This window comes from Eptesicus fuscus, chromosome 5, assembly GCF_027574615.1.
Source record: "Eptesicus fuscus isolate TK198812 chromosome 5, DD_ASM_mEF_20220401, whole genome shotgun sequence".
NCBI classification, from domain to species: Eukaryota; Metazoa; Chordata; class Mammalia; order Chiroptera; family Vespertilionidae; genus Eptesicus; species Eptesicus fuscus.
The window spans coordinates 97,131,274-97,203,362 of record NC_072477.1 but is presented as its reverse complement, the minus strand read 5'-3'; the positions used below and the strand labels follow the sequence as shown (position 1 = coordinate 97,203,362).

General features: G+C 40.3%; 1 protein-coding gene across 3 annotated transcripts; it reads right to left on the bottom strand.

The window, feature by feature from the left end:
* Positions 1-32,699: 32,699 nt before the first annotated feature.
* On the bottom strand, positions 32,700-61,241 carry MTPAP (mitochondrial poly(A) polymerase). 3 transcript variants are annotated; one of them, XM_008150404.3, is made up of 9 exons: positions 61,069-61,241; positions 57,000-57,172; positions 56,235-56,468; positions 54,234-54,458; positions 44,402-44,613; positions 42,374-42,600; positions 35,761-35,853; positions 35,595-35,668; positions 32,700-33,437 (listed from the first exon to the last, which is right to left on the bottom strand). In XM_008150404.3, exons 1-9 carry the CDS (start codon positions 61,220-61,222, stop codon positions 33,078-33,080), a joined length of 1,752 nt encoding a protein of 583 aa, XP_008148626.2. In that variant the 5' UTR covers positions 61,223-61,241; the 3' UTR covers positions 32,700-33,077. The 3 variants fall into 3 exon arrangements, with proteins under 3 accessions (XP_008148626.2, XP_054572572.1, XP_054572573.1); XM_054716598.1 differs by lacking the exon at positions 32,700-33,437 and adding an exon at positions 34,717-34,789; XM_054716597.1 differs by lacking the exon at positions 54,234-54,458.
* Positions 61,242-72,089: the final 10,848 nt, after the last annotated feature.

Genomic DNA, 72,089 nt, shown 5'->3' with positions numbered 1-72,089 from the left:
AAACCGCGGCTCTTTGGCCCCTTGAGTGTGGCTCTTCCACAAAATACCACACGCAGGCGCACACGTACAGTGCGATTGAAACTTCGTGGCCCATGCGCAGAAGTCAGTTTTTGGCTTGGACGAGTCTATTTTGAAGAAGTGGTTCACGCCGAGCCACACTCAAGAGGCCAAAGAGCCACATGTGGCTTGCGAGCCGCGGTTTGCCAACCACTGCAATACACCAATGCTGCTGAAACTGGTTTGGCTCAGTGGATAGAGCGTCGGCCTGCAGACTGAAAGGTCCCAGGTTCGATTCCGGTCAAGGGCATGTACCTTAGTTGCGGGCACATCCCCAGTAGGGGTTGTGCAAGAGGCAGCTGATCGATGTTTCTAACTCTCTATCCCTCTCTCTTCCTCTCTGTGAAAAATCAATAAAATATATTAAAAAAAAATACACCAATGCTGCGAGTTCAATCCCCAGTTAGGGCAAATATAAGAATCAACCAATGAATGTTTAAGTAAGTGGAACAACAAAAATTGATGTTTCTTTCTCTCATTTTTTCTTTCTCTCTCTCTTTTCTCTCCCTTCCTCTCTCTCTCTCTCATCAATCAATAAATAAAATTTTAAGATTTATGTGAAATAATTTTAACTAAAGAAAAAAAGTAGGTTTTCTTACATAGTAAATACTGAAGGAAGGGAATATGCCCTATAAGGTTGAGTTCCCTGTGGTATTTGACTGGACCAAAGAATCAAGGAGCATGGCCATTCCTGTTCCTATATCCCTCTGTCTAATTTTCTTCCTCAGATAAAGAAATGGAAGTCAGACTCGGTCATCCTGCTCACAGTGGTCTGAAGGCCCCATTCATTCAAAGCTGGAAGACAAACCTCAAATCACAAATGTAAAGGAATCAAGGGCTTCTATCTGGATCTCAGTTCTCACTAGAGGACGCTGCTGCTCTATTGTTTCCTATCTCTTCTAGTTTCCTTGCGGTAAAGAAATATCTCCTCTGTGAGAGAAGTGTGAGTGAAGAGTTCTTAAAATTTTTATTTTCTCTCCAGAGACATTAGCGAATGCCAGTGCTCAAGTCTCCACCCTCTTCACTTCCTCCAAGTGCACAGGGAATAGGTTGGCTGAAGTTGTTAACAAAACATTTGTTTCATCAAAAGTTAAACATGTTCTGCCACATCACATGAAATCTCAAGTTGTGACCAAAATTTTGCCATTACATGGACAATAGAAGCACCATGAACTAGACTTTTTAATATCTGAGCATGTGCTGGGAAACTGAGCCACAAGTAGCTCTAGAATAAGCCATTCACCTTCAGGTTATCAGCTGAATTCAGAGAATCAAGGGAGGTTTGCATTTTCAGTCAATCTGGATTTCAATTAAAGAACCTTCTGTGGATGCCAGGCCATTCCTGTCCTGACCCCTCTCCAGCTAAGGATGTGGTCCTGACATGGATTTCACTGTGGAAATGCTCATTATTTTTCAAGTTAAAGTTGCAGAACATAATTATCAAAGAGATAAGAAATAACAAGTGTTGCTGACGATGTGAAGAAAAGGGAATCCTCGTGCACTGTTGGTGGGAATTGGTGCAGCCCCTGTGGAAAGCAGTATGAAGCTGCCTCAAAAAAATTAAAACTAAAACTACCATATAATCCAGCAATTCCACTTTTGATATTTATCTGAAAAAAACAAAAATACTAATTTGAAAAGAAACATGCACCCCCATGTGTATCACAGAATATTTATATGCCCAAGACATGGAAACAACCTAAATATTCATCAACAGATGAATGGATATACACACTGGAATATTATTCAGCCATAAAAAATAATAAAATATAGCCATTCACGACAATAGGAATGTGCCTTGGTGGCATTGTGCTAAGTAAAATAAATCAAATAGAGAAAGACAAGTTCCATGAGACCTCACTTATATGTGGAATCTAAAAACAACAACAAAACATACACACACAAATGAGCTATAGTCACAGAAAACAGATTGGTAGTTGCTAGAGGTGGGAGCTAGGAGTTGGCAAAATGAATGAAGAGGGTCAAAAGGTACAAACTTCCAGTTATAAAATGAATTAGTCCTGGGACGTAATGTGCAGCATGGCAACTATAGTTAATAATACTATACTACATGTTTAAAAGTTGTTAAGAGAGTAGTTCTTAAAAGTTATCATAAAAATTTTTAATAATGTATATTGTTGGTTGTTAACTAGACTTATTGTGGTGGTCATTTTGCAATATACATATATAAATGTCAAATGATTAAAACTGATGTATAAGTTATACCTCAAAAGAAAAAAACAAAAAGGAAATTTCAGCGCCTAAAAGATTTTAGACAGTAGTGCTCTATATAAAGAGGCTAGAAGGAAATACATTAATAGTGGTTGGAGATTATGGGTAACAATTTTTCTTCTTTTTAAATGTACTTTCAATTTTCAAAATTATCTACAATGTACATATATTATTTTTATTTATTTATTTTTTTTATGCGAGGGAACGGGAACAAGGACCTCCCACTGACAGATTACCAAGGATTCCGGGGGAGAAGTCTACAATGTACATATATTATATTTATAATTTTAAAAAATTTAACAGGAGATAGTAGACCATGTGGAAAAGGCAATGGCTCTCTCTAAAGACTCCAAGGATGCTGAGTTCCCAAGAAGTCAGAAGACTTCTTATGGTCTATCCCTAGAAGGGAGATTTTTCAGAGCCTTTCAGAAGCACTGTGGAGTACATTTGATAAAACCGTCTATGCACTGACCCCACCCCCCCACCCCCGCCCCAAGGTGGTAATCCATTACATAGAGAAGCATTGGGGAAAGAAAAAATTACCTTAACTCTCTAAAGATGTATAGCTCATAAGACACTGTGGATGGATACAGAGCTCTAAAATCTCCTACATTAACCAAAGCACAGACACATTGGAGAAAAAAGTCCACCGAGCTCCCTCTGCAGGTCTATGGTAGAATTAACTGACCACCTTTCATTCTTGGCTTCTTTAAAAGAAACCAAGACCCCAGTCAACAAAGTGTAGGTTAGTTTTTTCAATATGAAATGAAATGTGCTGACACTAAAAAAAAACTAAATTTAAAAACTTCCTTTGGTCCATTCTATGGTAGCAATGAAAAACAGTATTTTAAACATAGGAAATAGAAATAGCCCTTGTAATTTCAGTTCTGTAAAAAATAGCCAATTAGAAAGCAGGGGGTGATTAAAATAGCCAATTAGAAAGCAAAAAATCAGGGCTGCAAGCCAATATTTCCAGCTCCAATAGATAAAGACCTCCCTCAAGTTCTCAAGTTGATTCACGGAAAAGGAATTGGTAAAGCAAGATGACAGAATCTCATGGAATCTAGTTTTTCTTATTTTTCCTATAAATTTTAAAGTCATCTCCTTGATTGTCTGCATCATCTTCCTCATCAGTAAAATGAGAGTATGTGAGATCATGTCTTGAGACTCCTTTAGGCTTTAACTGAAAATAAACAAATATGCGGTAGTGATAATATATTTTGTTATCTAAGCATATGTCAAAGAGTGGATGGTTTCTATCTACAAGCTGGGGTACGGGGTATAATCATAAAACCTGGGGCCAAGTTTCATCTCTGCCATGTGCTGATGGGGGTGTCACTTCTCTTAGTGTCCAATTACTTATCGGTAAAAATGGGAATACTAAAAACAGAAACTTAAAGGGGAAAAAGCCCCCATTTTCATAGCAGCAATTAAAAGGGTAAACCACCTAGGAATGTACTTAACAAAAAACAGGCATGGTTTATATGATGAACACTTTGAACACACTACTGAGAGGAGAATCTAAACAAATGGAAGGGTATAACATGTTCTTAGGTAGGCCAACTCAACCTCATACAGTTGCTAACTTCCTAAATCAATCTATTAATTTAATAAAATCATAATTTAAAACACCCAAGCAGGTTTCCATGAATCTTGTCAAGCTGATTCTAAAATTCATATAAGATCCCAGCAGAGAACCAAGATGGCAACTTAGGTTCTCACCATCTCCCACAACCACATCAAAATTACAACTAAAATAGAGAATAACCATCATTCAATACTGACTGAAATCAAGCTGAATGGAAGTCCTACAACTACAGAAGTAAAGAAGGAAGCACATTGAGACTGGTAGGAGGGCCCAAGGCACAGTTACAGGCGGGGCTGACACTTACCTGTGACATGTTTTTAATTGGGAGGGATATCTGGGCTACAGAGGCCTCCCGTGAGAAACAAAGGATCCCAGCACCAGACAGACCCCCAGCCCAGGGTTCCAGAGCTGGGAAGAGAAGTCCCCATAAGTTCAAGCACATTCAAAACATGTAAAAACTAGTGGGGAATGTGCCTGAGTGATATGGAATCTGCTGGATGCCCAAGCAATTCCTTTTAAAAGGGTCGGCACATGGACTTACTTGGACTCAATCCCTCTGGACTCCAGTGCTGGGGCAACAGCTCAGAGGGTATTCAGGAACATACAGGGAGGAACTGAATAGTCTGGCAAGAATTCAGGAGCAGCTTTGCCCCAGACAGGAGTGTTTGCAGGGGTCATTGTTCCTGTGCTGAAACCTCCCCCACCACAGAGCTAACTGGCAGCCATATCTGAATTTACATCAACCTGGCTCACACTGTTTGCTCCACCCTAGTGATTCCCTGAGACCATGCTCCACCAAATTCTCAGCCTCACCCAAGCTGTTTGCAGCAGCTTTCCATATGAATGGCCTGTCCTTGATAAGGCTTCAGACATTCCAAAAGCCTCTCAAACAAGCAGCAGCTGGTGTCAGCATGCCCCATGCTTATCAATAAGAGGCCCTGGCACTAGCAGCAGCCTGCCTTGCTTCACAGTTGGGCCTCACCTGGGCACTTCCAAGCCCAATGTAAGTAGCAGCCATCTGCAGATTGCCCTGTAGCTCCTCCCAGGTGGCCCAGGCAGTGGCTAACTTTGCACCTTCTGGGAGGCCCCAGAGCCAGTGTATCCAGTGGACAGCTTCAGCCCATACCAGATTACCACTCTACACATCCACAAGTGACACATTCAAGGGGCAGACTCAGTGAGCACCAAAGCCCTGCTGAAGCAAGTCCTGCTCCATAGGAGTATCTCTTGCATTGTAGTCACAGCTTCTCCTCACAGCCAATTGGCCTAGAAGTAAATTCCTCCCAGTGACACCAACAGCAAACAGAACTCAACTACAACAAGACTGTGCTCACAGCCCATAGAGGGGAACACCTAGAGAGCCCAGCTCAGGTGACTGGGGAGGCTGAGCCAATGGGCTCTATAGGATACCTACTACACAAGGCCACTCTACCAATTCCAGGAGACATAGCAGCTCTACCTAATGCATAGAAACAAACACAGGGAAGTAGTCAACAGGTGGAGACAAAGAAACATGTCACAAATGAAAGAACAGAAGAAATCTCCATAAAAAGACTTATAGAAATGGAAGCAAGCAGACCTCTAGATACAGAGTTCAAAACAGTGGTTATAATGTTACACAAGGAACTCAATGAGAGCTTCCAGACACTTAGTGAGACTTTCAACTATCTTAGTGAGTATGTCAAAGACATGAAAAAGGAACAGTCAGAAATTAGGCACACACTAACTGAAATAAAGAATAATTTACAAGGATTCAACAGTAGAATAAAGGATGCTGAGAATCAAATCAGCAATTTGAAATATAGGGAAGCAAAAACACCCAATGAGAAGAGCAAAAAGAAAAAAGAACCCAAATATATGAAGACAGTGTGAGGAGCCTCTGGGAAAACTTCAAATGTACCAACATTCACATTATGGGGGTGCCAGAGAGAAGAGAGAGAGCAAGATATTGGAAACCTACTTGCCAACAATGGAATGGGGCAATCTGGCATGTAGAGAAAACTATGCATAAGTTTTTGATCCTCAAGCTGTCATTCTAGATGTTGAAGGAACGCCTGTTTTTGTAACTGTCCAGGCACTGCAGTAACCAACACCACAGCTGACCTTTTATATATAGCTTCCGTATCTATAAGGAAGTCAATTAGCTTGCTCCCCACTGTCAATTTTACCGGATGCTCATGTGGGGAAATAGGAATAGGTCTGGAGGTGTATAGGGGAGCCCCTGGGCCTCCTCATTTGTCATCAGATTCATCATTCCTTTCTAACATTTCTAAGCTAGGGTTTTTATCCTTATTACTTTTTTTTTTTTTTTTTTTTTTTTTTTTTTTTTTTTTTTTTTTAGTTCTGGATAGTCCTGTTTACAATGGCCTTCCTCTTTGCAATAGGTACATTGATTGGTGCCTAATAAGTCTTTCCCTTTTCCTTTTGGGTCCCACCTCTCCTGGTTTCCCCACACAGTTTCTAAGAAAAAGGTGGCTTGCCTTATTTTTTTGTTTCCTGGGCATGGTAAACTTTAAAAGCTATGTCCCCCCAGCTGGGAAGGATTCATTCCCAATGCCCTGTCTAAATGTTGGAGCTTTCTTCTGATTATCTGGGGCACTTTGCCCAATAAAAGTCATGTTTACCATCGGGACATTTTCTGGTGCCTGTGGGTCAGCATCAGTGTGCTTTCAATAGGCCTGCTAGATCCTTTCTTAAAAGTTCAAAAGGATCTTGTTTTGGTTTCTGTTAGACAGCACATATCATGTTTAGGCTCTTTCATTTAGGCACCCCTTTGTAAAGTCCTTCCAATATGCATCTTTTATAATGTTCTAGGAAGGCTAGGTCCCCAATATTCAGGTTTCAAATGGGCTCTGTCAAGGGAATCATCCTGGCCAGATTGGGGATCCTGTTGAGATTCTCTTGCTAGAGACGATGAGGCTCTTCATCAGCCTTATTTATAACTAGCCACCTTTCATCTGCCATTAGTAAGATGTTAGAGAGCCTGTACATCTGCCCAGTTTGGATGGTGAGTGGCAAAAATGGAGGTGATAAGATCTGCCATTTTCTGACAATATGAGGGGTTGGAATTCTTCCAATTCAGTAAACCTGAAGTGGAAAATGGAGTATGGGCCTAGTAGTGGCCAGCAGGCTGACCTTCCTGGTTTATTCCACCTATAGGATACTGTCTCAAAGGGAATTGTTCCACTCTGAATAGGGATGCTCGCTGGCCAAATTGGGTGCCCTCCCAGGTTTTTGAGGGGGAGACCATTCCTTCATCATACAGGGGTGGGGCTGTTGCGCCTGTGGGCCCTATTTCAGGGGTATCTAGCAGCAGGTGTGGTGGCAGGAGAAAAGCAAAGAATAGCAACAAGTTCAAATACAAAAATAATCACAATAAATGTTTATGTACTAACCTCATCAGTTAATAAGCAGAGATAACAAAGTTGGAAAAAATATAATTGCCTACAGGGACACAAGAATACTGAAACTATTTAACACTGAAATTAAAAGAATGGATAATATCCCGGGCCCGGGTGAGGCCTCGCGCCCCTGGGTCCGGGTGAAGCTGGATCCTGGGTCCGGGTGAGGTCATGTGCCCCTGGATCCGGGTGAGGCTGGGTCCCGGGTCCGGGTGAGGCCGCGCGCACCTGGGTCCAGGTGAGGCCATGCACCCCTGGGTCCAGGTGAGGCCTCGTGCCCCTGGGTCCGGGTGAAGCTGGATCCCGGGTCCGGGTCAGGCCATGTGCCCCTGGATCCAGGTGAGGCTGGGTCCTGGGTCCGGGTGAGGCCACGCGCCCCTGGGTCTGGGAGAGGCCACGCGCCCCTGGGTCCTGGTGTGGTCACGTGCCCCTGGGTCCGGGTGAGGCCATGTGCCCTGGATCCAGGTGAGGCTGGGTCCTGGGTCCGGGTGAGGCCACGCGCACCTGGGTCCAGGTGAGGCCACGCGCCCCCTGGGTCCGGGTGAGGCTGCATGCCCCTGAGTCCGGGTGAAGCCGTGCCCCTGGGTCCGGCCGAGACCAAACCAGAGGGAGTCGGACCTGCATTACCACCATTTGTCCACCATCCAGAGCTGAGGGGTCAGTGCCGACATGTACACATAAGGAACTGGTAGACATTGAAATTGGGTCTCAAAAGAACTATTGGTCCAGAAAGAAACTCACTACAGACTGATTCATTTGCCTGTCAGCATAACTATTATTGCTCGTCTCACATTCGGTTCTTATAAGTATATCTCTAGTGACACATGATCTCGCTCATCTAGGGGAAATGATGAACAACATAGACTGATGAACAAGAACAGAACCAGAAACAAGGAGGCATCGATCGGACTATCGGGCCTCAAAGGGAGGATAGGGGAGGTTGGGGGGAGAGGGGAGAGATCAACCAAAGGACTTGTGTGCGTGCATATGAGCCTACCCAACGGTTAAGTTCAACAGGGGGTTGGGGCATCCGTGGGGAGGGGTGTGGGATGGGAATGGGGGGATGAGGACAAATATGTGACACCTTAATCAATAAAGAAATTTAAAAAAAATATAGTTACCTAAATAGTATAGCCTAGTTCTACAAGCATGGATTCTGGAACAAGACTACTTGGGTTTAAATCTTGGCTTTCCCCTTATGTGGAATCCTTTTACTTTATTTTTGTTAATTTCTCTGTGCCTTAGTTTTCTATTTGAAAAATGGGTGTAGTGAGAATTAAATGAATAATATGGTTAGAAAAAAAAAAAAAAAGAATGGATAATAATATACCAGTAAAATACCACTCAAAAAAGTATGAGGCTACATCAGACAAATTACAATAGAATAAGAAGGATTATTAAGGGCAAAAGAGAGTTACCACATTAGAATAAACTTTGTATAATAATTCTAAAATTTAAGCAAATAAAAAAAATAGCATCAAATTATATAAACAGCTTCTGTTTTCTAGTCTGGCATAGAAGGGGCTTACTAGTAGAAGTTATCACTCCATTTTAAGAACAAGTAAAAAACTGAGCAACCTGAAAAATCAACAACTCTGCCTAGATCCATCAAAGAAGTAAGGTCACATACAAACTAATGTCCCCCAAAAAATTACCAAGACAGGCAAATACAAAAAAAATTACAACTTATTGGAGCAGAAACATCCATTAGAACCAGTACTAGGGTAGAAAAATCCTAAACTATAATTGATGAATCACTAAAGTCTCAGTGTGGACAAGTCTGAGTTTAAAACTCTGTGGAGAGGAGGGGAGCACACTTTTGTGATTTTACGTTCCAGAAGCCCTACCTGGTTCTCATAGTGAATTTCAGGGTTAAAAATCCCCTCCTGTTTCTGGCAGGGAGAAAGGAAAAGTCGTCATGACATATACCAGAGCATTATGTTCTTCATAACAAGGCCTGCCCTCAAGAGAAACTGGTTTCCCAGAGCTTCACCTGTTGGGGGGTTTATTTAAGTTTGACCAACCTGAGCGAAGGGAAACACCCAACTCCACCATACTCTAGACATCCGTGTGAGACAAGGGAAGTACCCAAGTCCAGCCCCCTCTAGCTATCCTCTCCCACCTAAGAGGCGCAGGGGAGAGAATCTGAGAACCACTTGTCAAGTTCACAGCCCAGGAGCACAAGTTACTAAAAGACTGAGAGCTCATCACAGAACTACAGAACACTTTCCCTCCTCCTGCCCTCTACCACCACATTAGTAAAAACCTATTTACCAGAGTTCCTTTTACCCAGCACATCATGTCTGGCTGTCAACAGAAAATACTAACAGGCAAAAAAGAGTTTTGACAACTGCACACCTATTCTTGATAAAAATTCTTAACCAACTATGAATACAAGGGAACTTCCATAACCTGGTAAGAGGCATTCAGAAAACACTTAGAGGAGACATAATTTGTCCTGTTAAGATCACAAACAGGATCAGGATGCCCTCTAGCATAATTTCTTGTCAATGGAGTACTGACAGGCATGGCCAGTGCAGAGAGAACAGAAACAGAAATGGGTACTATAAGCACTGGGTAGAGAGATATCAAACTGTCCTTATTTGCAGATGCTATGATTCTTTACATAGGAAAGACAAGTGAATCTACAGATAAAATGAGAGAGAATTTAACAAGGTCACTGACTACAGAATCAATGTGTTAAAGTTAAGATTAGAAAAGTAATTTCATATAACAGAATTTTATAAAAGTACCACAAGTATAACATAGCTATGACTAAATATTACAAAAATATTGGGGGAAGTTATTTTTATTGAAAGATTTTTTAAAATTTAGACACTCACTGTAGTGGGATATCTAAAGATGTCAGATTTTCCTAACTCGTATATAGAGTCAATGTGATTCTGATAAAATTCCTAATAGGTCTTTTTATAGGCCCTAACATACTGATCCTTAAAATTATATGGAAGGGGGAGGGTGGGGTAAGGGGGAGAGATCAACCAAAGGACTTGTATGCATGCACATAAGCATAACCAATGGATGCAGACAACAGGAGGTGAGGGTGAGGACAGGATTGGGGGGCTGGGGGCAATGGGAGGATATGGACACATATGTAATACCTTAATCAATAAAGAAAAAAATTTATATGGAAGAACAAAGGGCCAAAATGTCAAGACCTCTTGAAGAACAAGAAGCTAGGGGAGAGTAACAAGAAGTCTGACTTCATTTTTTGATGTTTTTTTGATTGCTGAGAATGTCTAAGCCTCATCCCTCCCTCTTCACATTGTGCCCACATCTGGACAAGCTAATAAGAAAAGCTGGACGTGCTCTCTCGGCAGGAGATTCAAACTAGTCAAAGTCCTATCCTAGCCACCTCAGCCTCAACTCCTAACCACAATCAAAGCCCATGCCAGTCTCCTTTCCTTGCTCTCTCAAGCGTTTTCAGACCTGCTTGGGAGGCCTGCCCTGCTCCACCCCAAAGACCTCAAGTAAGCAAGTAATAAACCTTGTCATACCCTCTTGGAGGGTGTGGGTGGATCATCAGTCTGGACATCCAAACCAAACATTGGGTGAGGAGGGTCCATCTGTATCTGCAGGTAACCAAACAGAAAGCTTACCTGACAATATTATATCAAGACTTACTGAAAGTAGTACAGATGGAGGTCTGCTCATAAATGATCCTCTTGTACGGGACCGTGACTCCTGGAGTTGTTCAACATGGCCCTAGGTTAAGATGGGTAGTCCTGTTTACATACTGTTTTGTAAGTCAAGGAAAGGAGTTTGAGTTTCATTTTCAGAGTGAAGGCAAGCCATTGGGGAATTTAAAACAGGAAAAAGACCCCACATGATCTGATTTTAACTTTTTAAAGATCAATTTAATGTTATGGACTGAATTATATCCCTGTCAAATTCATATATTGAAGCCCTAACCCTCAAGGTAACTGTATTTGGAAGTTAATTAGTTTAAATGAGGTGATGAGGGTGGAGACCTTGTCTAATAAGACTGTTGTCCTTATAAGAAGTTGAAGAAACACCAGAGATCTCTCCCTCCACAATGTGAGGACACAGTGAGAAAGAAGCCATTTGCAGGCTAGGAAGAGAGCTCTTACCAGAAACCAACCCTGGTGGCATCTTGATCTTGGACTTCAGAACTGTACAAAAATAAATCTGCTCTCTAAGCTGCCCAGTCTATCGTATTTTGTTATGGAAGCCTTAGCAGACCAATATACTAACTACTGTATATACACGGAAAGAGGGAAATTAGTATTGAAAGTGAGGAAAGCAGCAAGGAGATGATGACAACTTGAGCCAGGGCATTATTACTGGGGATGATGGGGAGCAGACCCCTTGGCTAAGCTCTGGAGAACAGCCTACAGGACATGATGATGGATTGGAGCTGGAGCATGAGGGGAATAAAGGAATCAAATTATTGAGGCAACAGCACCTGTAATTTGGAACATAAGCCCTCATCTGTTTCCTCCACAAGTAACCAATGACTTATTTCCTCAGTGGAGGAAAATGCACATTCTGACACAGGCCCATACTGCTCTTATATCATTTGGGCACACATGAGAATAATTAACATTTTAATGAGCTTCCAGAAAGCTCTGTGAAGTCACTACCTGGAGCCTAATGCCGTCATTTTCAGAGAATACAGACCTTTCAAGAATAAGATTCCTAATCAACAGAAGCAGTACAGTATGCTTAAGCAGCAGAGAAAAACAAAAGTAATTAGGTTTTATACACAAATAGTTTTCTAATTACCAAAAGTTAGTATTTGTTCTGGTCATGCTGAATTGCTTTTAAGGTGACACCACACGATTAACCCTCTATATTCTTTCTGTAGCTGACAGGCGCTCTCTGCCCAGAAGAGTATGTGGGTTTTTTTAAGTTTAATTTTCTTTCCTTCTGGCTTACAAGAATAAAACTTAGACAGAAAAATTGTACTAGGACATTCTTACATGAAGCAAACTGCCATTATTTTGTTATATGTCTGATTTGGCTCTAAATTCATTCATGTATCCACTCACCATTCTAAAACCACACAATCAAAATTGAAATAATGGCTTCAATTTACCCATATACTGACATCATGATTCTAACCTATGACCAATATCCAGCCTTGCTGGCTGCCATTAGGTAAGCTTCAAAAAGCATGAAATACCATTGCTTTTCTGTATGGATATGCTGTACTGCAACTCTTGTTAGCAAATATTACTGTTAAATCAATTTCTAAAATTTTTCTATCAAAGACTAATTATGTAACTTATTCTCTTAATCACAACTACTAGTATAAATTCTTTGTAGATAATATTTATGCCAGAAAATATACATCATAATGATTGTTATGTCAAAAATGCATTGCAGTTTATTGATTTATTTCAGGACCAAGTATTATTACTTTATAATATTTGAAGCATTATTTTTTTTCTGGTGTGATATCTAGTGTTACATCTGGTGTTATATATATGTGTATATATATATATGCTAGAGGACGGGTGCAAAAATTTGTGCACGGGGTGGGGGAGGGTCCCCTCAGCTCGGCCTGCACCCTCTCCAATCCAGGACTGCTTGGGGGATGTCCCACTGCCAGTTTAGGATCGGGCCTAAACCAGCAGTCACCCCTAACTGCTCACCTGCCTGCCTGCCTGATTGCCCCTAACTTCCTCCCCCCCGCCAGCCTGATCACCCCTAACCACCTCTACCTGCTGGCCTGATCACCCCTCACTGCCCCTCCCCTCTGGCCTGGTCACCCCTAACTTCCCCCCCACCAGCCTGGTTGTCCCCAACTGCCCCTCCCCTACCAGCCTGGTCACCCCTCACTGCCCCTCTTGCTGGCCTGGTTGCCCCATGTAGCCTGCTGTTCAGGCATTTGGTCGTCCCTCACTAACCCCTTGCCGGCCTGGTCACCCTCATTGCCCCCCTGCTGGCCTGGTCACTTCCAACTGCCACCCTTGCCAGCCTGGTCACCCCTCACTGTCCCCCCTGTCAGCCTGGTCACCCCACGCAGCTTGCTGTTCAGTTGTTTGGTCGTCCCTCACTAATCCCCCTGCTGGCCTGATCACCCCCAACTGCCCCTTGTCAGCCTGGTCGCCCCACACAGTCTGCTGTTCAGTCATTTGGTTGTCCCTCACTAACCCTCCTGCTGGCCTAGTAGCCCCCAACTACCGCCTCCACCCCCGCTGGCCTGCCCCTCACTGCCCCCCCCCCCTGCCGACCTGGTCGCCCCTTTCAGCCTGCTGTTCAATCATTTGGTCGTCCCTCACTAACCCCCCTGCTAGTCTGGTTGCCCCCAACTGCCCCCCAGCCAGCCTGATACCCCCCCAACTGCGCCTCGGCCTGGTCACCACCAACTGCCCCCCTGCCGGCCTGGTCACCCCTCACTCCCCCCCTCTGCCAGCCTGGTCACCCCTAACTGCCCCCCTGCCGGCCTGGTCACCCCCAACTGCCCGCCTGCTGACCTGGTGGCCCCCAACTGCCCCCTGCCAGCCTGGTTGTCCCTAACTGCTCCCTCTGCCGACCTAGTCACCCCCAATTGCCCCCGCTGCTGGCCTGGTCGCCCCTCACTGTCCACCCCCCCCCCCCGCCCCCGCCAGCCTGGTTGCCCCTCACTGCAGTTGGGGGGGTCAAAGCCTTCAGGGGAGGGCAGTTGAGGGGGACCAGGCCTGCAGGAGAGGGCAGTTGGGGGCAACCAGGCTGGCAAGGGAGGGCAGTTAGGGGCAATCTGGCTGGCAGCAGAGCAGTTAGGTGTCTATCAGGCTGGCATGGGAGTGGTTAGGGGGTGATCAGGCTGGCAGGCAGAAGCAGTTAGGGGCAATCAAGCAGGCAGGCAAGTGAGTGGTTGGGAGTCAGCAGTCCTGGATTGTGAGAGGGTGCAGGCTGGTGGGATAAGGCCTAAACAGGCAGTCGGACATCCCTCAAGGGATCCCAGATTGGAGAGGGTGCAGGCTGTGCTGAGGGACACCCCCCCCCCCAGTGCACAAATTTCATGCACCAGGCCTCTAGTAAGAAGAGAATCAGAATAGTATGCTAGAACAAAGAAACAGTAAAGAAGGCAGTATGGAGGAATTGTGGAACCAAAAAAAACAACAACAACAAACAAACAAAAAACATAAACAAATAGCAAAATGGCAGAAGTGATCAGTAACTGTTTTAAATGAAAATAGATTAAGCTCTCCAATTAAAAGGCAGAAATGGCAGAATGATTTAGAAATATGATCCTACTATACTCTACTTGTGTACCTCCCTCCTCCAGTATTCTGCAATGCAAACTACTGAGCCTTGGTTTCCATTTTCTTGATTCAGGAAGTCCTTTTATTTCTTTCCAGAGCTGCAGCTGGAGACTCTCAAGCAGTAAGCTGGGAAAACATAGGGCTCACTTCATTTCTTTCCCATCTCTCAGGGCTCACTTCCTTTTTCTCTTAGGTCCAAATTCATGAAAACTGCATTTTTGTGTTGTTTTTTTTCTATACTCTTTGGTATTTTAGTTATTACATGAGAGAGTAAGTCCAGTTCCCGTTACACCATCTTGGCTGGAACCAGAAGCCATTTTCTTTTTTTTTATAAAAATGTTTTTATCTATAAAAGTTTTATAATGGCTTAGAGATTAATTTTTTAACTCATTCAATTTTATTAAACTTTGGTTTTCACTAATTATTCTATAAACTGAAGTAATATAATAACCTTATAATGGTCCAAGAAAAAAAACTATTTCTTTGGCCTTTAAAAAACCATTTTAATGACAAATATATTAATTAAAAAGGCATTCTAGTGTGTTTTTTTTAGCATACTATAAAGTTTTATAGTATTCTTAATGAATAAAGTAATCTTTTACCTTTTCTCTTCCTATGAGTAAGAGAAAAAAATAATTTTGTATGTGCTGTCAAATATCCATTGCCAGTAAGCTATTTTTCATGTATCAAGAAAATACTACCACATGCACTAGGTCAATTATGGACTTATATTAATTATAGTTGTTATAGTAGTAAAGGAAGAAAGCTTGGGAAGGCATTCTAATTACTGATCTGGAACAGAACAACTGGAAATGTGGTTCTAAGTTTTCTTTAAAAAATAAAACTACTTGATCTAAAAATATTAATTTATATAGCAGAAAACTTATGTTTGTATATATTTTAGGTTTAATGAAAATAATTTTGTGCATCTATGTCTATAGTTGGTCTCTTCCTCTGAAAACAGCTTTAGATTTGAAACAGGAAACAACTTTATATTTGAAATAGGAAAACTGCAGTTGGGAATGTGAAAATACTGTTTTTGATCCCTGACTAGTCTAATCCACAGATGCTAACCTGCAGATATAAAGGGCTGACAGTATTTATTGGGAAAAAATCCACATGTAAGTGGACCTGCACTGCTCAAACAATGTTGTTCAAGGGTCAACTCTATTATCTCACAGTTTCTTTTTAGCTGAAACTGAGGTCTCTGATTTCTTGCTAGTTGTTAGTAGGGATTGCTCTCAGCTCTTAGAAGACACCCTCAGATCCTAGCCACGAGGCCCTCCACAACATGGCAGCTACTTCTTTAGAGCTGGCAGGAATTTTTCTCTCTAGTCTGCTAAGGAGTCCTAGGTCCTAACAATGAAAGGAATGATTCAACCACCACCTTTGCCACTTAAGGAGAGTGACGATTCCATCATATTTGTCACAGGACTGATCACACTAAAGGACAGAGGAGTATACAGGGTGTATACGCAAGGGGGCAGGAATCTCAGGGCCATCTTAGAATTTTGCCTACAACATTATGCATTAATTTTAATCTTATTTTTAGGAAAATAAGATTAAAGAGTTATGTGGAAGCTGAGTTTTTACAGTTTTCTTGGTACTATTTCTATTAATACTTTTAAAATCATTGGCTAAGATAGTGGGGGGAGTTTAAGGGGTAATGGAAAGAGTGATGTTTATTGATTACTAAATACATGCCAGGTTCCTTTACTTCATAGTTTATTCCATATCAGAGGAAATAATTGCATTTGAACTAAGGAGGTACTATAAGAAACATGTAGCCAAATAAAATATTAGAGTGTTATTAAGGTTTTCAAGTACAGTTAAGAAAATTACATGATGATAACAACTGTTATTAAGTTGAAAAGATAAACTAGTATTTCAAAATTCTCTTTAATGTGTGATTTGGTATGCTTTTGATGGTCTTGGAAAACAAATACTCAACACTTCCCAGTGTAATGAACTGTTTTCAAAAAAAGCAAGACAGATTTAATTACACAGAATTTTAAAACAGACTGTAGCTTATGTAACTAAATTTAATGACCTAAAATATTTTCTCCTAAATCATGCTGCACATATATTTCTGAATCTATTAATAAGACTTATTCCAGGATGGTACTGTACATATTTATATGTACATAATCATAGTCAAATCTTTCATCATCTAGAAGATCAAATATAGCTAATATTGCTTGAAAAATAGGTACTACAAAGGGTTTTAGAATTAAGAAACATTTAAACCACATTTAAATTCAAAGATTGCCACAGTCTTTTCGCAGCAAGGGTTCAGGAATCTGGAGAAGGGGCTGTGACATAAATGGACACACTAGACAAGAAATATAAATTTGGAAGGCATTGGGGGAGCCAGACGGATACCTACTCTCTAGTGAAGTGGTTCCCCGAATGTCAGGACCCATGGCTTTTTATTTACACACTAGAGGCCCGGTGCACAAAATTCGTGCACTGGGGGTGGGGGTGGGGGGGGTGTGCCCCTCAGCCCAATCTGCACCCTCTTCAATCTGGGACCCCTCAGGGGATGTCCAACTTCCAGCAGTCGGACATCCCTCTCACAATCCGGAACCGCTGGCTCCTAACCACTCACCTGCCTGCCTGCGTGATTGTCCCTAACCCCACTGCCTGCCTGCCTGCTTGCCCCTACCTTGATCTCCTGCCAGCCTGATTGCCCCTACCTTGCCCTCCCCTATCAGCCTGATCACCCCAAACTGCCTGTGCCTTGGCCCCCAGTCTGGCCTCCCTCTGGAGGCACCACCCCCATAACCCCAATGCTGCTGCCACTGCAGCTGGTTATGGCTGCCTGAGCCTTGGCCTTTGTAGCCACTGCGGCTTTGTCTGGAAAGATGTCCGGAAGACAACCACTCTAATTAGCATATTACCCTTTTATTAGTATAGATTTGGGGACCATTACAACCACGCAGAACTTGAAGAAAACACATGGCCCTGGTCAGTTTGGCTTAATGGAGAGAGCATCGGCCTGTGGACTGAAGAGTCCAGGTTTGATTCTGATCAGGGGCACACATGCCTGGGTTTTGGGCTCAATCCCCAGTAGGGGGCCTGTGGGCGGCAGCTGATCAGTGATTCTTTTTTTTTTTTTTTTTAATATATTTTATTGATTTTTCACAGAGAGGAAGGGAGAGGGATAGAGAGCTAGAAACATCGATGAGAGAGAAACATCGACCAGCTGCTTCCTGCACACCCCCCACCGGGGTATGTGCCCGCAACCAATGTACATGCCCTTAACCGGAATCGAACCTGGGACCTTCCAGTCCGCAGACCGACGCTCTATCCACTGAGCCAAACCGGTTTCGGCTGATCAGTGATTCTTATCATTGATGTTTCTATCTCTCTCTCCCTCTCCCTTTCTGACATTTTAAAAATATATATTTTTTAAAGAAAACACATGAGCTTCACTTTGGGCTTTGTCATCTTACAATATCCTTTGTGCAGTGTTTTAACTTCCCTCAACTTTCCTTTACCTACCTTTAAAGTGCAATCTATTTTGGGGAAGATGATCAGGAAAGTGATTCCAATGGGTAGAAGTTTTTTTTTGGAGGGGATGGGGTCATGAAGATATTTAAAAATTGAGCATGGTGATGGTTGTACCACTCTGAATTTACTTTAAAAAAACAGTTCATTGTACACTTTAGGTGACATGTACAGTATATGGGTATTTCTCAACAAAGCTGTTCTTTTATTTCTTTTTAAATAAAGACCAGTCTTATAATCAATTGCAGATGTTTACAGAGGCCCCTCAAGATTTGCTTACCATGTCCCAAATCACGGCTGTGATTCCCAGTTGCCTCCAGTCCTGGTGGATCTGGATGGTGTGGTTTGCAAAGGAGAAGGTGGCAAGAGGCTTATGGAATTTCGGCAACCCCATTCCCCCGGTCTCCTCATAGGGCACCAGGGCCATTCCCACTGTGCCAGCTCTGCTCCCTTTAACCTGTTGGGCAAAAGAATCCTGCGTGCTCTGGCCAGAAAGTGCATTCTTTCTTAGGTGGCCCGGATGCTTTTTTTAAGGTCGTTTTATGGATTCAAAAGAATAAACAGAGATGTGGAAAGCTTTTGTCAAAATCCTTTTACATGGTTCTTCCAGTGTCATGGGAAATGAGATGTGGCTCTGAATTCATCCCAAAGTGTGTCTTTGGGCAAAAGCACCCAGAACGGCACAACTCCTGCAGAATGCCCCACACACTTTGCTGTCAGGACTCAGGGGGGCTTGAGGGTGAGCGAGGCGGAGGTGCCAGCACAGGACCTGGGAGAAGGTAGCGCTTTCTACACTGCCCAGGCCACGTGGACTACAGCAGTACCCGCCCAGGTGGGCAGGGTGTTTCTGCTGTTTTGTTTTGGTCTGGCCTCCACCCCATCAGCCACAGACCTGTGCCTGCACTGAGACTGAATGGTTTGATGGCCCTACTTTTTGGTGGACAGTGGATGCACTCCCAGAGACTGGCAGTTAGACTCTGGCGGCTTCTGAGTCCCTTGCGGGGAGAGCCCGGCCCTAGGTCAAGAACAGACTCAGGCGTCCTCGGCCAGGAGGCCTCCTTGGGCTAGGGGCCGCCACAGTTTGAAGGCTGGCCATGACCCCAGTCCTGGCAGGGGTCTCCTCTGGGGTGCTGGCAGGCCTGGGCTAGGGCTGCGGGAGGTTTAGAGGCTGGTCACGCCCCCGATCCTGGTGGGGATCTCCTCTGGGGGGGTGGCAGGCCTGGGTTAGGGTCACTGGCGGTTTGGAGGCCGGTCACGCCCCCGATCCTGGTGGGGGTCTTCTCTGGGGTGCTGGCAGGCCTAGGCTAATGGCCACCCTGGTTTAGAGACTGGTCACGCCCCCGATCCTGGTGGGGGTCTCCTCTGGGGTGCTGGCAGGCCTGGGCTCTGACGCCGCAAAGGGAGAGGTTCCTGAATCTGCTTCCCACACACCTAGGCTAGGATACATCTTGTAGGAGGCGGCTTTAATGCCCGGGGTCGGTGACCAGGTCCTCCGGAGCCTCGCTTTCTGGGCTGCAGTCCCACGTCTCCCAGTGCCCCAGCCTCGGATGCGCCCATGCAGTTGCCCCCACCACCAGCCACCTCAGTGCAGGCCACAGCAGCTGAAGCCAGCCTCTTGGAAGCCAGGCCACCACACCCACCACCTCTAGTAGCTCTCTGCTGCTTCCTCTCTGTGCCCTGTCCACTGGGGTGGGGGAGTGCTCCCAGCCCAGAGGCCCTCCCTCCCTCCGCAGCCTGGCTTGGGAAGCTGGCCTCATGCTGGGGCTACTATGCCAGCATGCCCACTCGGCTACTATGGGTGCAACACGGGCCCCACGGAGGCCAACCTGGAGAACGTGGACCCCAGCTCTGCATCCGGCTGCTGCAGATGGCCTCGGTGGTCAACTACCACCTGCTCCTTCCACTGGCCCCATTGATCCCTCTCAGCACCAGCCATTTAGGCGAGGGTGGCGATCGCCCAGGGACCTCACCACGGGAGCGGCTGGCTGGGCCCGGACACGCCCCCCGGGTCGCGATGGGTCCCGGGACCCCGCTGAGGCTGCTGGCTGTGCCTGGCCACACAGCCCCGGGTCGCGATGGGTCCCGGGATCCCCGGGTCGCGATGGGTCCCGGGATCACCGGGAGGCTGCTGGCCGTGCCCGGCCACGCCCTCCCGGGTCGCGATTGAACCTGGGACTCCCGGGAGGCTGCTGGCTGTGCCCGGCCACGCCCCCCCCGGGTCGCGATTGAACCTGGGACCCCCGGGAGGCTGCTGGCTGTGCCCGGCCACACCCCCCCCGGGTCGCGATGGGTCCCGGGACCCCGCGGAGGCTGCTGGCCGTGCCCGGCCACGCCCCCCCGGGTCGCGATTGAACCTGGGACCCCCGGGAGGCTGCTGGCCGTGCCCGGCCAAGCCCCCCCGGGTGGCGATTGAACCTGGGACCCCCGGGAGGCTGCTGGCTGTGCCCCGCCACGCCCTCCGGGTCGCGATGAGTCCCGGGACCCCGCGGAGGCTGCTGGCCGTGCCCGGCCACGCCCCCCGGGTCGCGATTGAACCTGGGACCCCCGGGAGGCTGCTGGCCGTGCCCGGCCACGCCTCCCCGGTTCGGGATGGGTCCCAGGACCCCACCGAGGCTGCTGGCCGTGCCTGGCCAAGCCCCCCCGGGTCGCGATGGGTCCCGGGACCCCCGGGAGGCTGCTGGCCGTGCCCGGCCACGCCCTCCCGGGTCGCGATTGAACCTGGGACCCCCGGGAGGCTGCTGGCTGTGCCCGGCCACACCCCCCCGGGTTGCGATGGGTCCCGGGACCCCGCGGAGGCTGCTGGCCGTGCCCGGCCACGCCCCCCGGGTCGCGATGGGTCCCGGGATCACCGGGAGGCTGCTGGCCGTGCCCGGCCACGCCCTCCCGGGTCGCGATTGAACCTGGGACCCCCGGGAGGCTGCTGGCCGTGCCTGGCCACGCCCCCCCGGGTCGCGATGGGTCCCGGGACCCCCGGGAGGCTGCTGGCCGTGCCCGGCCACGCCCCCCCGGTTCGCGATGGGTCCCGGGACCCCTGGGAGGCTGCTGGCTGTGCATACCACGCCCCTCTAGGGTTGCCATCACTCACCAGGACCCCCGGAACTAAGAGGATTTGGCGCCGCCATCTTGGTTTTCTCAACGGCCGGATAGGCCACCCGGAGTCCTGCCCCCAGCCTCTGGCAGGCCCAATCATGGGCATAGCAGAGGTGCGGTCAATTTGCATGTTTCTCTATTATAAGGTAGGACTAGAGGCCCAATGCACGAAGATTCGTGCAAGAATAGGCCTTCCTTCCCCTGGCTGCCGGTACCGGTTTTCCTCTGGCACCCAGGACCCAGGCCTTCGCTCTGGTCGCCACCTCCCACCTTCACTTCAGGCCAGCCCTGCCATCTTTGTAGCATTAATTTGCATATTCCCTCCTTATTGGCTGTGGGCGCCACCATCTTTGTTGCGAAGTGATGGTCAATTTTTCATATCCTGTCTTTATTAGATAGAATATTTCCCTTTCGCAAAGCAAACACACATATCAAAGGTAAGGTTTGGTAAACAATAAAGGATTATCAGGTTAGGGGAATTGCCTTCAGCTGTTCAGCCAGCAGCAGGTAATAATATGCAGATTTTCAGCCCTGCTGAACATCAAAGTCCATCAGCCTTCTGACGGACTTCTCAAATTTATTATGCTAACTACTGTTGGTCTTTGCCTCCAGCAAAAGATTACTTAACATAACTTTCATCTTGAAGCATCAAGAAGTTTGAAGTACTGTCTTTGTACAGAGCAATCAAGATAATATCAAATAATTTCAGTTTTTAAAAATGATTTTATTAAATATTTAAAGGCTTGAATTAAAGTCCTTGGCAATATAGTGATGCTAAAATATTTGTAGCAAATTATAAATACAAGTTGAATACTCAAAATAATGACAGCTATTTTTAATTGCTTCTCCTCTGTTACATAAACAAATATAGAATGACTACACAGCTGAAAAACTACAAATATGAAACAAACATTAGAGAAATAACTGACTCATAAAATAGAAACACCTAAATTATTTTATTGGTGTAAAAATGCACTAAAATTTTATTCATAGATAAGATATCCTGATAATAACATAGGTTTAACCCTTTGCACTCGCTTGCTTTTTTCTCGATTCCTTTATTCTAATGCTAACTGTGTTGAGTCACACTTGACATCCGAGTGCAAAAGGTTAAAGTTCAAAAGATAATTTCTATACCTTTTCTTATAAAATTTTCAAGATGCTTTTTGGCCTAAAATGCTTGATTTTTGTCTAGGCCAGATAAATATTTGGGGAAACTGGAAGAAAAATTGTATGTCATATTTGTTTGAGGTATCTCAATATGGTTGGAAAAAGAAAATATTTTCTTCATTGTTATTTGGGCATTTGTACTCATTCACACATGGCATCAATTTAAACTTTGAATTGGCATGTATAAACTCCTCTATGAGGGAATCACAGTCCAGAAATAAATGCTGGCACTTTTTTATTTCTGAGGCAGAGCACAAAACATTTGCAATACCTGTTTCCTTAGCAGCGAACTAGGCACTCATTCCAGTCTGGTGTTTGCACTTTTACTCAAAGCCCAACTCAACACATGTTGACAAGTGAGATAGCATTTGAAAGCTCTTGACAAGAAAGCAAACTAAATGCATAATATACATAATTCCTATAAAGTTAAAGCCCTGATTTGGCTCAGTGGATAGAGCGTCAGCCTGTGAAGGTCCCAGGTTTGATTCTAGTCAAGGGCATGTACCTTGGTTGCGGGCACACCCCCAGTAGGAGGTGTGCAGGAGGCAGCTGATTGATGTTTCTCTCTCATCGATTTTCTAACTCTCTATCCTTCTCCCTTCCTCTCTGTAAAAAATCAATAAATATATTTTTTTAAAAAGTTAAAAATATATGAGGATCAGAAAGCTAGAATCACAAAGAACTCAATTATTTCCAGGAATGGCAAACTGATTAATATACACCAACTCTCTCACTGAAAACTAGAAAAGCTGGGCAAAACAAAAACCTGAATGCTAAGCAGGCAGTGAAAAATTACAGGCCTGTGGAGAAGTAAACTTACACAGGTAATTCTAACATTTGGGGCTGTTTTTCCCAGAGGGTCATCTGCTGATGAGGCAATTCCAAAATTCAGACTTGATCAGAACTTTCAAAAGATTCACAAGAAAAGGGGACCAAAGCTGGAGTCAGGAGTTCAGAGCCTACGAAGGAGAAAGATCCTGGCTTTGGATGCGTCACACTCTGAATAAAGATGAACCAAAATCTGGAACTGAATGCAACTTCAAAATCTCAAAGCCTTTCTAGATCCAAGTGATCCAGGATCATGACTACTCCTACTTGCCTTCCCCAAGCAAAACTAAATCATCCTCCCTGAAATAATCTCAATTTTGCACATACAATGCCAACATATAAAATAACAAGTAGGTGTACTAGGAAAGAAATCAACATAATAAAACAGAGGAAACAGATAATCCAGTTGTCAGTCAAAGACTTTAAAATAAATATATTTTATACGAGAAAATCAGACAACATTGAGAATTTTGTCAGAAACTTAGAAAAAAGGGAATCAAGAAAAATAGCAGCCGAATAGGGAGAACTGTCATGCACCTGGCCTCAGGGCCAGACTGGAAATACAACTAAATTGGAGAACATTCACTTAGAATTACCAACTTAGGTCCAGCTGAGGAGGAGACATATCAAGGAAGCGCAGAAAACACCTGAAGACTGGTAGGAAGGGTAAGGTCACAAGAGGAGCTGATTCAGCTTCCAGGGGTGACAGGCTGAGAGTGAGGAGGGAGCTCTCAGATAAAGGCAGGACTGTTCCCTAAGAAAATAGAGGCCCAGAACCCAGGTTTGGCTCCACAGCCTGGAGAACCAGAGCTGAGACTCATGGCCCACATAACATCCAGCCATGAAAGGAAGAAGGGCTGCTAGCTACAGTGGCGTCTGGAGACTGGAGCCGGTTGGAGAGAAAGGTGCAATTTCATTTTTTGTGTTAGTTTGTTTAAATCCAGAGCATGGGAGTTTTCATTTGTAGCTACTCATCACAGGCTTTGGTGCAGGGATGGAGGCAAGGACTTGAGGTACCTAAGGAGGGGCTGGAGTGGGGAGCATTGTGGGGACCGGTGGAAAAGCAGCAGCCAGGAGTATTAGGTCTTGACCCCCAAACCAAAAGGTTTTTACTGAGAGGAGCTAGCTGCTCCCAGCAGCCAGAGGCAGGAAAAGGAATAAAAAAACCCCACCCTAGGTGATACAGCCTGCCTTACCCACAGGTTCCCTGCATGCCACACCTTGCATTTTGAGCTTTTCAGAGGAAACAAAAGCATAGGCCAAGCTTAAGGGTTTGAAGGGTCTCAAGGAGACCTCAGTGACTGGATTGGGGGATAGGACATCTGCCACAATATCCTGGGAACCAGACTGATATTTTGCCTGCATAGGAGAACCGATAAAAACTTCAGGTTTCCAGCCCACTCCATTGGTCTCAAAACAAGGATCTCTGTCCAGCCAAGAGCAGAATAGATATGGGACAGGGAATCACACCCACCATATTCCCTGAAGGTTAAACAACACCTCCTCCACCTAAAGCTCATTCAGAAACAGACTACTGAGCAATTAAGATAGACAGCTGGCTACCAAGCAAAGGCAGGCAGAGGTGGAGCCTGGAGAACCAGGGAAGGATTCCTGACCCAGCCCTGGGCACCATGCTACTAACAAACCTACTTTAGAGGGCAGATTGGCCACTCCTGCTTACAGCCAAGGCCTGTGGAGACCGACACAAGTAGCGGATCAGTGAATCGCTTGAGGCATCATGCAGGTTGCCAAAAGCCAAAAGACAGTGCTTGACAGTGGTTAACACCTAAGCACCAAACAGAAAACCCAAAATTGGCAGATAGAACATGAACTTAAAAAAATCAATTACAATACAAAACAATCAAACACATGGAGGCTAAATAGCATGCTATTAACCCTTTGCACTCGCTTTTTTCTCGATTCCTTTATTCTACTCGGGATTTAATTTTTTAAATACCCCAGATTTTACAAAGCGCAGCAGTAAAATAAAAAACTGGAGTTTCTTTTCATACAAACTTATTTATTTGGATTTTTTAATATTTCAAATTATTGATACATTCAATACAATTCGACATACGAGCTGCTACCGATGCTAACCGTGTCGAGTCACACTCGACATCCTAGTGCAAAAGGTTAAACAAAAAATGGGTTACCAAAGAGATCAAGGAAGAAATAAAAATAAAACACCCTGGCAACAAATGAAAACAAACACATAACAATGCAAAATCTCTTGGACACAGCAAAAGCAGTCCTCAGAGGGAAGTTCATAATACTACAAGCCTACGTCAAAAGACCAAGAAAAATTAATAATAAACTATTTAACCCCACAACTTAAAGAATTAGAAAGAGAACAACAAGAAAAGCCCAGAGTAAATAGAAGGAAGGAAATAAAGATCAGAGTGGAAATAAATGACATAAAGACTGTAAAAAAACAATACAAAAGATCAATAAAACCAAGAGCTGGTTCTTTGAAAACATAAACAAGATTGGTGAACCTCTAGCCAGAATCATCAAGAAACAAATAGAGAAGACCCAAGTAAACAAAATCAGAAATGAAAGAGGTGAAGTAACAAGTGACCCCACAGAAACACAAAAGTTCATAAAAAAATACTATGAACAACTATATTCCAACAAACCAGACAACCTGGATTAAAAGCACATACTCCTAGAAAAATACAATCTTTCAAAACTCAGTCAGGGAGAATCAGAAAACCTGAATAGGCCAATAACTATTGATGAAATTAAAGCAGTAATAATAATAAAATATCCCAGCAAACAAAAGCCTTGGTCTGGATGTCTTCACAGGCGAGTTTTATCAAACATTAAAAGAAGAACTAATACTTTTCCTTCTCAAACTACTGCAAAAAATTCAAGAGGAAGGCACACTTCCAAGCTCTTTCTATGAAGCCAGCATTACCCTAATCACAAAACCAGATAAAGACACTACAAAGAAAGAGAATTACAGGCCAATATCCATAGTGAACATAGATGCTAAAATCCTCAACAAAATATTAGCAAATTGGATCCAGCACTACATTAAGAAGATCATACACCATGACCAAATGGGATTTAATCCAGGGAAGCAAGGCTGGTACAATATTTGCAAATCAATAAATGTGATACATCACATAAACAAATTGAATGACAAGTCACATGATCATATCAATTGATGCAGAAAAAGCACTCAACAAAATCCAACAACCTTTTTCAAGAAATACTCGCAGCAAAATGGGATCATACCTCAACATAATAAAAGGCACCCAAATTGCAAAAGAGGAAGTAAATTTGCAGATGACATGATATTGTACATAGAAAACCCTAAAGACTCCAGCAAAAAACTACTAGATTTACTACATGAATTCAGCAAGGTAGCAGGATACAAAATTAACACCTCAAAATTGATGGTATGTTTACATACCAATAATGAACTCTGAGAAAGAGAAACTAAACAAATAATCCCATTTACCACTACAACAAAAAAAATTAAGATACTTAGCAAAATACTTAACCAAGGAGGTAAAAGACTTGTACTCAGAAAACTACAGGACACTGAAAAAAGTGATAGAGGAAGATATAAACAAGTGGAAGAATATACCATGTTTATGCATTGGTATAATCAACATCATTAAAATGTCCATACTACCCAATGCAATCTATAGATTCAATGCATTGGTATTAAAATACCAATGGCATATTTCACAGATCTAGAACAAACACTCCAAAAATTTATATGGAACAGAAAAGACCTCGTTTAGCCACAGAAATCTTGAGAAAGAAGAACAAAGTTGGAGGAATCACAATACTAGATATCAAGTTATACTACAAAGCGAGTGTACTCAGAACAGCCTGGTATTGGCACAAGAACAGGTCTATGGGTCAATGGAAAAGAGCAGAGAACTCAGAAATCGACCCAAATTTGACAAAGGAGGCAAGAGAGTATAATGGGGATAAAGATAGTCTCTTCAATAAATAGTGTTGGGAAAACTGGACAGGTACATGCAAAAAATTGAAACTAGACCACCAACTTTCACCATACATTAAGAAAAAACTCAAAATGGATAAAATACTTAAATGTAAGTTGTGAAACCATAAAAATCTTAGAAGAAATCATAGGCAGCAAAATTTTATATCTCATAGTAATATGTTTACCAGTACTCTTTGTCTGCTAAGCTCTTTATTTCACCTTAAATTTTGAATGATAGCCATGCTGGATAGAGTAGTCTTGTGTTCAGTCCCTTGGTTTTCATTACTTTGTATACTTTATTCATTGCCTTTTGGCCTGAAGTGTTTCTATTGAGAAGTCAGCTGACAGTGTAATTGAAGCTCCCTTCTAGGTAACTGTCTCTTGCAGCCTTTAAGATTCTTTGTCTTTAATGTTTGAAATTTTAATTAATATGTGCCTAGGTGTGGGTCTTTTGGGTTTCATCTTAGTTGGGACTCTATGTGTTTCCTGAACTTCAATGACTTTTTCCTTCACCAAGTTAGGGAAAATATCTGACATAATTTCTCCAAACAAATTTTTTATTTCTTGCTTGGATTCTTCTCCTTCTGGCACTCCTATGATCCGAATGTTGTTATACTTCACATTGTCCCAAAGCTCCCTTAGACTCTCCTCCTGCTTATTTTATTTTTTACCATTTACTGGTCAGCATGACTTTTTTTTCTCCCTGGTCTTTTAATTTGCTGATCGGTCCTCAGCTTCTTCTAGTCTACTGTTGAATGCTTCTAGGGTGTTCTTTATTTCAGCTATGTAATTCCTCATTTCCAATTGATTTTTATTTATTGTTTCAATCTCTTTTCATGTTGGTTTAGCCTTATAATTCTCATGAAGTTGCTTGTAATTCTGATTTGAGTACCCTTATTGCAATTACTCAGAATTCTTTATCTCACAAATTGCTTGCTTCCATTTTATTTAGTTCCTTTTTTAAAAAATATTTTATTGATTTTTTACAGAGATAAAGGGAGAGGGATAGAGAGCTAGGAACATCGATGAGAAACATTGATCAGCTGCCTCCAGCACACCCCACACTGGGGATATGCCTGCAACCAAGGTACATGCCCTTGACCGGAATCGAACCTGGGATCTTTCAGTCCACAGGCCAACGCTCTATCCATTGAGCCAAACCGGTTAGGGCTAGTTCCTTTTCTGGCAGTTCCTCCTTTTTTTTCATTTGTGGGTTGTCTCCCCTTTTTTGCTTTCCCTTTGTTTTTGTTTCTATGTATTAGATCAATCTGCTACGCCTCTGAATTTTTGGGTGGTTTTATGGGACCCAGTGGTGTGTGTTAAGATCTCCAGTGCTGGATGCTCTAGGAGAGCCCCTTACTTGTGTTCACCTGTTGTAGTTGGTTCTTGAATGTTATTGTCCCATTCGTGGATGGAATCTCCTCTCAGGCCAGCTGATTATGTGGCTCACTCCTAACTATGTGGCTCACCCCTGACCATGTCGTGCAAACAAACTACTGTGGAGGTGCTGAATGAACAGAACAAAATACAACACAACACAACACAAAACAAGAGAAACAAAACAAAAACATACACAAGACCCACACAGCACCAACAAAAAGAACCACCAGAGAAGAGAAAATTAGGAAAGAGGAAAAAGAGCAAGAATGATAAAGATAAAGAATGAAAGAAAAGATATGAGGATAAAATAAAACAAACAAACCAATACAAAAACACAAACAAAAAAGGCAGGGATGGAGAAAAAGGAATATGTATGTGCAATGCAGAAATAGAGAAAAAAGTATGAAGAATTAGGGTAATAGGGGAAGGAAAATGGTTTAAAATAAAGGAAGAAGAAAAACATTTTGAAAAGGAAAATAGAGAAACCAGATAGGTCAAAAATAAGAAAATAAAAAGAATATGGGAAAGCAGGAGAAAAGAAAAGAAAGGAAGAAAGAAAGAAAGAAAGAAAGAAAGAAAGAAAGAAAGAAAGAAAGAAAGAAGACTGAGTAGGAAAAGGGAAGAGGAAAATTAAATAAATGAACAAAACATTAGAGACTAGAACCAGTAAAGCAATTAGATTAAGAAGATAAATAAAAAAAGAAAGAGAAAACAATAAAAAATGAAGAGGAAAAAGAAAGAAAAAAGTCGTATACTGGTATATGCTGCTTTCAGCATATTACTAAATTCACACATATATCTTGAATATATTTCTAGACTGTTTTATTGGTCTACCTCAAACCAGTAGCATTACTTATGTCTTATATTTTCATGGTATTTATTAACCTTTTGCACTTGGATGTCGAGTGTGACTCGACACGGTTAGCATCGGTAGCAGCTCTTTTTATACTCTTTGAATGTATCAATAATTTGAAATATAAAAAAATCCAAATAAATAAGTTTGTATGAAAAGAAACTCCAGTTTTTTATTCTACTGCCACGCTTTGTAAAATCTGGGGTATTTAAAAAATTAAATCCCGAGTAGAATAAAGGAATCGAGAAAAAAGCAAGTGCAAAGGGTTAAAATTAATTTTTTTTCTCCTAGGTATTCTTTTATAATTATTCTTCCAGATATACTTCTGGTTGACTTTCAAATTTCTTCTAAAAATGCTTATAGGATTTTGACTGCATCATCAATTCATAAATATATGTAGGCAGAACTATTACTCTAATACTATGCCTTTTTATTCAATAATAAAAATCAGTTTTCCAGCAATTCAAACCTTTCATATCTTAGTAGTGCTTCTTGATTTATGGTATCTGCTACATGTAGTAAGCATGGGTATATGTTTACTGAATAAATGACTCCACTGCACCAGTATTTTGGAATTAAATATCATATCAGAGAAGTCTAAAAATGTTACGTCAGTGGAGTAGCCCTGGCCGATGTGGCTCAGTTGGCTGGGCGTCATCCTATGCACTGAAAGGAAGCTGATTTGATTCCCAGGCATGTATGGGCTTGATCCCTGGTAGGGGGCATGTAGGTGAACAATCCCATACTTTGATTCTCTTTTTCTCCCCTTCCTCCCTAAAACAAACAAACAAATACATAAAATAATCCCACTTCTAGGAATATAGCCCAAGAAATCAGAAACACCAATCAGAAAGGATATATGCACCTCTATGTTCATAGCAGCACAATTTACAATAGCTAAGATCTGGAAACAGCCCTAGTGTCCATCAGCAGATGAGTGGATAAAAAAGTCATGGTACATTTACACCATGGAATACTATGCAGCAGTAAAAAAGAAGAATCTCTTACCCTTTGAGACAGCATGGAGGGACCTGGAGAGTATGCTAAGTGAAATAAGTCAGTCAGAGAAAGATAACTATCACATGATCTCACTAATATGTGGACTCTAATTAACAAAATAAACTGATGAACAGAATGGATCCAGAGACATGAAAGCATGGAACAGAATGCAGAATCTTGGAGGGAAGGTGGGAGAGGGTGGGTGGGCGGGAGGTAATCAACCAAAGACCTTGTATGCATATATATGCATAAACCATGGACACAAACAATAGAGTGGTGAAGGCCTGGGGCAGGGGTGGGGATGGGCTGGAGGGAGTCACTGGGGGAAAGAGGGGGACATATGTAACACTTTTAACAATAAAGATTTAAAAATATAAAAAATAAAAACAGGAGACCCACAAAAAATACATTTGGAATGTGACACAATGAACTTATGAGAAAACATTAAATTTGGTTGTAGTTAATTAGAATTAAAACTTGATATTAAAAGAACATTAAAATCTTAAAATTTATCATAATTAAATTTGATTTTGAAAAGTAAAGTAGACTTATTATATCAAAATTGTCTATAAATTACAAAAAAGAAAATGCTAACACATATACACACTTTACGTACTTATTAGAGGCCTGGTGCATGAAAATGCATGCACTGGAGTGGGGGGGTCCCTCAGCCTGGCCTACCACCTCTCACAGTCTGGGAGCCTTCAGGGGCCGGAGGTGACCCAGCAATCAGGGGAAGGCGACGCCCCATCACACCTCTGCTGTTGCCACTGCCAGCAGCACAAGCCTTGGCCAGCCTTGGTTACCTGAGTCTAAGGCGGCCCTGGGCGGCTGGGAAGCTGCCATCCGAGGCTTCCCTGTGCCTCGGGCTGGCCCTGGGCGGCTGGGGGGCTGAGGGGACTGGGCGACTCGGGAGGCAGGTGCGCGGAGCTGAGGGGACTGGGCGCCGCCATCTTGTGGCTGTGGGCACCGCCATCTTTTAGGACATGGCAGTCAATTAGCATATTTCCTCCTTATTGGCTGTGGGCGCTGCCATCTTTGTGATGGCATGATGGTCAATTAGCATATTCCTTTATTAGATAGGTTATGATCATGTTCGACATAATACCAATCCAGAAGAGACAATGTCCAAATAATGAACAAAAAAATCATCTCATTAGAAACTCTTATTAAATATCTATGCTTCTAAAACTTTTTAATTCTTAATACAGATTTCTAGCCCAACAAAATAAACCTATTAATTAAAGAACAAATGAAAAATGGCTTTTAAAGACACCATTTCTATAAAAAAATACTAATACTTATTTGTTGTTTTAGATGTGGGCTATGCATAGAACTTATTTGCTTCATAACAATACTGTTGGAGTTTCCCAAAATATCCCAAGCAGAGCTCATTATAGTTTCTGAATGAAAATTTACATGGGAAACTAATTTGAAAACTACTACACACTCTAAATCTGAATTTTGAATAGCCAAGAATAGTCACATACCAGAACACAAAAAAGAAATGGCTAAAGAACCCAGTACTACGTGCCAGACTCTTGATGTAATACTCTATGTAACTCATTCAATCTTCACAAGCTGTAAGGTAGGCACCATTAACATCATCATCCTATATAATAAAACACTAATATGCAAATTGACCGAACGGCAGAACAACCAGTCGCTATGATGTGCAATGACCACCAGGGGCAGATGCTCAATGCAGGAGCTGCCCCTTGGTGGTCAGTGCACTCCCACAGGGGGAGTGCCACTCAGCCAGAAGCTGGGCTCACCGCAGACAAACACAGCAGCGGTGTCGGGAGCCTCTTCTGCCTCTGCAGCAGCACTAAGGACCTTGAGGGGAATGTCCACCTACTGACTTAGGCCCACTCCCTGCGAGAGGGACTAAGGCTGGGCTGAGGGACCACCCCTTCCCCCCCAGTGCATGAATGATGTGCATCAGGCCTCTAGTTTACAGATGAAACAACTGGGGGCCCAGAGAGACTGAGTAATTTACCAGGAAGCCAGTCTAGCTCAAGTCCGTGTTTTCAAGCACTACACTTTTTGCTTCTTAAAATGGAAGTTACTCCCCAGGAAATGTAATGGAATTATATTTTAATACACATCTATTTCCTTAAGGAAGACAGAGTTCTCAAAAGAGAACTGAAGAAATACTACAAATATTTCATATTAATAGAAACAGGGTTTTCTTTTTTAAAAAATAGGAAAAGTAACTAAATAATATTTAAAATACAATGTACTGATATGGCATAGAATACCCTGAACGTAGTGTAGTGACTGACATGTCTATATCCATCTTTTAAAAACATGAACATTTTTCAAAATCATTACCAACCTGTTTTAATTTATATGAGCACTTTGCTTAAAGAATACAAAAATATATACTAACGAGTACTACTAAAATTTAAAGCTTTATTTTACTCATTGAATGTATCTGTACATATCAGGGACTGACATGGATATAAACAATGGTGTGATTCTAAAACTAATTATTACCATTCGCTCTGTACAGTTCATCTATTAAAGTACATTCCAATCTTCTTTCACCTGCTCCTCCTTGTAGCTTCTGTTTTAATGAACGGCCACTGGGTAGCAGCCTGAAAATGTCCCAGAACTTCAGACCAGGGAAAGGGCCCCGCAAGAAGATGGAAGATCAAGAAGAGACATCACATGAAAGTTGAGTTCTGTGAAAATTCCACACCAGTTCTCCCAGGCAGTCCAAAGATCATTTTATAGAATAAAACCAGTTCATGAAGCAAAGCAGTACCCATTATGCCTGTGTACTAACTGTTCTTTTCCCATTGGTGTTTGTGGAATTTTCTGGACTGCTTTTTATGGATTCCAACAAGTTTTTAATTCTCTCACTTGCAGCCTTCTTCCTTTTCTTCTTGTCACGAGACACACTCTTTGCTATGGAAGGTAGCAGCAAGGCTGCCAGCCCCCATGGCTGATTACTTGATGGGGAAGGGTGATCTTTACCTTCCTGATGTAAAATCCAGGCACTTTCTCTGGCCAGATCTACAAATTTTTGCAGCTGGCTTTGACTTACATTTTTACTGATGTTGAGAGAAGTTTCAAAAGGATTCTGAATGTACAATGGAGAAGGTTCAGGTTTGTTCTGTTCTCTTCCCTATAGATTATTACAAGGAAGAAAAAAATATATACATACATGAAGGACTCAGATATAAGAACAGTTTGTTTCAATAAAAATGTCAAAAAAGGTAAGCCCTGGCTGGTGTGGCTCACTTGATTAAGAGCGTTGACCCATACACCAAAAGATTGCAGGTTTGATTCCCAGTCAGGGCACATACCCAGGTTGTGGGTTCCATTCCCAGTCAGGGGTCATGGGGGAGGCAACCCTGATTGATGTTTCTCTCTGTGTGTCTCTGTTCCCCCCTCTCTCTTTTTTTTAAAATATATTTTTACTGATTTCAGAGAGGAGGGGAGGGGAGGGGAGGGGAGGGGAGGGGAGGGGAGGGGAGAGGAGAGGAGAGGGAGAGAGAGAGAGAGAAACATCAATGATGAGAATCATTGATCAGCTGCCTCCTGCACGACCCCTACTGGGGATCAAGCCTGCAACCCAGGCATGTGCCCTTGACTGGAATCAAACCTGAGACCCTTCAGTCCACAGGCTGAGGCTCTATCCACTGAGCCAAACCAGCTAGGGCCTCCGTTCCTCTCTTAAAATCAATAATAAAAATAAAAAAATGTAAAATACCAGAATTAAGTTTACAAAGTCAACAATTTCTTTCCTAAGAGGATTAGGTATACAAGTGTGTTATGCATTTGTGTATATGTGTGTATGTGTGTGTATTTCTAAATTATTTCTTTTCCATTGTAATTTTATGAGTATTCTTGAGAGGAAAATTAATTTGGTTGATGACCTATGGATGACGCTGCTCAGGTGACAATATCTGAACTAAGTCAATCAATAATAAGTATTTTTAAAATAGCAAATCTTTTACTTAACAGGACAGATCTGGAAAGGAAAAAGAATGAAAAAGAAAAATGGCAGAATATAAGGTAAAGATACATTTATGTTTGAAAGACTTGTTAAAAACATATCTATTATACTGAGAATAGAACATACAAAATTAGAAACTTTAAATAAAATATAGTAATTAATGTTTCCTATATATAAAGTCAGAAAGGAAGAAAAGGAACAAAAGATTATTCACTATTCATTTCAAAACATTTTGTTTCCTATTTCATCATTCCTAAAGATCCAACAAAATAAAGCTCTGCCAGGTATGACATCTCATAGAAAGAGAGGAAAAAAAAACCTGACGCTCTGACTCATATGAGCAGCAGTGATCCATTAGCTGATATTATCTTCTTCTCTTTCAAATGATATCACACATTACTTAAAAATTACAAAACAAATGGTCAAGAGTCTCCAATGTGAGCGAGCACCTGTTTATTCCCTAACTTTTCTCATGTCACTGCTCAACAGGGCTCCTGCCTGTCCATCATCTCTGAGCCCTAGGGGTAAGAGCACGAAAAGGATAAAGAATTTCATCTGTTCAGTAACCTTTTTCTAATCTGAAATCTAATTACAAATCAGATTGCATTCCTCTTCCCCACACTTTTTAAAAACAAAATCTCCATCAGCAGGACAAAAGTTAGGGAAGAATGAACAAAGCTGAGTTGAAGAAACAGCAAATAAAAGATATCTGAGTATGTGTTTTATGAAACCACTCTTAACAAGGGTTGTAACCAAATGTCCAAATGATAAACAGAATAAACCCAAACAGAGAACTATCTCAAGTTCCTCCACCATTTTATAAACAAATTTTGCCTAGGCGACTACTCTAATTTTTTTTTCCAGAAAAATGTCTATCATTCCAACTATTCGGATGAACCAAAATTATAAATTCACTAGCCAAAATAAATTAAATCCTAAAGGCTCAAATTGAGGGAATCACTAAAATCTATCTTTGAGATCAGATATCCAATTTGTTCTCTAGGAACACAAATCCAGTTTTAAAAGAAATGTATATAAAATTATGCTTTCCAGAAAACTTTTCAGAATTATATTCAACATTTTGAAAGATACAGTATTAGATATTGAAAGAGCTGGCTACTGCTCTTCCAAAAAAAAACTAGATGACTGATCTTAGTCAAGTTATGTAGCTCCTCTAGGCTCCAATTTCCTTATTAATATTTATTACTATAGAGTTGAAATGTAATATAACATTTGTTAGAATGCTTTGAAAACTAAACTAATTGAATATTAGTATAGCAGGAGACCTGATACCTAATCACCAAATATTAAAGTATTATTTACCTGTCGAATATTTATGGAATTTTTATTGAAAGCAAAATTTCCAAAAAATTCAAAAAATTCCTTCAGTAGTATTTCTGCAAGAAAAGAAAATAAGAGGAAAGTCTGTTTCAATCCAAAATAGAATATACACACACAAAAAAAAGATAAAGAAAAAAAAAACACTTACCTAATGTTTCTGTGTTTTCTGAAGGTTTAATTCTATTCAAGTCACAAATAAATGTACAGTTGTGGCCTTCTATTATACATTTATCTTCTGCATCTTACATAAACAAAAACAAAAAATGTTTCACATTATATTTCAAAGGTATTTTCTACTTCTGAAAATAAATCTGTAATTAAATAAATAAAAGTTATAGATGAATGTTTCCTATTATTACTCAGTGTTATATGCATTTATGGTTAATGGGATTTAAAAGATTTAGACTTATACTACAGTGAAAAGAACATTACATTTACTTTAGCCTACTAGAATTGCCTATCAACAACCAAGAATGCTTAATCTGATAATCAGTTTTCTAGTTATAAATGAAAATGTAGATAGGGCCCATCTTTCACCAACTCAAATTTTGTCACTATCTTTGATCAATAATATTTCATTTTTATCTCCATTTCAATTCTTATTACCTTTCTATGCATTGTTTTCAACAATACATCCCTGACACAACTGATACTCTAAGAGTTTTGAAAATCAAACAAGTAATTTCTACAATGCAATACTTTAAAGAGATTGTAATTCAGTATAACAAATTTAACAGCACACTGCATATAAACATTCCCCTTTTCTAACAGTATATATACCTTTAGAGGTAATCATTTCTCTAATCTATATATATAAAACCCTAATATGCAAATAGACCAAATAGTGGAACTAAAAAATTGGTTGCTATGACATGTGCTGACCACCAGGGGTGCACGTGGAACATGGCAGGCATTAGCAGCAGGCGGCAGAGTGCGGAATATGGCGGGCATCAGCCACAGTGGGATGGTGGAGCAGGTGAGCAGGGGCACCAGACCAAGGTGGGGTGCCGGTCACAGTCATTGGGGCGAGCCTCTGGTGGTTACTGAAAATCCTTTGCTTCTGCGCACTGCGGTCCTGCCCGGCACTCGCAACCGCTGCCGGCGCTGGCCCCGCTTGCACCCACAGCCTGTGCCGAAGCTGCTGCTTGCACCAGCTGCTGGCGCTGGCCCCAATCGCTCCGTGCCATCAGTGGGTGCCAGCGGGTGTGAGCAGGGCCAGCACCATCAGAGCATGGGAGCGGCAGTAGGGGGAGTGAGGCTGCCGGCAGACAGGGGACCAGGGGACTGGTGGGAGGGGCTGGGCGGGGGCGCAGAGGATGGGCCGATACCCACCCCTGTGCCCACCACAGCCTCGTGGCCCACAGTTCCTTTCAAGGTACACGAATTCATGCACTGGGCCCCTAGTTATTAATAAATATACAACTACCAAAAAATCCCTCACTGTTCTAATCTACCTTCCTTCCAGTGTACTGTATTATAGGAAAACTCCCAATTTTCGAAAATGGAATCAACGCCCACCTAACCTGAAAGCATTTCTTAACTCCAAGGTTGGTGCTCCACCCTGTTGCCCCTGTAGCACTTATGTGACTGTATGCTGATTGTATATATACTGTCTACTCCCGTACATCTACAAAGGCCACTGTCCTGTCTATGATTGCCTCTCCATCCAGTCTAATCCACAAAAGTGTCTTAACATATAGCAGGCACATAACCAATAAACTGAATGATCACTGATGTTTGATTTTGAATGCTTATCTATAATTGTCAAAGAAATTAGAAAAAGGGACAAGATAAATCAACAGAAACGGTAAAGTCCTATGTGCTCCTCCCACCACGCCATGTTCTAATAGCACTAATCCTCTCTGGGAGGCAGCCTATATACTAGTTAAAAGCACAGGCTAAAGATGGTGAAATAAACATAAGAATCTACCTTCTTCCTCCTAAAACATCACTAAAATGAGAGTAAGATGATATAAAATCTTAAAGATAGAGAACAGAAGAGACAAGAGCAATAAAAAAATTTTAAGTTGAAGGACAGATGGAAAAGTAGTAATGACTTTTCCTTGAATTACAAGAGATTGTAATTCAGTATAACAAATTTAACAGCAAACTGCATATAAACATTCCCCTTTTCTAACAGTATATATACCTTTAGAGGTAATCATTTCTCTAATCTATATATATAAAACCCTAATATGCAAATAGACCACCACCACTGAAAACACTGAATCCTCAACCAGCAGTAAAGAAAGCCAAGAAGAAAACCAAATATACACAAGGCAGAGCCCCTGAGAGCTCAGGGATTGGAGGATCAGTTTTGACTGGAAGTTTGATGGTTAAACAAGTTCTGAAGTCTTCCCCAGATCTCTTTTTCCCAAACAAAAATTTCAGTATGCTAATAGCCAGGCCTGTTATTAAAAAAAAAAAAAAAAAAAAAAAAAGGTTAAGAGTCATTTCTGGGGAATACAAATAGCTCAGAAGAAATGACCCAGAGATAGTGACATGTAAAGATCCCCAGCATGAAACAGTCTAGCCAAACTGCCCTACAATGAACATTAATCACAGTCAACAAACCTCACCTAAGCTCAAAGATTCAAATTAACTTTCTGGTTTCTAACTCCAACATGAGCAGAAATTCAAAGATTATCAGACATCTGAGGAAGGACTCTTAACATGAGACTACACAAAATAAAATGAAAAGCTATTTAGAAAAAAGAGGTTAGGAAAAGCAGAATAGAGTATTTGCTTCTTTTAACTAATTTGAGAAATGATTTATTTGGACAACTAGTAGCAAGTTGGAGACTCAATTACTGTTAAGTACATAAAAACTAAGCAAACAAAAAACAAACTAACAAGAAAATAAGTAGTATTAAGAACTATTAACTCCAAAAAAATATAAACTGTTGGGCAGGAAAGGAAATTAATTTTAGTTTACTCCATGGATCAGATATGAATAATGTTTACAAAATCATAATAGTGTAAAGTGCATACCAAAATTATGCTATAGTTACACTCAAAATATTGGGGGGGGGGGGGGGCGGCTACAGGAGGAAAGACAATTCCTCTTCTTATATAAAAGGAAGTCATAGATGGTACCTAAACCTAAAAGTCAAGAATTTTATTTTAGCAATATCTATGATTTAAAACATCAAACAGATCAGCTTTTTGAGTTAAAAGTGACTGCCCACAGGGAGAGGCAAAAGAAGCAGGAGGAGGAATAGGCTGAGAGGCTGAGTTATTTTATCTATGTGCATGTGTAACTTCGATAGAACTGAACTTTAAAAGCCATAGTTGTTTTCATCAGATAACATTAAGAGAGTGGAAAGGGAACCATGGTGTATATATATTTGAGATATATAGATATACATATAGAATATGTGACAAAGGACACATGCAAAATATATAAAGAATTCCTACAAATAGAAAGTGACAGATAATCCAATAAAAAATAAGGCAAAAGACTTAGAGAAACCTCACAAAAGATACACAAATGTCTAATAAATATATAAAACAGGTGTTCAATTTCATTAGTCATTGGGGAAAAGAAAATCAAAGCACACCATGAACCACTACAAATGCATTAAAAATAGCTAACACATGAAAAAAATAATACCAGATATTGCAAAGATGTACAGCAATTAGAACTTGTATATAATACATGTAGGAATGTATTCTTTAGAAAACTGAGAGCGTTGGCCTGTGGACTGAAAGGTCCCAGGTTCGATTCCGGTCAAGGGCATGTACCTTGGTTGTGGGCACATCCCCTGTGGGGGGTGTGCAGGAGGCAGCTGATTGATGTTTCTCTCTCATTGATGTTTCTAGCTTTCTATCCCTCTCCCTTCTTCTCTGTGAAAAATCAATAAAATATATTAAGAAAACTGCTTGGCAATGTCTCGAAAACTGAATATACCCAAATTCTAAGTTTTAGAAATTCCACTACTATAAACAGGAGGAACACTTTGTAACATATACGGTATGATTGTCTAATTAATATGCTGTAAACCTGAAACTAATACAAAATAATATTGAATGTAAACTGTAATTGAAAAAATAAAAATAAAGTTATGATTTTAAAAAGGAAAAAGAAGAAATTCTACTCTTAGTATATATTTGACAGAAATAAGCATCCTGTTCACCAAAAGAAATGTGCTAGAATTGTCACACTAACACTACCTATAATAGTCCCAAACTTCAAATTACTCAAATGCCCAACAAAAATAAAATTTAAAAAATTTTTTGTATATTCACGTAACAGAATACTACATAAGCAATGGAAATGAATACACTAACAATATGAATGAATCTCCTAAAAATAATGTTGAGAGGGAAAACATCATATACGAACTAACATTCTATTCTATGCCTTTTACATGAGAATAACAGATCAAATTATTCTATGCTATGAAAAGAGAAGGATGGAACACACAAGAAAATTAGAGACATATGGGGGAAAGTAATGGAGATTTAAGAAAACAGAAATTTCAGAGTAACCAAAGATAAAAGATGCCATCATGCTCATGACAAACAGTTTTTAACTTTAAATGTTCACCCACACATTTAAAATCTCTTTACTGCACTTCTACGATGGACCTAATACTACGTCAGGAACAAAGATGCAGAGATGAGTCAGACAGCCTGCCCTAGAAAAGCTTGGCCAAGGCCAGCTGATAACAGAACTACAACAATCTAACTGTTGTTATAATACAGGTGTGCACAGGGTGCTTAGAAGACACCAGAGCACTGCCTTCTGTGAGGAAGGAAGGAAAGTCTGAACAAATGATACCTTGGACTGGGTTTCCCTTCTCGCTTCCCTGGCTGAATCCTGAAGAGGTTCTCCACATAAAAAGAGGAGGCAGGAAGAACACCATTGCAGGCAAAGGGACAGAGATGTGAAAAAGAACAAATATCTGAGGACCAGCAAGGTGTTTAGAGAGCTGACGCTCCTGATTTGCACACCAGAATGAATGCAGGAGAGGAGCAGAAAAAAGAAGCTAACGAAGGGCCCTAAATAAAACACTATAAACTTTGGACTTTAACTTACTTTAGGTTCTAAACAGTGGTTAACAAAATTCCAGAAGTGCTGGAAGGTATTCTAGACATTCATGCTACCCTCTATTAAAAACAAACAAGCAAGCAAGCAAAATATAGTTTTTTCCTTTTAAAAAAATACAAATAGCCTCTATCTGAATATCAAATATAAAAGTTATTTTATAGAAAATTCAACATATTACTAGAATTTCAAAAACTAAATATCTTTACATTTATTGGCAATGTGCTATGTACAGAGAAGCAACTGCAGAAAACAGCCTGAAAATTTCTCTTACCATGCTTAAAAATGTGAAAAACTTTAAACAACCAATTTGGTATTTTGAAGTTAAAAACTAAACAATTCCAAAACCAGTTTCATCTGTTTTGATACAATACGTTGTTAATAAATTCAAATTTATTTTTGAATAGATTTGGAATGAAAACTCAACATGTCATTTTAAATTTGTCCATAAATCATATTCTTTTCTCAAGATAATTAGCAGAACTTTAAAGCTCTGTACTAGAGTGAGTTCCTAAGAATACTGTCCATATACCCACTGCACCAAAAATAACACAAAACACATAGTAAGTAACCAATATTTAGTGAATGAATAACACCAAACAATGAGATGAGCATAGACATGGACGTTGCCCTTTATTTCAATCTCAAAAGTGAGAAAAATGGCCACTACTCTACCTGAAAACTTCCTACTTTCCATTAACCTATCACACTGAGCTCTTTTTAGAGCTCAATTTCAAGCTATACTTACAGTGTTCACTCGAAAGAAAAGATTATTTATAATTTGAATAAATGAGGAAAAATGGCATAGAAAAGAGAATTTACAGACTCAGGTAAAAATAAATAGTGTGAAAAAGAGCTAAGATAAAATGTTATGAGAGTAATCACAGTATTGGCAGGAATATGGAACACATTAAGAGGAATGGTGGGAGAAGAGGTTAGAGAATTGAATTGTGGCTAAACAAGTAAAAGTCTTAAAACAACAAGCTAAGTAAACTGAGGTTTATTCTATAAGGAATAAAATCCCTTTTAAAGTTACTTTAAACTGGGAAGATTTAGAGATGTACTTAAAAAAAACTGTCAGGCAGCAATATACAGGATGGGTAAACTACAGAGTGTACATACTATAGTATGTACATTGAGTGTATCCCTAAATTAGCTTCCTTTTGGAATTGAGGATTTTAATACTTTATATCTCCTCAAGCAGTCTATCAAAATTTCAATTTTTAAATATAAATTAAATAGTATAATTTTAAAATTTATCTAAGGTTGCTTATAAACTTTAAAAAATTTAGGATCTTAAAACATCATGAAACAATTAGAAATCTAGAAATAGCTTCAGATTTAGAAAGCCATCTATGAATCTGTAATCCACTCAAATGGCTTATCTGGGATATGCCTTTTTTTTTATAAGTTTGGTCAAACTAAGGGAGAGGCTCCAACTGTCTCATGATAGTTGTAAACAACCTTGTCAACTGACGCAAAAACAAAACAACAGAATTCTCAAAAAATTCTATAGGCCTCAGTTTTGCAAGTCATCTGCTCTCATGACCTCTCATGGGCATAAAAAAATAAAAACCATTTAGAAAAAGTTTAGATTCACAAGGCTTTAAGAATATATAAGAAAAATTACATGACTAATAAACACACATGACATGGTAATTATATACACTCAAAACGTTAGAAAGAAAATAGAGACTGCTTCTAGTCTTACCTGCTAGGGTTTTTAAGTAGTCTAGTGTTGGAAGAATAGGGGGTGATCTCCTCTGGAGAAAAAAGATGACCATCATTGTAAGGGAGAAATTTGTAATCCAAGCACCGGGAATACTGCTTGTTAATGAATGTGCTCGAGCCCAACAACGGATACTAAACACCATGGCTCTCACTCGTGAGTCCAGGGCACCGTATATATAAAGGAGTTCAGAACTTTTCAAGGCAATCCTTCCAAAGAAAAAAATGAAAAGAATTTTCAACCTTCCAAATTATGATTCCCAAAGTAGAATAAAACACACACCTAGAAACATATCTAAATACATCTTCCTATATATGAATGTATTCAGAACAATGAGACCAGATAATCAAAAAAGTATGGTGTATTTGCAATATAAAACTTAATGTAGATAGCTGAATATAAAATATATTCATTATCATTAAAACATCCTTCTAAATGTTGGCAATTACAATATACTTCTGAAACTTAGAATTTTTAAATCAAAGTTCCTAAACATGACTTGAAACACACTATATAAGGGCTATTTAATAACTGTCAATAAAGGCAAGTAAGGGGCTTTGCACATCAGTTTCACATGGTTATCTAGTTCTTCGGTAGACAAATTAGTCTAAAAACAGAAGTAAACCTTCTACTTATTTTATCAAATATAAATGTCTTAAAATTCAGCCAAAATTACTTATCTACTACTTATAAAAACCAAAACCCACAAGTATAAAATGTCTATTAAGAAATCAAACTTCAGAGCCTATTTTCCATAAGTTTCCTAGTCATAATGTTATAATGCAAAGATCATTAATCAGAAATATTTTTAAATATTTAAGCTCCTCCTATCAAAACACGTCCAGTAATTTCTCAAAGAACAGACATAGGGCACTAAATCATTTAACAGTATCAACTTAAAAATGTCTATGAAAGTACCACAATGCCATTTACTTCCTGAGTTGAAAGAGAATACAAGAAATTGCAAATTAGAAATTCACAGTGATTAAATGTTTTACTACATAGTGTGGTGTTCCTACAAACATCACATGGATTCAAATATTTTTCTGTCAAAAATCATTTTTGTAAAAGCTCCCTGAGTTTTTATGCAACTAGTGATAATAAATGTTATCTTTATTTTAGGATAAAAGGTGTTTCATCTATGTAAATGAAGCTGAAAAATAAATATCAAATAGTGTGATAGCTGATATAAAGAAATAATGCAAAAATTAAAAACCTGAAGCATATTAAAACAAATTTTTCAAAACCTGTCCCAACAAGACAATGAAAATAACACTATTACAGAGAAATATAAACGCCATTTTGTCCTATTTTACATACTAGAAAGAAAATATACTGTTAGAAAATGCAGTACCTATATATTTTTATTTATTTTTACTCCATGGGCTACTTGAGAAAAATTCAGAAATACTCAGCACTGTCTTATTAGTGAACACTTGAGTTTAATTAAATGAGAATACTAGAGTTAAAAAATAAACTCAATTAAAAAAGTTTTCCTTAATGAGAACAAAACAGACTAAAAAAAGTAATGAGTATGAAAATTGCTAAAGAAAAACTACAAGTCTAAAGCCACTAAGACTACTTTTTGAGCCAAGCAAATATCATATTTGTTTAGGACACAAAGTTGATTATATCTATAGATAATTCAGAGGTCAAACTCAAGTTGCTACTCTATTTTCTAAGTATATTGAGAAGACTATATACTATAGGTACGTTCATGTTGTCATCAAGCTGCATAGGTAAGAACAATGAAATACAATTCTTCCAGAAGATGATGTTAGGTATAACATTTTAACACAATATCTTAACATTTTATTTTTGAATGCCAAAAAACTAATATGTATAGCATAAGAGAAAACTAATATGTATAGCATAACACTTTTCAATCCAAGTGTTCTAATCTTTCAAAGATTATTAAAGCATCCAAAGACACTAGAATGTTGTTTAAGAAAAACTATGTTAATTCCTTATAATATTTACATTTAAGATGATAAACTCAAGAGATCATACCTATTGTTAGTAGTCAAATCACACTGAAATCCAGAGGCCTGGTGTGAGAATCTCACCAGCGGACACCGAGCATTTAATATTTTTTGTACACCCACACAACCAGGGCCAAAGTTGTCAAGGCATTCTCCTATTACAGAGAGGATCTTCTGAGTTGCAATTCTTTCTGAAGCAACATTTTTCACTTGAAATTCCATTAGAAAATTTCCTGAGGTCTGAATAATAAAAACATTTGTTAATAGGAGCTTTTTATAAAAAGGAATTTCTTACATAAACTTTTTTAAAAGAATGCTCTAAATCATTCCTGGCAAAAATAAACAAATAAAACAAGAACAAAACAAAAACAAAAACAAAAAAAAACACAGCCAAAAGCAGACTTGACAGTATATGTACAAGATCAGTAGATCAACACAAGAAAAAGACAGTATAAACAGACTTAATTATATATAGAAATTTAATACTTACTAACATAAACTGCAAGTTACTGGGGGAAAATTACTATTTAACAAATGAGTCAAATGACCATTAAAAGAAAAACCCAACTATTTAAATCCCTACTTTGGTCCAAAAACCAAAGTAAACTCAAGGTGAATCAAAAATTTAAATGGAAAAAGTTTAAAAGTTTTATCAATAAAGTACAATTAAATGAATATTTTTACAATCTCAAGTAGTGAAGGATTCTCTAACCATTACACAAAATTACAGAGCACACAAAAGAAAAAATATGATTATATAAAAATTTAAATCATCTTAAGGCAAAGCATATATTCATTACTAGATAAAAAATGAAATAAGACAAATGTCACATAAAGGTCTACTTTTCCTAATTTAGAAAGGGTTTGTACATATGAAAGGGAGGAAAACACACCCAATTCTAAAAATGGGCAAAAAGACTTGAATAAGAAATTAACAGAACAAACAAAATTAGCTAAGAAACATAGTACAAGATGTTCTTGTTTTCTAGAAACTAAAGAAACTTTTCATTTATCAGTCTGGCAAAGACAAAAAGGCTGACAGGATCAGTACTGGTAGTTGTAAGGAACCATGTATACTGACAGGGGAAGGGTAAACTGGGACATACTTTTAGACAACTTCAATATCTATTGAAATTTTAAATATATACTTTGATAGCCATTACAATTCAAGGACATTATCTCAAAGAAAAACTTGCATAAATGAATCAATTTACAAAGCTGTTCACACACTGCAGCATTATTTGTGAGGCTCCCTACCCTCAACCATCCTTTCTTCTAGAACTCATTCCTAAAAGGATCCAGATTCCAACAACGTTTATCATGGAAATGTACCCCTTACTCCCAGCTGAGTGGACCAGCACTATAGAATGTACCATTCATTCATCCATCCAGAAATCTCTACTAGAAACTGGAGCTGAGGCTCTGAAGCAATCATGTGGCTGAAATATGTCTCAGAAGTTTGAGGGCAGGTGCATTCTATACCACAAAAATGAAAATGTAAAGAAAGTCAATGAGGGAAGAGGGAGAGCAGAGTGAAGGGGAGAAAGAGAGAGAAATAAAGGAAATTTGTGGGGAGAGAGAGAACACTTCATGAATTCTTGATAGTTTACACTTCCTAGTTCTAGTCCTTTCCTAAGACTCATCCACATTGCTGGCCCTGGGTTCTATGATGCTTCCTCTACTACCTCCCCACCCCCCCTTTGTTTAAGCTAGTTTGGACTGTTTTCTGCTATGTATAATCAAAGAGTATTATGCTCTGGCCAGTAGCTCAGTAGTTGAGCATCGACCTATGAACCAGGAGGTCATGTTTAATTCCCAGTCAGGACACATATCCAGGTTGCAGGATTGATCGCCAGTGTGGGGTGTGCCAGTCAATGGTTCTTTCTCTCTCTCTCTATCTCTCCCCCCACTTCCTTCTGTTTCTCTCCCTCCCCCTCTCCCTTCCTCTCTGAAATCAATAAATATATTTTTAAAAAAAGAATATTACCTAGTATACCAGTAGTTGGCAATAAAGGTGGAAAAAAAGATACCACCTAGTTGCCTAAAAGAATAAAGGACTGCTTAAAAGTATGATACATTGATTCCAGGAAATATTTTGCAGTCATTAAAAATGATGCAGTAGATAGAACTGCCAGAACCCTATTAACTGGGGGAGGGAAATCAAGTTAGATTAAGTTATAATACGTATATAAAGATTAACTTTGTGTTAAAAAAAGAAAAGCATTTCTAGCCTCACTTGGTTGGACATCTTGCCTTGCACTGAGAGGCTGCTAGTGTGATTCCCTGTCAGGACACATGCAGGGTTGCAGGCTCAATTCCCAGTAGGGGGCGTGTAACCTATGGATGTTAAGCTCTCCTTTCCTCTCTTTCTAAATATCAATAAACAATTCTTTTTTTTTTTTTTAAAGCCATTTCTACATGAAAAAAAAAAGTTTAGAACAAAATAAACTAGTCATAGTAGTTATCTCTGGAGGTGGTGGGACCATCAAAGATATTTACATTATACATTTTTGTAACTATTACTTTATGATCAGAAAGAAAGGATTTAAAAACATACAAATGTGACATGTATACAAACAATCCCCACAAATCAATGTTATATTTTCTCTATTGAATTTTGCCACCTAGATAGATTTCTATTTACTAGTAAACCTTTGTATTATATTAAAAAATGGATTTCCTTTGAAAACATTAAAATTTCAAAAATCTAGTTTAATCCCTTTACTATAACATCTTTGTAACTTTTGTTTCCCTAATCCATTCTGTTTTAAAATACAAACACACAAATTTATTTGGAAGAAGAAACCCAAACAAGAACCAGTAAATAAAATATGGAGCTCCTTAATGAAAACAAAAGTAAGCAGGTTGGTTTGACTTCTCCCAAAAAGACATATAAATGGCCAGCAGATGTGTGAAAAGATGCTCAACTTCACTACCTACTAGGGAAATGAAAATAAAAACTACAATGAGATACAACCTCTCACACCTGTTAGAATAGCTATCATCAAAAGGACAAGTAATAACAAGTGTTGGAGAGATTGTGGAGAAGAAAGATTTTTATTTACTAGCAAACTTACATTCCTCAGGTGGGAATGTAAACTGGTACAGCCAATATGGAAAACAGTATGGAGGTTCTTCAAAAAGTTAAGAATAGAGTTACCATATTACCCAACAACCCCTCTTCTGGGTATCTAACCAAAAACATTTATTCATAAAGATATATGCATCTGTAGGTTCACTGCGGCATTATTCATGGTGACTAACACATGGAAACAACTGAAGTGCCCTTCAATAGATGATTGGAGAAAGAAGTGGTACATACATACAATGGAATATTACTCAGCAATAAGAAAAGATGAACTACTGCCATTTGTGACAACATGGGTGGATCTTGAGAATATTATGCTAAGCGAAATAAGTCTAGGAGGAAAAAGTCAAGAACCATATGATTTCACTCACCTGTGGGATATAAAACTGAAGGTAATAAATGAACAAACAAGACTAACAAAAACTCATAGACACAGAAAACAGTGGTGGTTACCAGAGGGAAAGAGTGGCGTGGGGGAGTAGTAAATGGTAAAGGGGGTCAAATATCTGGTGATGGAAGAGATTTGATTTTGGATGGTAAATGGACAATGCAATACACAGATGATGTATTAAAGAATTGTAAACTTGAAACATAATTTTACTGACCAATGTCACCCCAATAATTGTAATTTAAAAAGATTAAGCAGGTCTGGAATAAAAAGACATATTTGGGATCAAACCATCTAAGGATGACAAAAGAAAGTAGTAGGGAGAGTAGTATCAGACTAAATGGTAGAGGAGAAATGCTGGACTCAGCTGCATTGATGCAAAGAGAGCATTGATCAGTTGACTCCCATATGTGTCCTCACCTCCAGGATCAAACCCAAAACTTTGCTAGGTATGTGTTCTGACCAGGAATTGAACTCATGACACTCCAACTGACTGAGCCACCCAGCCAGGGCAATAAATATTTCTTATTAATTTTGTTATTCCTCATAGCACTACTTGATTTCAAATAAAAATTTTAAAATATTATTGCATGTTCTTCCTAATCTCACTAGTATTATGCCACTATTTAACAAAGATAAAACAGAGGTTAAGGACCTTGACCATAGCAATCTATACTAATAAAAGGGTAATATGCTAATTAGACCAGACATCCTTCCTGACAAAGCCATGGTGGCAGGGGCAGAGGCAGAAGCAGTTAGGGGTGATCAGGCTGGCAGGAGAGAGCAGTTGGGGGCAATCAGGCTGGCAGGGGAGGGCAGGTGCGGGCGATCAGGCCGGCAGGGGAGCAGTTAGGAGCCAGCAGTCCCAGATTACGAGAGGGATTGGGCCTAAACCAGCAGTCGGACATTCCCCGAGGGGTCCCAGATTGGAGAGGGTGCAGGCCGGGCTAAGACTTCCCCTCCCCGTGCACGAATTTCCTGCACCAGGTCTCTAGTAATTTAGATAATAAAAAATAGGACTTAGCTACCAATGTTTACCTCTATTACTTAAACCCAGTAGGATATAGAAACTGATTAGAAAAAGAAAAACTGAAAGAGAAAAGGCAAGTTTTAACTTAGGATTTTGTGCTAAAATAATCTTTGTGAAAAGTTAGGTGACACATTTCACATGTAAGCATCTTTCACATATTAAAAATTTTATGAAAATTTACAACTTTAGTTAGTAAATAAATAAACTAATCATCTGTTTAGTGCCTGTGCTACACAGGACAGTCCACATAGTCCTCTAAGACAATCAAGAGTCTAACATACTCTTCCTAACTGCCCTCAACTCAGACACACACAAAGTACTAAAAAGTAAAAACGAGAGTTCACAACTGTGTCAAAAAAGATGTGTTATGAATTAAAAAGTGCTTTTTTTATTATAATTCGTTTCATGTTTATATTAGTAAAGCAATTATGTTAAATATTCCCAAGTACACATTCTTAACAACACTGCAAAGGTAAACCTACATACAAAATAATGCCAAACTGAGGCACTATCTTTTTTTTTTCATTTTTGTATCTTTATATTTTTTTAAATTTTATTTTTTAAGGTATTACAAATAGTAGTACATATGCCTCTTTTCTTTTTTTTCCCCCACTGTCCTCCCCCCGGCCTCCTCTATCCCCTGGCACTTGCCCTCATCCCCCTGCCCCCAGTGCCTTGAGTCTGTTGGTTGTGAGGCACTATCTTTTAATATATTTTCTAAGTACTAGCTGTATTTCAGAAATCTAACACATGGAAAGTCAATGAGGGAAGAGGGAGAGCAGAGTGAAGGGGAGAAATTCTGCTATGTATAACCCAACTACAAGGTTCCAACTCCTTTCTCTGCTTCCAACAGAACATTTTGTGTTTCCTACTTGTACAATAATATACTACCACTGCTGATGGTCGTCAACATTTGAACATTTATTATGTTTTAAGTACTGTCTTGTGTTCCACATATATTAGTGCAATCAATCCCCACAAGCACTGCAGTAATGTCCCAATTTTACAGCTAGCACAGTTGAGGCACAGAGATGGTAAGTAACTTACCCAGGATCATATAGCTAGGAAGTAGAAGAATTTCTTCTGCAGTCTGGCTCCTCAGCTTTCAACTATTACAACACATTACTATGCTCCTTGATTACTCACTGAAGTCTTTTATTTAAAACTAGAGGCCCGGTGCACGAAAATTTGTGCACTTGGGGGGGGGGGGTGTGTGGGTCCCCTCAGGCCGGCCTGTGCCCTCTTGCAGTCCGGGACCCCTCAGGGGATGTCCACCTGCTGTTAGTCAAACATTTTTAGCGCTGCCGAGGATGTCTCGCCACCGTCAACCCAGCTTGTGGCTGAGCAGAGCTCCCCCTGTGGGAGTGCACTGACCACCAGGGGGCAGCTCCTGCATTGAGCACCTGCCCCTGGTAGTCAGTGCGCATCATAGCTACTGGTCCTTCCCAGTCATTCTGCCATTAGGGTAAATTTGCATATTACCCTTTTATTATATAGGATAGCCTAACACAAATGAAATGTCTATGCCAGAAATCCTACCTAATAAAAGACAAATATGCAAATTGACCATAACTCTGACACACCCACAAGCCACGCCCACCATCAAATCAGAGTGAATATGCAAATTGACCCAACCAAGATGGCTACAGCCACAGAGAGCAAGGTTTCCTAGGTAACAGAGGAAGCCAAGCTTTCTGCCTGCCCTTGCCAGGCCTAAGCCTCCACTCAAGCTACAAAGTTTCAATTATAGAAGGTAAACAAATTCAAACAGAAATGGCAGCAGAATGGAGCTTGAGAAAGCAGGCCAGGGTTGCCCCTGGCAACAGGGGAAGCAAAGCTTTCCGCACACCCTGGCCAGACCCACCTGCTTAAGGCAACAAAGTTTCAATTATAACCCCAACAGAAATGGAGGGAGCCCCAGGCTTGGCTCTGCTCCAGGCTACAAAGTTTCAATTGTAGAAGGAAAATAAATTCCAGATACCAGGGCCTCCGCTTGGGTTGCCAGGGGTCGTGGCCAGCCTGCAAACCACCACAGGCCCCTCGCTCAGGCCGCCCCACACCCCAAGGGAACCCCACCCTGATCTGGGACACCCTTCAGGGCAAACCAGCTGGCCCGCACTCCTGCACCAGGCCTCTATCCTTTCTAATAAAAGAGTACTATGCAGATTGATCATCACTGCAACACACAATATAGCTGCCCCCATGTGGTCAAAGATCCTGCCCCATGTGGACACAAGATGGCCACCACAAGATGGCCAGCAGGGGAGGGCAGTTGGGAGGCACCAGGCCTGCAAGGGAGGGCAGTTGAGAGGGACCAGGCCTGCAAGGGAGGTGATCAACCCTGCAGGAGAGGGCAGTTATGGGTAACCAGGCCGGCAGAGGAGGGAAGTTGGGGGCAAACAGGCTGGCAGCGGAATGGTTAGGGGGTGATCAGGCTGGCAGGCAGAAGCGGATAGGGGCAATCAGGAAGGCAGGCAGGCAAGCAGTTGGGAGCCAGCAGTCCTGGATTGTGAGAGGGATGTCCGATTGCCCGTTTAGGGATGGGGCCTAAACGGGCAGTCGGACATCCCTCGAGGGGTCCCAGACTGGAGAGGGTACAGGCTGGGCTGAGGGACAACCCCCCTCTGTGCACAAATTTCATGCACCGGGCCTCTAGTTTAATATAATTTCAAATACATGTTAGTAAAAGACAACCATTCATTTCCAAGTGTTTCCTATTCTTTCAATTCAGTAAGTATATAATGAGCATATTAAGTATGCCAGATACTATGTGGGATAAAAAAATGAACAGACATGGATCCTGTCCTATATCAAGGTTATGATATAGTAAGACATTTGTCAACCACTAACTAAACATAACATGGGATTTACAGACAGAAACACAAGCAAGATACTACAACAAAGAAGACTGGAGGAAAAAAATCAAGGATGGTTTAGTTGGTAGTGTCAGAACTAGGCCTTGAAAGCGGTAAGAAACGACAGTCAGGAAATGGAGGAAAAGAGCAATCTTCTCTGAAAGAGTGTTTGGTTACTACTCATATTCTAGAAGTCTGAAAATGATAATTAAGTTATTTAGGTAGAAAACTAGGTGTGAAAATATGTCATGATAAATGATTAGTAAAATTAAGAGGTAGATCATTTCAATACTATGCTAAAGAGATGAACCATTCTAGGTTTGTGAGAAGACCCAACCTGTATTTTAAGACATCCAGTACAGACTGAAGGTTGGAATACCAAGGGATGACACAAGAAATGAGGTAGAAAGCAGGATGCTGTGACAATAATCTGAGTGAGAGTTTCTAAGGGACTACATGACTATAGTTTTGAGGATCTAAATGAAGGAGTGAACACAAAAAGTAAACTTAGAAGCAGAATTAAGAAAGATGGCCTGGCCCTAGCTGGTTTGGGTCAGTGGATAGAGCGTTGGACTGAGGACCAAAAGATCCCAGGCTCAATTCCAGTCAAGGACATGTACTTTGGTTGCAGGTTCAATTCCTGGCCCAGTAGGGGCGTGTGTGGGAGGCAACCAATCGATGTGTCTCTCACATCAATGTCTCTCTCTCCTTTCCCTCCCACACTCTCTTTCCCTTCCACTCTCTAAAAATCAATGGAAAGCCCTAGCAGGTTTGGCTCAGTTAATAGAGCATTGGCCTGTGGACTGAAAGGCTCCAGGTTCGATTCCGGCCAAGGGCACATGCCTGGGTGTGGGCCCAATCCCCAGTAGGGGGCATGCAGGAGGCAGCCAATCAATGAGTCCCTCTCATGTTTCTCTCTCCCTCTCTCTTCCTCTCTGAAATCAATAAAAATACATTAAAGAAAAGAAAATCAATAGAAAAAATATCCTCGCGTGAGGATTAACAAAAGAAAAAGAACAAATGTCAAGAAAGCTAAAATACTGCTAATTAACATGAAACATATATAAGAACATTTATAAAAATATGTAAAAAATATTTGCAAGCGATAAAAATAAGTTTTGTTTTCAAAATGTTAAGTCTGAAGTGTCAACTGGACATCCACATAGAGATGACTGACAGTTTGAAATACATAAAAAAGAGTAAAAAAAAAATCTAACGTTTTTTTTAAAACGTATTTTCATTGATTTCAGAGAGGAAGGGAGAGGAAGAGAGAGAAACATCAATGATGAGAGAGAATCATTGACTGGCTGCCTCCTGCAACAGAGGATCAAGCCTGAAACCTGGGCATGTGCTCTTGACCAGAATTGAACCTGGGGACCCTTTAGTCCAAGGCCAACGCTCTATCCACTGAGCCAAACCGACCAGAACAAAAAAAAAAAAATCTAACGTTTTATAAAAACCCAAGATGCCTCTGCAAAGCTGTAATTAAATGAACACATCCCTTACACTGTTTGGGAGAATGGCAGAGATACTGGGTAGCTTTACTCTGTTAGACATGTAGGTTAATAAGAATATGAATGGAATACATAAATTCTAAACTATCAGAGAAAAGGGGTTAGGAAGCAGAAATAAAGAAAGCATTATTCCAACAGCAGGAGGCAAGAAAGAGAATGAAAAGTAACAAAAAATCATAAAAAGTAGAAAATACAAGTAGAAATTAATCCAAAAATCATCATTAATAATCAAAAAATACATTGAACTAAAAATTCACAGATTTGAGTAAAAGCATAAAATTTAGTGATCTGCTATTTATGAGACATACCCAAAATGTAACTATATAAAGGCTGAGAAGAAAGATATAAAAGAAGATATTTTTATCTTATCTTCTTTTATATCTGAGGCAAATAGCAAGTGGCCATCTAAACAAACAAAATGTAAGAAAAAAGCACTTAACGATAAAGCACATAATGTACATATATAAAAGTCTAATATGCAAATTGTCCCCTCGAGAGTTCGACTGACTGGGAGTTCGACTGACTGGGAGTTCGATTGCTCTCTATGATGTAGGCTGACCACCTGGGGGCAGCTGGAAGGCCCCAATCAGCCCTGATCGCCGGCCAGGCCTAGGGACCCTACCTGTGCATGAATTTTGTGCACCAGGCCTCTAGTTTAATAATAAATAAACCCAATAAGAAGATATAACAAATCATATACCTATATGTATCTAACATAGCCATTGAATAAAACAAAAATCAAAGGAATTCTAAGGAGAGGTTAACAAAGCCAAACATCACGAGAATAAAAAAATATTTTAGCCCAGCTGGTGTGACTCAGTGGTTGAGCATCGACCTATGGACTGAGAGGTCACCGGGCTGGGGATCAAACCCGCAACCCAGGTATGTACTCTTGACTTTAGAAATCAATAGTTATAATTTATTTAAAAGATTTTCTTTACTTTTCTATTATATTAATTTTAGTGATTTAAAGATATTTAATTACCTTGTGAGCATTGAAATTTCCAATTTCATCTAGATCCAAAAACATATCCAAATCACATCCTAATTTCCCAAAACTGTTCACTGAAGAGCCAAAAGGTCTGACTGCACAGTCTGGAAAATATGCAGCTGCTATGTCTTCAATAAGAGAACAGGTGAGATAGCGGAGCTTTGTGTTCTCCTCTGTGAGCTGGAACTCCTTCAAGAGCGTGTTCAGCTGATCATCTATCTAGCTGGCCAAAACAAAAACAACAAAATATAGGAAATGTACAAGTCATATAAAGTAATTGTCATTTTACTTCTAGAGATTTAACCCTTTGCACTCGCTTGCTTTTTTCTCGATTCCTTTATTCTACTCGGGATTTAATGCTAACCATGTCGAGTCACACTAGACATCCAAGTGAAAAAGGTTAATGGTTTTGGAGACCTACCTTAAAAATATGAAATCTTTTTTCTTCAACCTTAAAAGAGATTTTTTTTAATACCCATTTTTTTTTTAAAAAAAGCACTGAGAAATAATGACACTAGCAAAATAAAAGTTAACCAGAATTAAAACTACTACTTTTCTTAGCAATGAGTACAAAATATTTTCTTTGGAAAATGAAAATAGTAAAATGCTCCAGAAGAGGAAGTCAAAAACAATAAAAAAGATAGACATTTTTTAAAAAGTTGGTGGGACAGAAGAACTAATGTTAACAGCAACAAACAGCAGAAATAAGCAATGCTTCAAGTAATAAAGGCCCAAGATATATGTTCCCTAAAATAACAATCACACATATATATATACATACACACACACACACACACACACACAGACACACACATACTAGTATGTAGTGTGTGTGTATCTATACTAATAATAGAGGAATATGCAAATTGGCCAGGACGCCATCACGTAACAACCAATCAGGACGGGGCGGGGGCGGGGCTGCGGCGGAGAGCTCTCAGCACGCTTATGCCGGGGGTCCGAAGGGCACGAAAAGGAAGGGAGAGCAGATAGGCAGTTAGGGGGATTAGGCCAGGAGGGGAGAGCAGATAGGCAGTTAGGGGGACCAGGCTGGCAAGGGGGAGCAGTTAGGCAGTTGGGGAACTAGGTCGGCAGGGGGGAGCAGTTAGGCAGTTAGGAGGATCAGGCCAGGAGGGGAAAGCAGTTAGGCAGTTAGGGGGACCAGGCCGGCAGGGGAGAGCAGTTAGGGGGATTAGGCCAGGAGGGGAGAGTAGTTAGGGGCATCAGGCAGGTGAGCGGTTAGGAGCCAGTGGTTCTGGATTGCGAGAGGGATCCCAGATTGGAGAGGGTGCAGGCTGGGCTGAGGGACCCCCCCCCCATCCCTCGTGCATGAATTTCGTGCACCAGGCCTCTAAAACATATATATATTAGCATCAGTCATACATATATATACACATATATATGACTGATGCTAAAATGATTACATTTTGAAGGTGCACACTGGAATTAAATACTTAAAATACAAATCATAGCCTTAAATGCCCATATTTGAAAATAATATTAAGAATACACTGAACAAAGCATTAAACTCAAGAAAAAAATAAATAAAAGCAAAGGAAATATAAAAGGTTAGAAGTAAAATTTTTAAAATTAGAAAATCAAACCACACAATATAATTTTGATAAATAAAACCATGAACTGATTCTTTGAAGGGACTACTAAACTAGCTAAACCTCTGATAAATCTTAAGAAAAAACAAAACATAAACATTATTAGAGCAGAAACAAAAGAGAGAAAACCAGAAAAGAGATATTTTAAAATTTGGAGCACAATGCCATGTACAAATTTGTCATTTCGTTGACAAGAGAAAGAAAGCCCAAAACTTTGGAAGAAAATGGCTACTTCTGAGGAGTACAAATGGGGTATGGGGTCAGGGAGTGGGGAAGAATTACTTTCATTTTTCACTCAACATATTCTGTAGTTTGAATATTTAATAAGAACTTATAAAATAATGCAAACATGTTTTTTAAAACTGGGTAAGTACATCTAGAAACTTACACTTTCAGCATCACAAAGTAATTCAAAGAGCTTCTTGCTTGAAGGAGGCGACTGATTACAACGTGGTATACATGACTGTTCAGAAGTCTGGTCTGATGAATTCTTCAACTTTAAATTGAAGAAACGTGATCTGAATGGAATTGCAGCCTCTGTGCCCATGCTCGGAGTACGAGTTAAATTCTGCAGTGAAGCTACACTTTCCTTTTGACAGAATTCTACAACAGCATAAAGACCCTATTCAAAAACACAAAAACAGAACACGTTTCAAAATGATGTGTTTTTCACAGTAATATTTTAGTTCATATTTCAAAGCAATTATTATAAGGTGAGAAAATATTAATTTTTAAAATTTTTAAATGATACACTTCTAACAGAAGCATTGGTTTTAATCGTTATAAACAGATAAGAAAAGCAGTATTATAAAGTGATAATAGTCAAGAGAAGCTGAAAAGAATGCTAAAATACAAAATGAAAAGGCAAAACAAAGATCCCTCCCCCACTGGCCTTTATCCCTAAAACAATGGGATTATTTGAAGTATTCAAATAATGAAATCCTTCAATTATAAGCAATTACAGAATTGCTTATAATTCTGTAATCCTCCTATCAGGAGTTCTATTCTCATATTTCAAACATAAATCTCTTAGAGAAATTTAGATAAAGAAAAACGTAGAATAGCCAAAGAGAGCTTAACTTTACCATATGCAAAGAGGCAAAAGAGCTAGAAATAAAAATAATAATAAGTTTATTGTTTTTCAAATACTTACAAAGCTTTCAAAGAAGAAATGATTATTTATAGGTCCATGTTGGGATAAGTACTTGAGAAACTTTTTTTCACTGATTTTATTTGGGCAAAGTATTAAAATAGTCCGCTGTGCCTGTTCTCGTCTTTCTTTTTGCACCTCAGAGAATCTCTTCTTGGGAGTCCTGTCTTCAGAGCCTATGAATGAGACAAAACCAATCCCAACACACATGCACGTGTAAAATTTAAAGCATAGTTTGATCAAATACATAAAAAATTTTATATCTAAATAAAACCAACTTTATCCTAATCTCATCTTTTTCTCTTCTAAGGATGAGACTATACTACTTCAATTTTCATTGTACCATTTTCTTGTGACTACCATTAAAACTGCCCACTTTCCACCCTGGCCAGGTAGCTCAGTTGGTTAGAGCATTATCCCAATACACCAAGGTTGTGGGTTCAATCCCTGGTCAGGACACATACAAGAATCAATCAATGACTAAATAAATAAGTGGAACAACAAATCAATGTTTCTCTCTCTCTGCCCTCACCTCTCTAAAAATCAATCAATAAATTTTTTTAAATGTTTCAACTGTCCACTTCCTGTTTTTATTTTTTTGATCCTCACCTGAAGATATTTTCCCACTGATCTTTAGAGAGAGTGGAAGAGAGAGGGAAAGACAGAGAAATATTAATGTAAGAGAAACACATCCATTGGTTGAGCCTGACCAGGGCCCGGGCTGGGGAGGAGCCTGCAACCCAACTGAGGTAAGGTACTATCCTTAATGGGAATCGAACCCGGGACACTTTGGTCTGCAGGCCAATGCTCTATCCACTGAGCAAAACTGGCTAGGGATATTTTGATTTACTATATTCAATGCCTAGTGCTAAAAAGAGTTCCACAAAATTTAAAAGCAAAACCAGGAAAGTAAAGTCACTCACTTAACATTTGGCAAATACACACATAAAAAATCTGTGTAAGTTGTAACATTCCATAGCATAGCCTGAAATTATTATAAGCTTGAATTTAATGAGACAATGAGGTTAGAAATTTAGTGTAGTGAACTAAGTTATTACGTTTTTTCTTTGTCAAGGGTCTGTATTAGGCTTAAACAATTATCAACTATCATGTGCTTAGGGAAATAAAAAGTTTAAAATCTAGTTGCTGCTCATAAAGAGCTCATGATAATTTTATTAAAGAAAGAGGGTAAAATTTTCTTTTATTAAAAACCACTCTAGAGGTTAGGGGTTTTACAATCACAGGAAATGAAGAAAACAAGAGCTGTGATAGTCAAGAATTAAATACTACTAATCCACTGACCACAAAGAAAAGATCAACAAGTGAACCAAATGTCAAGTGAACCAAGTATAAAGAAAAAGAAAATTATTTAAGTTAAAGCCAAACACTGAATATTAGGAATTCATTTTTTAATCCAACATATTTAACTTATAGTTGGATGGCTTAAAAGTGCTTCTTCTAAAAATCTGGAATGGTATAATCTACAGTCTAGTCGGACATCCTTAGTGCGGCTGTGGAGGTGGGAGAGGCTCCCACCATGTCTAGTATCAACGCCCTCAAAAAATTCCAAAGAGATTAAATTAAAAATGTAACTTGATGTATTGAAATCAAGAGGCTTTTAACATCATCTTCTTTCAAAAGATTGTTATAAAACTAAAAGATAGCCCGGCCAGCATGACTTAGTGGATGAGTACTGACCTATGATCTATGAGCCAAGAGGTCACGGTTTGATTCCTGGTCAGTGCACAGACCCAGGTTGTGGGTCTGGTCCCCAGTGGGAGGTGAGAGAGGGGTCATGCAGGAAGCAACAAATCAGTGATTCTCTCTCTCCCTCTCCCTTCCTCTCTGAAATAAATCCTATATAATAAAAGGCTAATATGCAAATTGACCAAACAGCAGAACAACCGGTCACTATGACATGCACTGACCACCAGGTGGCAGATGCTCAATGCAGGAGCTGTCCCCTGGTGGTCAGTGTGCTTCCCACAGAGGGAGCGCTACTCAGCCAGAAGCGCAGCAGCAGTGATAGGAGCCTCTCCCACCTCCACGGCAGCACTAAGGATGTCTGACTGATGGCTTATGCCCACTCCCCAGAGGAGCGATTAGTCAGACACCCCCTGAGAGCTCCCAGACTGTGAGTGTGTGCAGTCTGGGCTGAGGGACCCCCCACCCTGCACGAATTTTGTGCACCGGGCCTCTAGTAATTTTATAATTGAAAGGACTAATTCCGTTTTTTACTCAGCGTGAGAATTTATTTCCAGAACATTCCTAGTAATGTTTTCTAGTAACAAGAAGGACACTGTTTCATAAATCAAGCAATTTCATTTTTGATCAAGCTCTAATGGTTGAAAAATGTTTATAATGGGCTAAAATCTACTAATTTTCCATTTCCATGGTAATCTTAATTTTAACATAGCTTTCATGTGAGTAGTGGAAAGAAACCTGATTTAAGAATAAAAACTCTGTAGTATATTATTCAGGACTCTTGGGTGCTTAACTAGTTATATTATCCTAATATACAAAATGAAACACATTTCCTAAGAAAAACAATAAAGCTGTATTAAGTGAGTAGTCTTGGAATCAGAAGGTTTTATTCTTACCTTAGCTACTGAACAGCTGGGTAATTTTGAACTAGCCACTTGGACTAGCTGTTTCCTCATCTATCAAATAAAGTAATAATAATTCCTTCCATATCTACTTTATTTTTTTTTAAATATATTTTATTGATTTTTTACAGAGAGGAAGGGAGAAGGATAGAGAGCCAGAAACATCGATGAGAGAGAAACATCGATCAGCTGCCTCCTGCACACCTCCTACTGGGGATGTGCCCGCAACCAAGGTACATGCCCTTGACCGGAATCGAACCTGGGACCTTTCAGTCCAAAGGCCGATGCTCTATCCACTGAGCCAAACCGGTTAGGGCCCTTCCATATCTACTTTAAAGAGTTTTATTTTTCAGATTACATGAAAATACTCTGAAATTTAAACCACTATACAGATGTTAAATTACAATAGCTTGCTTGGCATAATCCTTAAATTTTCAGAGTTCCTTAAGAATTTTTAACACAAGCAGCTTCTAAGTCCAATCCAATCAGTACTCCAATGAAATGTCATATTAAGTAGTATTTCTCACTGTCCATATGATTCTTTCATACAGTCCGAGGAAAGCAAGCCTATCATTTATTTTATGGGAAAATTCTTTGCTTGTTTAGCCTGCTTCAGAACTGTTCCCAGAAACAATTTCATATCTTAAAACTACAGCTCCAAGAAATATAAGAAATCAACACATTTTGTTTACAGCTCCACTTGAGGTCTAACCTCAGCTATGTGACATTGCACAAGTCATTCAGCTCTCTGAGTCTCGTGCTACACCTGTAAAACGGATCCACGGACACATTTCTTGCTAGATTGTTGTAAGGATTGTAAATATGTACACAATTCTTGGACCACAAGAGGGGTTCGATAATAGTGGGCTTGTCAATACACAAGCACAGGAATTTAGAATGCCTGCAGGGCAACAGCCTGTTCCAGTGAACGCTTATCTGTTAACCAGATTTATTTTGCTCAAAAACGGATAAAATAATAAAGGCAACGGCAGTAGCCTTCATAGGCAGAGCCCTACATGTGGGAGCCAGGTATCGCGGTTCTTCATCAAGACTTCACACTTGGCCTCCATCAGCCATTTGTATCAAAATCAGAAACAACTGTGAGTCGTGACGTAACCGACCGGTACGTGGCATCTATGTTATTATTGGGAACATTATTTCGCCAGACGGTAAAATACTAGCAAGTTGTGTTCTTGAGCTGAACTTCAGAGGGTTAAACAATTCCATGACGGTGCACGGAGTCCGCAAAGAAATCAACGCCACACACCCCACCACCACGAGCTACAGGGGCAGTCCCAGGTCCCCCCGGTGACATCGGAGCACAGGACGCAGCCTCACCCCATCGCCAAAGGGTCCACGGCCGACTCCGCGGGCCACGCGCTCGCCCGCGATCCCAGTCGCTTCCCCCTTCCCTCGCCCGCGGTCGGACCGGGCTACCGAGCACACCGAGGACGCGGCGCCATCACCTGTCTCCGTGCTCCCCGCGGACGGCTGTTCCCTCCTGGCGTCTGCGGCCACAGTTCCTGGGCAACTCAGCAGCCTGTGGATTGGACGCAGGACTTGACTTCTCTGAGTACACATGGGTAAACGGCTCAACAGGCCCACACCGCGAGCCGCCATTGTGAGAGCGGTGGCGGCGCTAAGGCGAAAGGGCAAGCAGCTTTCGCGCAGGCGCGCTGAGTCGAAAAGAACGGGAAGCCTCGAGGGTCAAACTAGGCGAAGACGTTTGCTTATAAAAGAAGAAATCAAGTCCGGAATGAAAACACTTGAGCTTTCAGACATGTTTTATTTCCACTCTCCCACAGTTCTGTAAAAGAAGACCCAGTAGCCCGCCCGGCCGGTGTGGCTCAGTTTTTGAGCGTGGCCCTGCACCAACAGGTCGCTGGTTGGACTCCATCCAGGTCAGGGCACAGGCCAGGGTTTTAGGCTCCATCCTCAGGGTGGGGTGTACTGGAGGCATCCAATGGGGGATTCTCATAGATGCTTCTCTCTCTCTCTCTCTCTCTCTCTCTCTCTCTCTCTCTCTCTCTCTCTCCCTCTCCCTCTCCCTCTCCCTCTCCCTCTCCCTCTCCCTCCCCCTCCCCCTCCCCCTCCCCCTCCCCCTCCCCTTTCCATCCCCTCCCCCTCTCCCTCTCCTTTCCGCTCTCTATAAAATCAATAAAAACATTTTTTTTTTTTTTTTAAAGGAGACCCAATAGTTTGAGCATGCCCTGAGTCGTGAAAAGAAACAGAACAAGGTCATGAAGAAGGGGTACTGACTTGGGAATTTATACTTTGGGTATAAATGACAACAGTTTTTCTTTACCACATACCGCTCTAAGTTCTTTCATGTATTGACTCTTAATCCTTAGGGCAACCCTATGAGGTAACAACTGTTAATAATCTCTATTTATTTATGGGGAGATTAAGGCATGTGCAAGTTAATATTCCTAAAGCCACACAGTCAGTAGGGGCAGAAATAGGCGGTCAACCTAGGTTGTGTGGTACAGGGTTCATTTTTCTTTTTTCACGTAAACACGTTTATTGAGATTTAATCTATATACTAAACAGTTCGCCTCTTTAGGTATACATGCAATAGTTTTTGTTTTTAGTATAGTCACAAAATTGCAAAATGCACCACAATCATTTTACGTATCACCTCCAAAAGAAGTCTTGTGCTCTTAGCTATCACCCAGGCCCCATCACCACACTCTCCCCAGCCCTTAATAACCACTTATCTACTTTCTGTCTCTATGGAATTGCCTCTACTATACATTTCATATAAATAGAATCATGCAATATGTTGTTTTTTAGCGACTAGTTTCTTTCAAGGTTCATCCATGTTGTAGCATCTGACAGTACTTCATTCTTTTCTATGGCCAAGTAATATTTCATCATATGGTGTTAAAAGATAAATTGAGGCATATTAAAAATGTTGAATTTATTTGAGCAAAAATTAATTTAAATCGAGGAGTATCCAATCTTGCAGATAGAAAGGAGCTCCAAAGAGCTGTACAAAAATGAAAGACTTTTATAGGCAGAAGGGAGGGAGAATAAGGAAGTTATACTAGCAGAAAAGCAGGTTGGTTACTGCAAAGTTACTTTACTTTAGGGAATGGCAGGGATCTATCAGGCAGATTACTTAAAGAGTGCTGATCAGGCGATGATTGGTTTGATTCCATTTCTAGGGGAGCTGAAACAGTAATTAAGTTAAGTTGGTTTGGTGACTTGGGGTTTAGCATAAGCAAGTCCATTTGGGACCTGTTGTCTTGTTTTCAACAATGGATATGCCACATATGGTTATCCATTCACCCATTAATGTACATTTGTGTTGTTTACATCTTTTTGCTATTATAAATAATGCTGCTATGAACAGTCATGTGTAAGCTTTTGTGTGAACATATGTTTTCACTTCTCTTGGGTGGAAGGGCTGGATTATATGATAACTCTATATTCAATATTTTGAGGAACTACTAGGCTAGTTTCCAAAGCAGCTGCACATTTTCATTCCCACTAGTAGTGTTCAAGGGTTCCAATTTCTGTACATTCTTACCAATGCTTGTTATTTTCTGCATTTTTAAAAATAATAGTCATCCTAATGGCTATGAAGTAGTATCTCACTTCATTGATTTGATGAATGTTGAGCTCTCCTCATGTGATTTTTTGGCTATTTGTGCATTTTCTTTGGATAAATGCTTTTTTCAGAGCAGATATTTTTAAATTAGATTATTTGTATTTTTATTATTGTTTTAAAAGTTTGTTATATATTCTGGATATAAGAACCTTGTCAGGTATATGGTTTGCAAATACTCTATCCCATTCTGAGGGATGAATTTCACTTTCTTGATGGTCCTTTGAAACAAAGTTAATTTTGATGATATCCACTTATCTACTTTACCTTGTATTGCTTATGCTTTTAGTGTCATATTTAAGAAACATTGCCCAATTCAAGTTGTGAAGATTTACACCTATTTCTAAGATTTCTTTTTTTAGCTCTTACATTTAGATCTTTGATCCATTTTGAGTTAATTTTTGTATATGGAATGAGGTAAGGGCCCTACTTCATGTTTTTGGACATGGATATCCAGTTATCTCAGTACTATTTGTTGTAAAGACTCTACTTTCCCCATTAAACGGTATTGTCATACTTATTGAAATCAGGTGATCATAAGACACCTGGGTTTATTTCTAGATTCTCAACTCTATTTCATCAACCTTTATGTCTATTCTTATTCCAGTACACACTGTCTTAATTACTGTAGCTTTGTAGAAAGTTTTAAATCAAGAAGCGTGAGTTCTCAAACTTTGTTCTTCTTTTTCGTAATTGTTTTGGCTATTAAGGTTCCCTGCATTTTCATATGAATTTTAGGTTGAACTTGTTAGTTGTTGCCAAAAAGCAGGTAGGATTTTGATAGGGATTGTGTTGAATCTGTAGATCATTTTCAGTAGTATTGTCATCTTCACAATATTAAATCTTCTAAAACATGAACATGGGAAGTTCTTCCATTTATTTCATTCTTTAACAATGTTTTTCAGTTTTCAGTGTATAAGCCTTACAATCTTATTACATTTATTTCTAAGTATTTTTTTCTTTGTGACGCTATTATAAACAGATTTGTTTTCTCAATTTTGTTTTTGGATTGTTTACCCAAAGTTATAGAAATACAATTGATTTTTGTATATTGACATTATATCCTATAACCTTGCTGACTACCTTGCATTCCTGCAATAACCCCACTGGGTCATGGTGTATAATCCTTTTTACATGTTGCTGCATTCAGCTTGCCTCTTTGTACCATACTCAGCATAGTCTGTCCTCAGCCCACTGGCTAGAATGTTGTGATCATGTCATTCTTTTTTTTTTTTTTTCTTCAAAACATTTCAGAGGTTTCTTTTCCATTCTATTATTTATGAAAACACAATTTGTAATAAAAATTAAAATGTAAACCATGTCTGAGTTTCTTTGAACCACTTGAAGAACAAGCTTTAAAAATGTCCTTCAGAGAGTTTGGCAATATTTGTCACAATTAAAATGCACATAAGCTTTGACCCAGCAATTCTACTTCTAGAAATGTATTGTGTAGATATACTTGCTCAATCTTGCAGCTGATTCCTTATAGCAAGAATTAATAACCTAAGTAAATAAGGAGGCTCTTTATTTATATCTGGAGCCATCTTCAAAATTTATTATTAAAATTACTGCCCAGCCAGCGTGGCTCAGTGGTTGAGCGTCTACCTAAGAACAAGGAGGTCACGGTTCAACTCCTGGTCAGGGCACATGCCTGGGTTGAGGGTTTAATTCCCAGTGTGGGGCATGCAGAGGGCAGCTGATCAATGATTCTCTCTCATCATTGATGTTTCTATCTCCCTCTCCCTTCCACTCTGAAATCAATAAAAATATTTTTTTAAAAATTTGCTAAGTAAAACAAACAACACACACACACACACAAAACACATTTGCTTGTATGCATACAGACTATCTCTGGAAGGATATACTAAAAAACTGGTAGCCTTGTTTGACTTTGGAAATGAAACTGAAAGGCTAGAAGACAAATGTGGAAAGAGAATTACTTATACCTTTGAATTTTTAAATATTTTAAACATATAATTCTAAATTTTATTGGTTTTTAAAAAATACATGCTTTTATTGATTTGAGAGAGAGAGGGAGGGAGAGGGATAGAGAGAAATATCAATCTGCTGCATTGAGCCTGCAACCCAGGCATGTGCCCTGACCCAGAATCATTCCAGCAATTTCTTCATTTATGGGTTGGCACTCAACTACTGAGCCACACCAGCTGGGCCTAAATTTTATTTAAAATACTTCTTAATTAAAAATGTGAAATGTTTTAATTATTTTGTCTCTGTTCTCTAAATTCTCTATATTGAATATGTGTTGTTTTCATATTGGGAAAATTTCAAGGAGATTATTTAACACTTTTGGAAAATGTAATGTTATTTTTCCATGTATAAGACGCCCTCCACTTTTCCAACCCCAAACTAAGAAATCAATATTTTAAACATTTTGCTGGTTTTCCTCTTAAGGCCTTCTTCTTTGTTGGCATCTTAAGGAGTTGTTCTTCCTGTTTTCTCCAATGTCTGATCATACATTCAGTGGGAGGAGGTCCAAATTGTCTCTCTGCACCTCTATTTCCATGCTCTTTTGCATTGCTGATTATATTCAGTTGAATTTTGCAGAGTAAGACAATCGCTTACCGGTATGTATCTTTTTATTTTTTGACATCTTTATGGGCTCAGAATGCTCTGGTCCCTGTTGCATCTGTGCACTCTCCACCTCCACCTTCAATTACGGCATCAGCTGTCGTCAATAACCATAAGCCTGTTTGACACGGTATGGGCAGGTACGCACCAGCGCGGCTCCCTCCTAGCCTGACTTCTGTGTATGAGGCCCCTTGATTTTCAGTCTAATGATTTTAGAAAAAAATAACATCTTATACGCGGAAAAATATGGTATTCTATTGACCAAGAATTACTCTATTTTTTTTCTTTTACCACAGGTTAAGTGAAAAGAAATACAAATTGCTGCTATAAATGCAGTCACCATTTTTCCTTGTATGGTATCCAGCTATTAAATAAAAATTTAACTATTAGAAAAAATGTAGCCCTAGCTGGTTTGGCTCAGTGGATAGAGCGTCGGCCTGTGGACTGAAGGGTCCCGGGTTTGATTCCTGTCACGGGCACATGCCGCGGTTGCAGGTTCCCTGGCCCTCGTCGGGGTGCATGCAGGAGGCAACCAATTGATGTTTCTCTCTGTCTCTCCCTCTCTCTTCCACTCTCTCTAAAAAGCAATGGAAAAATATTCTCGAATAAGGATTAACAAGAAAATAAAATAAAATGCTTTCATATATACAGTTTGCTTCAGAGGAGATGAAGTATTTAATGATCAGGAAGGCAGGGAAAGTCACTTTTCACTGCCTACCTTTTAATTTTGTACCATGTATATACAGGGGTAGAAAAAGAAGTACCTTTAAACACTTTAGCTCTTCCATATAACTTTGTTAATGGAGTTATTATATAAATTTTTACGTGGTTAAACACCTTTAAATATCATATAAACCTTTATAATCACACATTCTAAATTTATTATAATCTCAACTGACAATTCATATCCATATCTTTGGGGTTTTGCTACCAATATTAACTTTCAACTGTTACTTGCATCTCTATAGTTCTAGATATTCATAGACTTAATAAAGTAAAAACTTACTTTAAAGTCATATTTTTTTTTATTTAACCTTATGAGTAGATTGTAGAAACCATGGAATTAAGATTGGCATGATGTTTTCTAAAATAAAATTTATGAAATATGTAAATCCATAATCTGATAAGCCAGTTGTTTAATATATTCAATGTGTTCATTATATAATCACTTCTGGTTGTATTTATAAACACTAGGTCTTCTAACTTCTCTAGAAGTTGAAGCCAGGTGGCCTTTCATGAATTAGCGCTTGGGTAACAGCATGCCAATCCCAACCACTCACTAAAATTCACTCTTAGTTTGTTGGGATTTATAAAGTACGAGTAAAATTGCCAAAGTGATTTCTCATGGTTATATTGTTCAAAGTGTTAAACGTTCCTATGCTGTTTCTGTAGAAATGATGGCAAATTCTTTTACCAGTTCATATATATCTATGAGATCTAAATGATACCATCTTTCAGTATCTAAAACAATTGCTCAGGCTCGCTCTCATATTCAGATTGGCAGCGTTCATTATCCCATTCCTGAGTCTGTCTATCTCAGATGGTTCAAGAGTCTCAGGCACAGGCTTCTGTTATGCAAATGGACAGTTTTGTCAACAAACACCAGGAGAAAGAACTAATGAATCAATCTGATCATTTCTGGCAACACGTGCTTATTTTCTGCTGTTGCTGTTCCCATTGCGGCCACACGGGGTCACTGTTGAAAACGTGGTTTTATGAATTTCAATGCATATGCTTCCAAATCTAGCAGGAAGCCACCCAATGCCCTGTGTCTCTCTGTACTAGTAAAAAATAGCTTACATTGATTTTGAACTTACTATAAGCCAGCAGTATGGTATTGTGCCTGATTGCATCATCTTATTTAAACCTCACAATATTCCTGTGAATGTTGTTATTCTCATTTTATAGATGCAAAAACTGAAATGTAGAAAGGTTAAGTAAAATGACCAAGATCACGGGGTAAGTAGTGATTCTAAACCAGGTTTGACTGACTTTCTAGTCACTGTGATTATAAGTCCATCCCTTCAATATGTTCATGCTTTTTTACCTAATAATTCCACTTTAAGGAATCTATCATATTTAGAGATGTACATAAAGGTGTACTCAAGGATATTCAGGGCAATATAAAATAGTAGGAATGCTAGAGACGATCTAAAGGCTCAAGAAGGAGGGATTAGTTCATTTATAATCCATGAACATATTAGAATACTAATAGATTGTGTTTATTCAGTGATCAATATTAGCCAGTCATGATGCTAAGCATCTTGTTTATTGACTCAGTTTAACCCCCACAAAATCCTAGGACATAGGTATTATTGTCATATTTCATTTATTCTAAGACATCATCCACTAAGAAAAATGCTGCCAATTAACCTAAGATGCAATGCTTTTTTATCATCCCTTATTTTATTGGTAATGAGGTACCACTGCCCTGGCCCACGTGGCTCAGTTGGTTAGAACATAGCCCGTGCACTGCAGGGTCACAGCTTCCATTCCTGGTCGGGAGTATACTAGAGACAACTCACTGATCAATGTTTCTATTTCTCACATTCATGTCTCTCTCTCTCTCTCTCTCTTCTCTCTCTCTCTCTCTCTCCCTTCCCCTCCCTCTAAAGTCAATTTTTATTTATTTTATTTTAAATTTCTTTATTGATTAAGGTATCACATATTTGTCCTCATCCCCCCACCCCCATCCCAAACTCCTCCCCACGCATGCCCTCACCCCCCTGTTGTCCGTGACCACTGGTTAGGCTCATATGGATGCACACAAGTCCTTTGGTTGATCTCTCCCCCTTATCCCCACCCTCCCCTACCTTCCTTCTGAGGTCCGACAGTCTGATCTATGCTTCCTTGTCTTTGGGTCTGTTCTTTTACATCAGTCTATGTTGTTCATCATTTCCCCTAGATGAGTGAGATCATGTGCTACTAGAAATACACTTATAAGAACCGAAATGAGACAAGCAATAATGGTTATGCTGAAAGGCAAATGAATCAGTCTGTAGTGAGTTTCTTTCTGGGCCAACAGTTCTTTTGAGTCCCAATTTCAATGTCAAACAGTTCCTTATGTGTACATATCAGCAATGATATTTCAGTTCTGGATGGTGGACAAATGGTGGTAATGCAGGTCTGACCCTCTCTGGTTTGGTCCTGGGCAACCTGCAGTGACACACAGCTGCTGACTGCTAGTATGGTAAGGCGTCATCAGCGTCTTCCATCTCTGGACTGCTTCTCTTCTGTCTTCATGGCTGGAATAGTGCTGTCAATTCCTCTCTGTTGCAGGAATCCACATGGTCTCGGAGTTGTTTTCTGAAAATATACAAAGATATTCTCGTAAAGTCAATTTTTAAATAAAAAAAGAAACCGAGGCACAGAGAAATTAAATAATTTGCCAAGAGTTAAAAAAAAAAGCTGTAAGTAGAGGTAGAAGAGTAATTAGGATGACCAACAGTCCAAGCTTGTGCGTGTGTGTGTGTGTGTGTGTGTGTGTGTCTCTCTCTCAAGGAAAAATATAACATTTTATAATATGCTAGTAGCCCATTTGCAGGAAGAATCCTGCAAGCGGCCGCTGCGGCCACGTGCGCTGCCACTGCTGCCACCGTTGCGGCCGCAGCGCCTGCACGCACGTGCCGCTGCCGCCCTCCGCACTCCGCCCGGCCCTGCCCCGCTCCGCCCCGCCCCCCCCGCCCCGCCTGGGCTTTCCCTCTGGCACCCACCTTGCTTTCCGCTTTTCCTCCCTCTTCCTTCTAAGTTGTCTTCAGTCTTCACTCCTCCCTCCCTCAGCATATGCAAATTAACCGCCATCTTGGTCAGGTAATTTGCATACTCGCCCTGATTAGCTGGTGGGCGTGGCTTGGGCTGGTGGGCGTGGCTTGGGCATAGCGAAGGTGCGATCAATTTGCATATTTGTCTATTATTAGGTAGGATTTTTAAAAAACGTACAAAAATCCCTGAAAAAGAATAATTCAGATACCTCAAAACACAGAAGGCTTTTGGACAGGCCTTAAGTTATGAAAAATATTTCTATTAGGACCTCAGGGACTTCTTTGGTTCAATGAATTAAACCAAACTCTGAGCTACAAAGTTGTCTTATTTGACAGTTTTGTATCTTCTTCACTCACATGCTATATGTAAACAACTAGCATTGACAACTTTTCTCTTTCCCCTGTGATTTTTTTTCTAAGCAAATGTTGCTATTTTGGGAACAGGAAGTGACAGATTTAAAGTCATGTACACTAACGTCTTGTACACCTGTTTGTAAGCAAATATTTTGAAGTGTGAACATCAGCTTTGACTTTGTATATTTCACATTAAGTTCTACTTCTCTTTTTAGGTGGAAGCTAGGGTTTCCAAAGTTGATCCAGGGCTCTGATTCTGGCATCAGAAGTATTTGGTGAACTAACTAAAATATAGAGAGTTCTGAGATTGATGATTGCAAAGATAGGAGAGGGGGGTTGGGGACTGGATGGAAAAGGTGAAGGGACTAAGAAGTACAAGTTGGGCCCTGGCTGGTTAGCTCAGTTGGTTGGAGTATCGTCCTGGTGCCCCAGGGTTGCGGATTCCATCCCCGGTCTGGACGCATGCAGGAGTCAGCCAGGGAGTACATGGACAGGTGGAATGGTGAGTAAATCTCTCTCTCTCTCTCCTTTCCTTTCCTAAAATCAATTAAAAAATAAAAGAAGTACAAATTGCAAATTGGCAGTTACAAAATAGTCATAAGGATGTAAAGTACAGCATAGTGAATATAGTCAATAATGTAACAACCATATATGGCACCAGGTGGGTACTAGACTTATGGGGGAAACACTTTGCAAAGTATATGATTGTCTAACCACCATACTGTATACCTGAAACTAATCCTATATAATAAAAGCTTAATATGCAAATCAACCGAATGGTGGAACAACCAGTCGCTGTGACATGCACTGACCACCAGGGGGCAGATGCTCAACACAGGAGCTGCTCCCAGCCGCAGGCCCCGATTGGTGGCGGTGGTGGCAGGGGAAGGGGGGAGGGAAGGCTGATGAGCGGGCAGTGCCAGGCCAGCCAAGGTGGGTGTCAGCAGGGGCTCCCGAGTGCCCCACCGGTCACCCCACAGATCGGCCCTGATTGCCAGCCAGGCCTAGGGACCCTACCCATGCACAGATTTCATGCACCGGGCCTCTAGTATAAAATAACATTGAACATTAAAATCTTTTTAAAATAATACAAAAAATAAGAAAAAGTAAGAGAGAGAGCATGTTCTGGGTTGCACTGCCAGACTTATTTATTAATCAGATTATTGAGGAGTGTGCATTTTTTTACAAGCTGTTAGGTATGCTAACCCTGAGAACCACTGTTGGAGATCATCACTGTGTGTGTGTGTGTGTGTGTGCGCGCGCGTGCGCACTCGCCTGCACATGTGCATGTGCTAATGTGTTAATGCTCTTTTGCTATATTTGTTAAAATAAAAATACTTGCTATGTCTGCTAAATTTTTACCCTGATTACAAAGGAGTTTACTGATTCACTTATGTGTGACTTTTAATTGTGACCCCATCTTTTCATGAGTTTTAGGCACTGAGACCCCAACAAGCTCATGAACTCAGACACATGGTCACCATTATTCGTTTGTACTCTTACCACATTTAATGATAAATCATATCTTCTTTTCTTTAAAAAAGGAAAGGAAGGAAGAAAGAAGGAAGAAAAGCTCCTTTGACGAGGCAAGAGGGAAGTGAGATGGCTTTCCTGTGTTTCTTTCCGGGCAGGATCTTGTCCACTCTCGGAGCCGTCTATCACTAGCTTCCTTGTCTACCCCTCTGGAAATGCTGCTGCAGCCAAGCTTCCGCGAGGCTGTCCTCCTGTGGGCAGAGGTGCCTGCCAGGGGTTCGCCAGCAGAGGAAACCAGGGTGGATGGGGACCGGTGGCTCTGGGAACAGTGTGCTCTCGCTCTTTGGGGTGGAGCCCATGTTGTCTCCAGAGATCAGGCCGCTTCTTCTTGGTCTGTGGCCACCCGGCTGGGTTAGGAAAAAAGAAGCCTGCCCAAGAAGCCTCACAGGTAAGGCCCGAAGACATTACAAACTAGGCTTACTCCTGTCTGTTTTAGTGTTCTAAAAATAAGCACTCCATGAAAGTCCCTGAGACATAGAAATAGGCACTTAAATTGACCTTTCTAGAGAGGCAGTTAAGACCTCTGCAAAGTATGCAAAATATTTAACAATTCCTTAGTTGGGTATTTCCTGAAAAATGTCCTGTTTCTTATCAATTTCAGATATTTTTCCAAGAACCCCAGGGAGATTTGTAGTGGAAT

Bases quoted from the DNA above. Each gene is read 5' to 3' on its own strand.
- MTPAP (XM_008150404.3), bottom strand. From the start codon at position 61,222: ATGGCGGCTCGCGGTGTGGGCCTGTTGAGCCGTTTACCCATGTGTACT. The intron at 44,614-54,233 runs GTAATTAAATAT...TTTATTATTCAG, and splicing joins GAAATTTCAATGCTCACAAG to ACCTCAGGAAATTTTCTAAT. The intron at 33,438-35,594 runs GTAAATAATACT...AATAATCTATAG, and splicing joins ATTCCATAAATATTCGACAG to GGAAGAGAACAGAACAAACC.